General features: G+C 39.2%; 2 long non-coding RNA genes across 2 annotated transcripts; both read right to left on the bottom strand.

The window, feature by feature from the left end:
* Positions 1-4,079: 4,079 nt before the first annotated feature.
* LOC119262842 lies at positions 4,080-5,868 on the bottom strand. The gene is made up of 3 exons (XR_005129960.1): positions 5,832-5,868; positions 5,200-5,230; positions 4,080-4,364 (listed from the first exon to the last, which is right to left on the bottom strand). It is a non-coding gene; the product is annotated as an uncharacterized LOC119262842 (long non-coding RNA).
* Positions 5,869-8,805: 2,937 nt separating this feature from the next.
* On the bottom strand, positions 8,806-12,644 carry LOC119262825. Its single transcript, XR_005129939.1, has 3 exons — positions 11,963-12,644; positions 10,656-10,757; positions 8,806-9,484 (listed from the first exon to the last, which is right to left on the bottom strand). It is a non-coding gene; the product is annotated as an uncharacterized LOC119262825 (long non-coding RNA).
* Positions 12,645-64,734: the final 52,090 nt, after the last annotated feature.

The following is a 64,734-nucleotide window of genomic DNA, read 5'->3' as shown; positions in this document are numbered from 1 at the left end:
TATCCTTCTGAGTCATGGGGGAGCTGGAGCCAGTCACAACAGTCACTGGGTGGAAGGCAGGATACACCCTGGACAGCTCGCTAGTCCATCGCAGGGCAGACAGACAGAGATATGTCCACAAACACAATCACACCTGGAGGCAATTTAGCAAGTCCTCCTGGCCAGACTGCCTGTCTTTGGACTGTGGGAGGTACCTGGAGCACCCAGAGGAAGCCCATGCAGACACGGGGAGAACATGCAAACTCCACACAGAAAGGACTCTGGTCGCCCAGCCTTCTTGCTCTTCTTGCTGTCTACTATAGAGCATGCTGGGGGTCCTGGAAGACCAGATTCCTGCACAGTTGGATGATTTTCCTGCTCAAACACACCTCATTCAACTAATTAGTCAGTCACCAGTTTATCTGGAGCAGAAAACACCAAACTGTGCTGGACCCTCAGCTCAGCTCCACTGCTTTAGACCAACTGAAGGTTTTATTAAACATGACCCTAAAAAACAGCAGGGATAGTTTCAGTTGCTCATTCGCTGATGATGTCACTGCCACTAGAACAGAAGTCAGACCACAAACACATCTCACTCCTCTCTGCTCTCAGTGCTCAGATGTATTCTGGGTGTGAGTTTGGTTGATGGCGTGCACAGCAGTTCTACTAACAGATTATAGATGTGTGAGCAGCGAGACGCTCCCATAGTTTTCTGTGTCTGTGGTTGTGAGTGAGATATTATAATAGAGTCTTCACTTCTAAACGCCGGGAGCTGCTGCATGAAACATTTTGTTACAAGATAAAAGTTTAGAAACACCTCATTGCTGTTCAATTCTGTTTAACTGATTAATGTCTGTTCACTGGATGATCTACTTTATAGGTGACTGTAGGCTGGTGCCAGTTCACTGCTGGCCAAAGTATGAGTGGGGTTCTTTCTCCGGTCACTGTAAAGGCCTTTACTCACAAACACATCAACACAGTCAGGTGATTTTTGTGGAACTGAATAAATTAATTAGACCAGATGATGAAGTGATAATTTCTTGCATGTCTTTTTTTTTTATAATTATATCAAATTAAGAATAATGTGCCTTGGCTGGCGTTTACAAGTTAAAAGCACAAAACTGCAACAACAATTGCTTTTGTGTTATTATGGTCATAAAATACGAGTTTAAAGTGTTTAGTCAATCACAACAGTCACATTTAGCTAAAATGTTCTTTTTTTAAAGAAATGTGGGGGGAGGAGTTCTGGTATAGCAGGTATACCTTTTGCTGTTTCTATATGTGAAGGAAAACTGTCTTTTCATAAGGTGATAAAAACATACATACCAATATGCAGCATACATAGAAAAATATTAAAAATCAGACTAAAATCAAGTTATAGCTCTTTTTGGGTAGAAGATTTAAGAGCTGAGAAGCTAATTTACCGTCTTCAGCTGAATTTCCTTAATGACTTGAGTGACGTTGTAGGATCATATCTAAGGGTTGTTTTGTTGCAGTGGTCCAGTCCAGAGGAGACAGAGGCATGTTTGAGTAGTGCACTGTCAGCCTCAGAGACACTGCAGAGGTGATAATATACTGTTTTACAGTCAGTGATGTTTTACTTTATCATCAAGTTTTTCTGTTTGTAGCTATACGCTCACTCTGAAATTGATGCCTATTGATTCCAATACATTTGTGATAGGAGCAATTTAAGACTGGGAACATTGTGAAATGTTCAAAAAACATCTTAAAGAGGCGATTCAATCATGCAGAGATATAAAAGGAAGGCGCCCAATAAAGGCTGAACACCACAATGGAATTCTAATGACTTTCAACCCCTCAGACAGAACTGTATTAAAGGCCTGCCTGCTTCTGTGATGGAGATCAGCTCATGGTCCAATATTTTGACAAACACCGTCTGTCGCTGTATTCACAAATGCAAGTTAAGACTTTTCTATGAGGGCGGCACGGTGGCGTGGTGGGTAGCGCTGTCGCCTCACAGCGAGTAGGGCCTGGGTTCGATTCCCCGGCCGGGCGGCCAAGGTCCTCTCTGTGTGGAGTTTGCATGTTCTCCCCGTGTCTGCGTGGTTTTCCTCTGGGTTCTCCGGTTTCCTCCCACAGTCCAAAGACATGCAGTCAGGCCAATTGGATTTGCTAAATTGCCCCTAGGTGTGAATGTGTGAGTGACTGTCTGTGCCTGTCTGCCCTGCGATGGACTGGCGACCTGTCCAGGGTGTATCCTGCCTTCCGCAGGTGTTCAGTTCAAAACTGAGGGTCTGTCATGGTTGGGGGGTGGGGGGGGGGTATTAGTGGGTAACTGGCACATCTGAGAATACATAAAGTGTGAAGGAGAGCAGAAAGATGTGAACCTAGATAAAACCTGAAGACACGAGTCTTCAGACCACAGAGGAAAGATCTGAGCGTGAGATCTGACTGCAGTGCAGCGTCCAGAGGAAGGTTAGTTTACCACACAGGAGCAAAGACACCAAAAGGAACAGACTCAGCGTTACGGCTGTGCTTAGATTTAAACAAAGGATATGAGCTTGGAAACTGTGTAACAGTATTGTTATAAATATTTGAAGAAAAGTCTGTCATGTAATAAACGGGACTTTATAGCTTTGCATAAATGATGTAATAATTGTGAGTTTAAAAAAAAAACATCATTAGGTTTCAGGTCCTCATCTGGTTGATGTCACTACTGCAGCTTTATTAGAATAGAAATCAGACCACAGACACGTCTCTAGCTGCTCTCTGTTCTCAGGCCTCTGAGACTAAATGTGGCTGATAAAGTGCACAAACATTTTACTCACAGTCTACAGAAACAGGATCAGTGAGATGTTCCCACAGTTTAGTATCTGTGCGTGTGAGGTTTCAGGGTGAGAGGAGGAATTTACATTGGGAGATAAAATACTGCACATGATGAGCTGCAAATTACTCACCAAGCGCCAAGAGCCCTTTGAGGTCACACAAGGAGTAAGGTCAAATATGAGGTCAAATGGTCCAACGGAGGAGGTTCACTCCAGGCATACCGCCTCAATCGCCTTAAACCTTGGAGAAAGGTGTTCCTCGTTGCTCTGGTGACGGCCGTCTCAGAGAAAGCTGAGTCGGGGCTGGAGGTTCACAGCCACCCCTACAGATTAACTGAACACGAGAAAAAAGAAATGCTGCTTTGCTCCATCCACACTGTCACAATGATGCTAATCCAAGTCCCCATCTGAAGGAGAGACAACGGTCAGTGTAAGATCATATCAACTCTGGAGACACACACAGACAGCAGCACTCAGCCAGTCACACTACGCTTTAAATAGTACATATTGTCCACCTGTCTTGTGCTGAAGTGCTACAAAGGCCAGAAACCACAACTGCACACCTGTGATCTGCGATCCCCCAGACGGTGCTGCATTAAAACAACCACGTCTCTGTCATGGAAATCAGAACATGAAGTGGAGAACACTTTGACTAAACATCGCCAATAAGCACTTTTAGTCACTGCATCTGTGAACGCACGGTAAGACAGAACATTGCAGAGATGAAGCCATAGTATGTTATATACTGCATTATGTCCACACTGTCCAGAAATGCTGCCGACATCTCTGGGCTCAAGATCGTCTTAAATGGACTGATACACAATGGAAACATGTACTGTAATCTGCAACATTTGCAATAAAATATGAATAATGTCGCCATTAATGTTTATGAATGCATGCATTTGATGAATTACATTGTCCAAAGACATTACATATATACATGTCAAGAGGATATACGCACTGAAAATTTAACACATACTATAATGCCAAAAGTATTGACTCACCCATCAACATCACTGAATTCAGGTGTTCCAATCAGACTGCAGACTGCTTCTACAAACATCAGTGAAAGAATGGGTCGCTCTCAGGAGCTGAGAGAATTCCAGCGTGGTACCGTGATCGGACACCACCTGTGCCACAAGTCCAGTCGTGAAATTTCCTGACTACTAAATATTCCACAGTCAGCTGTCAGTGGGATTATAACAAAGTGGAAGCGATTGGGAACGACAGCAACTCAGTCATGAAGTGGTAGAGTGGGGTCAGCAGATTCTGTGGTGCATAGTGTGCAGAGGTCACCAACTTTCTGCAGAGTCAATCACTACAGACCTCCAAACACCATGTGGCCTTCAGATCAGCTCAAGAGCAGCGGAGAGAGCTTCAGGGAATGGGTTTCCATGGTCGAGCAGCTGCATCCAAGCTCATTGCAAAGCGTCAAATGCAGTGGTGTAAAGCGCCGCCCCGGGACTCTAGAGCAGTGGAGTCGTGTTCTCTGGAGTGACCAATCACATGTCACCATCTGGGAATCCGAGGATGAGTCTGGGGGGACGAGGTGAGGGGGTTATGGTGTGGGGTTGTTTTTCCTGATTTCGTGATTTCCTCCTGAAAAAGGAACATTTTATTCACTCTCTGTTCAGTTTTTGCTAAATTTAACACAAATAAACTCAATAACCAATCAATGTCTCTGTGGTTGGCATAGCAACAACCAGCATGACCTACTGTTTGTGTCCACCTTTGTCACTGTGACACAAATAAAGTAGCAGAAGCTGTAGTAAAGCAGATGAGCTGTCAAAAGAGTTTCAACATGTGCCTTTAACAGTCTTAAATCAGTCTTTATCAGGTGATTATTCAGGCAAAGCCTGTTCTTTAGGAGGTTTTAGTATAAAGCACTGTTTTCCTAAAACTACTTCAATTTTATCTTTTTATTTTCCCCATCAAGTGAAGAATAATGTTACAGGTGTTTACAAGTGTTGTTATCAAATGTGTAAGTATGTGAGTATATAAACTCTCTCATGTCTTAATTTTTAATGTAAAAATACAGTTTATAACTGTGTAAAACATTAGCATCAAAACTATGGAGGCATCTCTGGTTACAAAGATCAGTATATAAATCCATAAGCTATGAATAGACCTGCTCTGAACTTTATCACTCAATCTCACGTCCAGATACTCAGTTCTGCCTGTGAACCGAAAGATGTTAGATATGTGTTTGTGGACTCACTTCTATTCTAGTATAACAGCAGCATGTCATCATCTAATGAAACCTGAAACCAAATATTTATAGCAGACTGTTTTGATGAGAGGCCGCTGTTCAGTTTGGCTATAATCATACAGGCTATCTACTGTGCAGGTATAGAGCGGTGCTCCAATATCCTGGACAATTTTATTTTAAACTTCATTTTAATAGAAATAGAGAAATAGTGAAAGGAAATCAAACCTTAAATGGCCCCAGCAATCCAAGTCCCCACCTGAGAGAGAGAGAGACAACGGTCAGTGTAAGATCATATCAACTCTGGAGACACACACAGACAGCAGCACTCAGCCAGTCACACTACGCTTTAAATAGTACATATTGTCCACCCGTCTTGTGCTGAAGTGCTACAAAGGCCAGAAACCACAACTGCACCCCTGTGATCTGCGATCCCCCAGACGGTGCTGCATTAAAACAACCACGTCTCTGTCATGGAAATCAGAACATGAAGTGGAGAACACTTTGACTAAACATCGCCAATAAGCACTTTTAGTCACTGCATCTGCGAACGCACGGTAAGAAAGAACATTGCAGAGATGAAGCCATAGTATGTTATATACTGCATTATGTCAACACTGTCCAGAAATGCTGCCGACATCTCTGGGCTCAAGATCATCTTAAATGGACTGATACACAATGGAAACATGTACTGTAATCTGCAACATTTGCAATAAAATATGAATAATGTCGCCATTAATGTTTATGAATGCATGCATTTGATGAATTACATTGTCCAAAGACATTACATATATACATGTCAAGAGGAAATATGCACTGAAAATTTAACATATACTATAATGCCAAAAGTACTGACTCACCCATCGACATCACTGAATTCAGGTGTTCCAATCAGACTGCAGACTGCTTCTACAAACATCAGTGAAAGAATGGGTCGCTCTCAGGAGCTGAGAGAATTCCAGCGTGGTACCGTGATCGGACGCCACCTGTGCCACAAGTCCAGTCGTGAAATTTCCTGACTACTAAATATTCCACAGTCAGCTGTCAGTGGTATTATAACAAAGTGGAAGTGATTGGGAATGACAGCAACTCAGCCATGAAGTGACAGAGTGGGGTCAGCAGATTCTGTGGTGCATAGTGTGCAGAGGTCATCAACTTTCTGCAGAGTGAATCGCTACAGACCTCCAAACTTCATGTGGCCTTCAGATCAGCTCAAGAGCAGCGGAGAGAGCTTCAGGGAATGGGTTTCCATGGTCGAGCAGCTGCATCCAAGCTCATTGCAAAGCGTCGAATGCAGTGGTGTAAAGCGCCGCCCCGAGACTCTAGAGCAGTGGAGTCGTGTTCTCTGGAGTGACCAATCACATGTCACCATCTGGGAATCCGAGGATGAGTCTGGGGGGACGAGGTGAGGGGGGTTATGGTGTGGGGTTGTTTTTCCTGATTTCGTGATTTCCTCCTGAAAAAGGAACATTTTATTCGCTCTCTGTTCAGTTTTTGCTAAATTTAACACACATGAACTCAATAACCAATCAATGTCTCTGTGGTTGGCATAGCAAAAACCAGCATGACCTACTGTTTGTGTCCACCTTTGTCACTGTGACACAAATAAAGTAGCAGAAGCTGTAGTAAAGCAGATGAGCTGTCAAAAGAGTTTCAACATGTGCCTTTAACAGTCTTAAATCAGTCTTTATCAGGTGATTATTCAGGCAAAGCCTGTTCTTTAGGAGGTTTTAGTATAAAGCACTGTTTTCCTAAAACTACTTCAATTTTATCTTTTTATTTTCCCCATCAAGTGAAGAATAATGTTATAGGTGTTTACAAGTGTTGTTATCAAATGTGTAAGTATGTGTGTATATAAACTCTCTCATGTCTTAATTTTTAATGTAAAAATACAGTTTATAACTGTGTAAAACATTAGCATCAAAACTATGGAGGCATCTCTGGTTACAAAGATCAGTATATAAATCATAAGCTATGAATAGACCTGCTCTGATCTTTATCAGTCAATCTCACGTCCAGAACACTCAGTTCTGCCTGTGAACCGAAAGATGTTAGATATGTGTTTGTGGACTCACTTCTATTCTAGTATAACAGCAGCATGTCATCATCTAATGAAACCTGAAACCAAATATTTATAGCAGACTGTTTTGATGAGAGGCCGCTGTTCAGTTTGGCTATAATCATACAGGGAATCTACTGTGCAGGTATAGAGCGGTGCTCCAATATCCTGGACAATTTATTTAAAACTTCATTTTAATAGAAATAGAGAAATAATGAAAGGAAATCAAACCTTAAATGGCCCCAGCAATCCAAGTCCCCACCTGAGAGAGAGACAACGGTCAGTGTAAGATCATATCAACTCTGGAGACACACACAGACAGCAGCACTCAGCCAGTCACACTATGCTTTAAATAGTACATACTGTCCACCCGTCTTGTGCTGAAGTGCTACAAAGGCCTGAAAACACAACTGCACACCTGTGATCTGCGATCCCCCAGACGGTGCTGCATTAAAACAACCACGTCTCTGTCATGGAAATCAGAACATGAAGTGGAGAACAATTTGACTAAACATCACCAATAAGCACTTTTAGTCACTGCATCTGCGAACGCACGGTAAGACAGAACATTGCAGAGATGAAGCCATAGTATGTTATATACTGCATTATGTCAACACTGTCCAGAAATGCTGCCGACATCTCTGGGCTCAAGACCATCTTAAATGGACTGATACACAATGGAAACATGTATTGTAATCTGCAAAATTTGCAATAAAATATTAATAATGTCGCCATTAATGTTTATGAATGCATGCATTTGATGAATTACATTGTCCAAAGACATTACATATATACATGTCAAGAGGATATATGCACTGAAAATGAGCTCAAGAACAGTGTAGAGAGCTTCAGGGAATGGGTTTCCATGGCTGAGCAGCTGCATCCAAGCTCATTGCAAAGCGTTGAATGCAGTGGTGTAAAGCGCCGCCCCTGGACTCTAGAGCAGTGGAGACGTGTTCTCTGGAGTGACCAATCACGCTTCTCCATCTTGGAATCCGAGGATGAGTCTGGGGGGACGAGGTGGGGGGGTTATGGTGTGGGGTTGTTTTTCAGGAGTTGGGCTCGTCCCCTTAGTCCCAGTGAAAGGAGCTCTTAATGCTTCAGCACCAAGAGATTTTGGACAATTTCATGCTCCCAACTTTGTGGGAACAGTTTGGGGACGGCCCCTTCCTGTTCCAACATGACTGCGCACCAGTGCACAAAGCAGGTCCATAAAGACGTGGATGAGGGAGTTTGTTGTAGAAGAACTTGACTGGCCTGTCCCAGTGGTGGACAGTAACTAAGTAAATTAGTTTCTGTACTTGAGTAGTTCTTTCTTGAATCTGTATTTTACTGAAGTTTTTGCATTTTGTGCAACTTTTTACTTTCACTCCACTACATTTCAAAGTGAAGTATCTGACTTTTTACTCCACCACATCAGGAGAAGTCTGTCATTGCTTTTGGTTTATGTGTGCATTAAAATGCAACATGTCAAAACGAGAGAAACTTGAAGCAATAATAGCTTAATAAATGTAATTTTTCAGTGAAGGCAGAAAACTACTACTGTTTATTGCTGATCTTTCAAATACTGGATGTTACAGAACAGGGATGTCAGTTCTGTGACAGTTCTGTGAAAACTGAACCAATAAAGTGAAAATAGAACAAAAAAAGGATGAATGTAGAACAAAAATCCTCTTAAACCCATGTGAACAGATGGTGCTGTGATGCCCATAGAAGCTCTGAAGTGCAGTTACCCGACTCTGGACCCTCAATCAAGATATTTAACACAACACAACTTATTATTCAAATTATTCATTCTGTCTTTATTGAAACATTGACCAATCAGGACATACATTTCTTAGAAAGTTTACAAAGAACAAATCACACTTCAGGTATCTTTATCATATTTCTGAGGATAAAGATAAAGACAATGAAGTAAGATAAAAATATATAAAAAGAATAAAAAGTGAAAAATAAGTAAAAATAAATATTGAAAACAAATATTTCTATAGTACAAACAGCTTAACCAAGATAAATATCAAGGACAGGAAGATCAAAGAGGAAACGCACTTAATTAACAACTTAAAACTAACAAAGAAATGTAGGTATAAAGAGTATAAGATAAATATTTATCATAGTTCTGGCCTGAATAATTAGAATGAATTTGGTTTTTCTGACTCTTCATTTTTGTTCAGGAGCTTCATCTTTTCAGGCCAAAGAGATTGTAGCTTAATAAACAATAGAACACGAGAGTCAGTGCGCTGTTGCAAAAGAACAGCACGGCCGTGATTTGGTCGTAGATCATCACAGCCGTGATGTTATAAGGCCTCTTTTCTGACCTGTCAGACTGAGTAATCTCTGATTGGCTGTTAAAGCACATTAAAATATATAGAATGTAAAATCCTGGTATTCACTCAGGAAGACGCTCCAGCTTCCCTCACTGTTCTTATGTTCTGTTCTCCTCATCAGGTCCAGCTGTGAAAACACAATGATCAACACTTCACATCAGTCTTCAGTAAGAGTCTATTCAGCCACTGATTCAGAGCATTTAAGAATAAATGAAGAACTTATTCATAATGTTTATGTATTCCACTCTCTGACTGCTTACAAACCACTCTGTAGCGTCATTTAGCTCACTGAGGCTAGCCTAGTTGGGGCAAAGTGCCTTCCTACTGACTTAGTGCCTTCCTACAGCCTTAGCCTTGACCTTTCTGTGGCCACGACATGAACAAAGTCACAAGTAGCTTTAGTAATGCACTGATAGCAGAAATAAAAAAGGTTCACAATAGCTTGAGAAAGAAAATCACTATTTAGACCAAATGTGCGCTTTAGGCTCTTCAGTGATTATAAAATGTCTGAAATTTATCCACAGAATCAGGAAATACTGTTTTAAAGTTCACTAAAACTAAATGTTCGAGTTTTTTGCATCAAATTAAGAATAATTTGACACAGAGCATTCTGAATGATTCTCTTCATCAAAGATGAAAATAAAGGTGTTGGTTAAACTCTCTTTTCTCTCTCAGCATCAACACTCATTAAATAACCACATTAAAGGCAGTAATATGACCAGCTTCTCACAGGCATTAAAGAATGCAGTCATTTTTTACAGTCAGCCTTAATTAACCAGAAGATGTGCTTCATTGTAATAATATCATCCCAGTCTTTTGTGCTTTGAGAGGGAAACTCCTATTAATGTTCATGCAGAGAGGCAATAAAGAGTCATTAACCCTCTTCTGGCTACTTTTTAACACTGTAATAGTGTTGGTGAGGCTTCAAGTCACACAAAAGCGTTTGAATCAGCTGCTGGTTTGCAGTAAAATGTCTCTCCAGCTCTCCTTGTGGAATAGAAGGACATTTGCTTTTCTCGAGCTCATACAGCTCCAGTCCAGTTTAGCTTTGTTGGTTCCAAATGATAATGGTGGAGGTTTGAGGTTTGCAGTGTGTTTTGGTGGCCCTGTTTTTGTGTTTTCATCTAGTGCGCACAGCATCACAGCAAAAACACAGGAAATTGTGTGAAAGACTGATGTTCAGTGAGTGATCTACATTTCTGAAATCTTGGTAAAAGCCTAGTTGTGTAGTTTACACCCAGCTTAAGTGACCCACTACTGGCACTTTGAAGAAGCACACAGGGAGACTGAGTTTTTACCTCGAGCTCTGTAGCATTTGACCCCCAGCACGATGGACACCAGCAAATATGGAGACACTGCCATTAAACGGCTGAGGAGACTGAGCGCTGAGACTGGAGCTCCTGAATGGGACAAACATGATACACAAACAATAAAATCACTGTAATGTAGAACAAAAAATACTGCTGAACGCATTTTAATGAAAATCTAAATGATAATGATTAGAGGTTTTCTGTTAAAGCAGCAGACCTCTGACTGAGAACACACTCTTTGGTGACTCTCCTCTCTCTGGGTGTTTCCTCCTAACAGGCTTACAGGATTGTTTGAATGAATCTCCTGAGCTCCTACAGTATTCAGACTTTATTTGTTTGATACTCCTTAAAAAAATAAAAAGGTGCCAAGGAGCTGTTTGAGTGATGCCATAGTAGAACCACTACAGTCTTAAAGAACCATGTTTGGAGAAGAGATTTGTGAGCATTAAGAGCCTTTTAAAGTTTTAATGAACCTTTAAACATTGTAAATTGAAGGATTCTCCCTGGATAAAATAACGGTTCCTGAATGGTTCAAGGTTTGGATGTAGTGCTAGAAAATACATTTAAATGGTGCATAGAACCTTTATATGTTACACAGGGGTTCTTTAAACTTACATTCCATATCCCATATACCCCGTTCTCCATAGAACCACTGAAAGAAAGATTTTTTAAATAAGTGTTTCATCTTTGGCATCACACTAAGAAACCTTTGCTTCATTAAGTTAAGTGATACTTTTTTCATCCCACAAACGAGGAAATTCCACCTCCGCATTTAACCCATCCGTGAAGTGAAACACCACACACACACACACACACACACACACGCGCCTGGGGAGCAGTTGGGAGTTAGGTGTCTTGCTCAAGGACACCTCAGTCATGGACTGTCAGTGCTGGGGATCGAACTGGCAACCTTCCGGTCACAAGGCCAGTTCCCTAACCTCCAGTCCACAATCCCTTAAAGTTTCCCTTGCCCTTTTGTGTTAATCTCGTTTGCATTTCGTGTGGGGGCTGCGGAGAGTCGGTCCTTCTGTCATGTAACGATCCCCAATGGTTAGTCTATTTCACCCCAATCTAGTCATCTAGTCACAGCTCCCCAATGATTAGTGTTAAGAGTGGGTCAGTAACCTGTTATTCATCCTTTATTTATTCTACTTCATGTTGAACTTTTTAAGTAGGAAAATTAGCCACTTTAAAATATTCCAAAATGTAGTTCTATAAATACAAATTGTTACATGTATAACATTTTATAACATTATAATACAATTATACAATTAATACTGTATAACATTACTCACCAGTAACGTTTACCCAGAGTGCATCACTGTAGTGCGTGTAGTAGACTGGGTTTCCTCTGCCAGCTCTGCACTGGTACTGACCTCCATCAGAGAGTCTAACTGAGCTGATGGTGTGGACGTTGGTGATGGTCTCCTTCTCAGAGCTCTGTGTGTGTTTGGACCAGTAAAATGTCCATCCAGCAGACTGATGGAGTTTACAGTACAGAGTCACTGTGTTTCCTGTCAGTGCAGCTCCTTCAGGGTTTGAGGTGATTGTAGGTTTGACTTTTACTGCTGATGAAGAACAAAGTTCAGCTGATAGAATTTAGACTTTCAGCTTCATGTTATTTAGAGATGTAGCAGTGTTGGTTTAATGTAACACAGACAGCTTATGTTCAGTGTAACACAGGTCATGGTCAGTTGTTGAAGACTGAGACCAACTGATTGAACAAGTGGACTCAGGTGAGCTTCTGTTTAGTCAGAATGAAAATCTACAGACACGTCAACCTTTTGCAGATCAGACTGGACACCCTGGACTAAACAAATCTGCTGGTGTGACTAATGTAAACACGGTTTCCTCAACCCATTTTTTGTTCACTTTAAATTGGCCAGCATTCATATTTTGTCCGTTTTAAACATGTAAGTCTTCACTGTGTTTTACAGTCAGTTTCTATGTTACATGTTACCAGACTTACTGCTCTGTGAGCTTCTGAATTCTTCTTTATATCTCAGTGTTTTAGTCTGTTAGTGTTACAGATGCTACCAGGTTACCAGAACTAAAAGGATGATGGACGTAGCAACAGTAACTAAGGAAGGCAGGACTTTCTTTGGATTTTGTAGTTGGTTAATTATTGCTGACCATAAGAACTTCTCTAATGCATGATTTCTCAAGATGATCGATCATCAGATATGGTGACCCAAATAAAATGCTTGTACAGTGCACTTCTGAGGTTCTCTTGTAGGACTGGAAGTGTCCAGTTTTAGACTAGACTCTATTTACACCAACAAACAAACGTTTTATTTCTATTGTCTGTGGTTAAACTTGTACTAAAGTTGTAGGTCAATGTAGAGAAAAACTTTATTTAATTCCAATGAACACAGCCTATAAGTTATTGATTGTTCAGGAGAAACTTCTAGGAGATTAGTTAATCCACTTAGTCAAAAGGAAGAGGAAATGCCAAGTAAGGGAAAAACCAGAAGATTCCTAAACTGGAGCTGAAAACTTATTATAAGATAAAAAGAAAACAACCGAGTTAAACATCAGATCTCAACATGATTGAATGTGTGACTTTCTGGAGGTTGAGAGAGAAAAATAAATACATTCAACTAAACTGGAGAAACTCAAAAAGGGGGAAAGCAGAACATTTTTCACTGCACTTCCAGAAAACCCTAAAACCAGCCCCACTGATATGTGTGGTTCATTATTTTTACATTTATTTTATTACAGTAATATATTTTTGACTGTTAATCACAGAAATACAGTGAGAAAGACGCCACACTCACCTGATACAGTCAGTGTAACAGCTGCACTGGTGTGTGTGTAGATCCGGCCTGTTGACTGTGTTCCCTTACAGGTATAATCACCTGCATGAGTCTGATCAACATTAGAGATTTCATATTTCTTCCTTTGAGCATCTCTGAGAAGATTATTATTCTTATACCATTCATAATTCCAGTCATCTCCACTTTCTATTCCACATGTCAGAGTGACTCTCTCTCTGATGAACACATGACCAGCTGGCTGGACGTTCACTGTAGCTTTTGGTCTCTCTGTTCAAAGATGACAATATGATGAAAATCTGAAGAGCATCTTTAAAATCTGTATATTTGTATAATTTTCAAAAAGATTAACAGCTGATTTTAGTGGAATCTTCTGGTCTCTCTGCTCAAAGATGAGTTTTAATGTAAATGGATTATTTTAACTGATGTGGAATTTAGACTGAAATCATTTAGTCTTGAATGACTCTATAGCTTAATTACTTTATAGTTTATTTTATTTAAACAAATCATTAATAATTCAAATTTTTCACTAGAAAAACATCCATAACACTTCCAGAACTTTACCAACTGTTTTCATAGTGAGTGTTTCAGTAGGGATTTTACTCAATAATGCTTTCTTATATGATTAGCAAGCTCAGCTCTGAACAGCTGGAAACACATACAACCATAATATTTTTCATTTAAGCACAAAAATCAACTTCATTCTAGAAAATGTGTTTCAGTGCTGACGATTCCTAATGTTCCACTAGGATTTTCAGATTTGGGGCAAATTTACCTCAAAACAGTGAAAACTGCTCACCATGAGGGGCAGAGATGCAGCCTCACTGCCTGCTCTAAAATGCAGGGGCGTGGCTAAAATAAGGACCCCCTGTTACAGTAAGGACATGAAAATGAGGGACAACATTTCTGATTATTTTTATAATTGATCAAATGAATGTTTTATTAAAACGGGACCAAAGAGAAAATATTATGTAGACAAGTGTAAATGTAGAGGTGAGGGTTCAGGACAGACGCCTCTCAATAGAAAATCCCTATAAATGTTGATTTATAACTATTTATCTTATTACTAGCCTGGATTTATTACTTTACACTGGACTTAAATACATCAAAACACTCACTTATTAATATTTAATAATAATAATAATAATAATAATAATAATAATAATAATAATAATAATAATATATTAAATTAATATAATGAGTTATTTATTTATTTTAAATGGACCTTCAGTTTTATAGGATTTAGTGTAATGGGCCATTAATTCTCTGAAAACTCATCACATTATTTTATAACTTCATAGAAAACTGTGAAATAATTTTATAACAATTAAAATGAAAATTTGAAAATGTAATATTAAAATAACAGTCTTTCTAAAATCAAGACATTGGTAAAAAAAAAAAAAGTAAACAGAAAACAGAAAACATGTCATACCTCTCACTGTAATCCTGACGGGATCACTGTCCTCTGACTGATAGTCTAGCCTCCGTGCTATACAACTAAACTCTGTTTCTCCTGGATGAGACTCTGTTATACTGAATGTGCTCTGATGATGATGATCTATATACTGAGAGTCTTTCTTCCAGTAAAAGCTCCAGTCAGTAGACGGATACGGCGTCTCACAGGTCAGAGTAACTGTGTCTCCAGTATAGACTGAGCTCTGAGGATCCACTCTCAGTCTGGGTTTACCTGCTGATATAAAATGATGACGTCAGCAGAGCCGCTTTACTCTTTATAATATAAGAGGTAGTTTATCATCCTAATCTCGTGATCTGAGACTAACGAGTTTAATGTTCCTCTGTTCTATGAATGAGTTTGTTCGGGCTGCACTGTAACTCCTGACTTTGTCTCTTTAAGACCCTTTTATCATCTTTGATCTATGGTGCATTGATAACTTCAGCTGCAGGGCTGTTTGTTCAGTGTGCTGCTGCTCTGATTTCTCTCAGAGGGAACGCTCATCTACAGGACTGTAATGGGGATTAAGAGCTCAGAGAGGTTCGTTTAGCAGGAATGTGACAGAGTGAGGAACCCACACTGCTGAATATGTGCAGAACTCCAGGTGCTGATTTCTCCTTTTCTCCTTTTTCAGCTCTTCTTTACTGCTGTGCTGCTCTTCACTGCCTGTGTCCGGATGGATAAGTGGTCAGTTCGGTCACTGATGAACAGAACTCCCATCTCTAAATGTACAGGGTGAGTCTGTTGATCATGGACAGCGTTCAGACTTCGGATTAGAGAGCAGTTTCAGGCCTGGTAGAACATCCGGGAGATCTGTCTGCAGCACAGCCTGGTTTTAATGATCTTCTGTTTATTATCATTTATTTTTATGGCTGATTTCAGGTTTTCTCTCTCAACACCGCGGCGCTTCACTGCGGCGTCTGGGACTCCGCCGCTCCGCACGCGCAGCCTGCGTGAAAGCGCCGGTCACTGAACAGCGGACTTTCCGCGCCGCTCGCGCCACACAGCCGCAGTATATGTAAATGAGGCCTGTGAGAATCTGCGCGTTGATCACGTGATATCGAGAAAGACTTTATTCATTTGACCTGTTTCACTGTTTTCATTTTATACGGGTTACACGCGGCTTAGTGAATGTTCTACGTCATCAAGGCGTCATTAGTTTCATTAGTGGACAGCAGCAGCTCCTAAGGTTGATAAACTGGTAGCCTGATTACATTTACATCATTTACAGGAAAAGCCCAATCAACTCTTTTGGAGTTGCTACCAGGGACACCTGAACACCCCCTAGAGCCCCTCTAGCACCAACCAACCCAGAAGCAGCGGCTCCACCAACACAGCTGTGTAGTGAATGAGTCCTGAGTGGAGCTGAACTTTATGGAAATGAATCTCCCCAAATCTTACTAGGACAAATTTAGGGGCTATAACCTCATATAACCTCATATAAACATATATAACCTCATATAACCTCATATAATCTTATATAACCATGAATGAAAATTACTAGTACAAATCATCTGCACTTTTTTCTCATTCACAGTATCCTGTTATAGCAGGGCACAACCTGGGGGAGGCGCTGCTGCTCTAATGCAGCACTGCCTCTTCTGTACTACCAAAGATTGGCTAATGTAGTGTTTATGTATTTAGAATCAGCCATGTCACTGCTGGTTGGATCATCTTGTGTAACAAGGTTTTCCACAAAGCAGACTAGACTACATCGACTGCATGACACAGACTGCACTACACAGACTGCACTACACAGACTGCACCACACAGACTACAGTACCATGTCCTCCTCGCTGGTTGTGATAATGTTTGTGTATTAAATGTGGGGAATAAGATGAAAGTGTGTGTTAAAGTGAATGAAATACTGCAGTAGAATCAGGTAATGATTCACCTTGAGTTTGTCCACAGTGGATGAGCACAATCAGCACTAAAGCAGGAGAGGAACAGAGAACATGGTGCATTAGTGTGAAGTATTAGCTGGCATCACAGGTAGAATGAAGAAGTCTGAAAAAGGCCGTGCACAGCTGGACAATCAGCTCAAATCACACAGTGTGAGTAAGAATCAGAATCAACATCATGAACAAAGCGCTCGCTCTTCACCATCACCATGACCGCTGCACCATCACAGATTAGAATGAAGAAAAAAACAATGTACATTTCAAAAGACATGCAATAAATAAATCAGTGAAAATCTACAGTTAAAACACAGGCCTGCTTTTAGCTCAAGAACAAATCCAACAGGTTTAAAGTGAAGACGGTTTTGGTCACTTTCTCTTGGTCCCACAGTCACATCATCTGCTGCGTTTGACAGCAATCTGACAGACATCTCAAGATTCCTAAAGATTCACACTAAACAAACAGTAAAGCTTGTTTTATATGATATTAATGACCTTTTTATTGTAAAAAGTCTGTTACTGAGTGTAGGTGACAGAAGTCTCACCTCGGGTGGTGCAGCTAAATAAAATGTGACATCAAGCAAAATGGAGCTGCTAAACATCGCTAAGTGTAAAATAAATGAACATCCTCTACAGAGAAGACGCTTAAATATGACATGTAACATAATCTTCTGCACATTTTAACACGTTTTTATTTATTTGTAGAGTTTAACAAATTGGAAAAGATAAACATGAAATATAAAATGTCGTAATTTCTGTTTTCTTTATTTCCAGCGTGTTAAAATCAGCAAATAAACAGCCGCTGTGCATTAAACTGTGCAGAAGTGTGTTCTGTGTAAAGGATGTGATCACTTTATGTTCTTTCACATGAAAAATCAAATGAACATCATTTTACTATTGAGCTAATCAGGCTAAAGTTCAGCCTCAGCACAGCTGATATTATATTAATAAAAGATTGGAGTTTTATAGAGTTTGTGTTTGCTGTGTTTGTTAAAAATCAATTTGCTAGACTTTTCAAGCTCTTACAGCCGGACCCTCAGCCTGATATAACTAAACCCACCTATCAGAGAAGTACAGACATCAAATAAAAGCAGCTGAATTACAGACAATCACTTTATCAATAACTTCATACAGCAGCACTGAATCTAATGAAGATATAAAGAGAAGCTTTACTCACAGAGCGGCACAGAGAGAGAACTGAGCTCCATACTGTCCCAGTAATGACTGACTGACTGTTCTGTGTTCAACACTCAGCATTTCCTGTGTTCTTACACACACAGTACGTCAGAGAGAGAGAGAGAGAGAGAGAGAGAGAGAGAGACAGAGAGAGAGAGACAGAGAGAGAGAGAGGGAGAGAGAGAGAGAGAGAGAGAGAGAGAGAGAGAGAGAGAGAGAGAGAGAGAGAGAGACAGAGAGAGAGAGAGAAAGAGAGAGCAAGAGAGAGAGAGAGAGACAGAGAGAGAGAGAGAGAGAGATAGAGAAAGCGAGAGAGAGAGAAAGAGAGAGAGAGAGAGAAAGAGAGACAGAGAGAGACAGAGAGAGAGATAGAGAAAGAGAGAGAGAGAGAAAGAGAAAGAGAGAGAGAGAGAAAGAGAGAGAGAGAGAGAGAGACAGTCGGTCCTCAGCTGCAGCAGGCTCTGCTCAGACTCTTCCACATTGTCCTCCAATCCGGCTGCTTCCCTGAGATCTGGTGCAGGGGGCTTATTTCCCCAATCTACAAGAGTGGAGACAAATTCAACCCCAACAACCCGAGGCATCTGTGTGAGCAGTAACCTGGGGAAGGTGTTCTGCTGTATCATTAACGCCCGGATACAGGCCTTCCTTACAGAACACAGTGTCTTGAGTAAAGGACAGATTGGCTTTTTACCAAACCATCGCACTACTGACCACATTTACACCCTACACACCCTGATCCACCAACATCTACACCAACAACATAACACTAAAGTCTTCACCTGCTTCATAGATTTTAAAAAAGCATTTGATTCAATTTGGCAAGAAGGATTATATTATAAAGTTCTCCAGAATGGTGTAGGGGGTAAAGTCTACGACATCATTAAATCTATGTATGTCAGTAATAAATGTGGAGTAAAAATGGGCAATAAAACGACGGAGGTCTTCCCTCAGGGGCGTGGTGTCTGGCAGGTCTGCAGCTTGTCTCCTACTCTCTTTAATATCTATATCAATGATCTAGCGGTGTTACTGGAGCATTCTGCAAATCCTGGGCCCTGATAGTAAACCCTGATAAATCTAAGATCATGATCTTCCAAAAGAAAGCCAGATCTCAGGAAAGCAGACATGTTTTCTATCTAGGAGACACCGCCCTAGACCACACCCTCTCCTATAACATGGGGCTCAGAATCAGCGCCTCAGGAGGCTTCGGTCTGGCAGTGGATGCACTGAAAGAGAAGGCCTGCAGAGCCCTCTACTCAATTAAACTCAAATTCAACAAGATTGACATCCCAATTCCAATCTGGCTGAAAATCTTCGACAGTATAATCCTGCCCATTGCGCTGTACGGTAGTGAAGTATGGGGTCCACTCAGTCGTCATGACTACACTAGATGGGACAAGCATCCCATTGAAGCCCTGCATGCAGAATTCTGCAGATTAATTTTACGTGTCCAGAGAAATACCCCAACTAATGCATGCAGAGATGAATTAGGCCGATTCCCATTAATCATTAATATCAAAAAAAGAGCTCTCAAATTCTGGATGCACCTAAAATCAAGTCCCACAACAAGCCTACAGTTTCAGGCCCTCCAATCCCAAGAGCTGAACCCTGAAAAGAGTCCCCTGTGTCAGCTGGTCCAGAGACTGACCAACACACTGACCCCTAATAACCCCAACTCTCTGACCAGCCCTGCTTCCCAAACACCAATCAGAGTGTTTCACAGAGTCCAGGGAAAAGTTCAGTCCAGACACCAAAGCAGAGAGACCCAGCATTACAAGACTACTTAGATTGTAAGGACGGACATGTCGAGAGCCTGAAAGATGAAGATCAGTATGATTGTAAATACGTGAATAAAAGATTATCTTGTAATAAATAGGAATTTATAGCTTGTAAAAGATGCAGTGAGTGTGACCTAAAAACATCATTAGGCTTCAGTTCTTATTTGGTTGATGTTGTCATCACTGCAGTTTTACCAGAATAAAAGTCACAAGACACACACACACACACACACACGCGCCCATTTTCTAAGCCGCTTATCCTTCTGAGTCATGGGGGAGCTGGAGCCAGTCACAACAGTCACTGGGTGGAAGGCAGGATACACCCTGGACAGCTCGCTAGTCCATCGCCGGGCAGACAGACAGAGATATGTCCACAAACACAATCACACCTGGAGGCAATTTAGCAAGTCCTCCTGGCCAGACTGCCTGTCTTTGGACTGTGGGAGGTAACTGGAGCACCCAGAGGAAGCCCATGCAGACACGGGGAGAACATGCAATCTCCACACAGAAAGGACTCTGGTCGCCCAGCCTTCTTGCTCTTCTTGCTGTGAGGCGGCAGTGCTACCCACTTCTGACTTTAGAGCATGCTGGGGGTCCTGGAAGACCAGATTCCTGCACAGTTGGATGATTTTCCTGCTCAAACACACCTCATTCAACTAATTAGTCAGTCACCAGTTTATCTGAAGCAGAAAACATCAAACTGTGCTGGACCTTCAGCTCAGCTCTACTGCTTTAGACCAACTGAAGGTTTTATTAAACATGACCCTAAAAAAGAGCAGGGATAGTTTCAGTTGCTCATTCGCTGATGATGTCACTGCCACTAGAACAGACGTCAGACCACAAACACATCTCACTCCTCTCTGCTCTCAGTGCTCAGATGGATTCTGGGTGTGAGTTTGGTTGATGGCGTGCACAGCAGTTCTACTAACAGGTTATAGATGTGTGAGCAGCGAGACGCTCCCATAGTTTTCTGTGTCTGTGGTTGTGAGTGAGATATTATAATAGAGTCTTCACTTCTAAACGCCGGGAGCTGCTGCATGAAACATTTTGTTACAAGATAAAAGTTTAGAAACACCTCATTGCTGTTCAATTCTGTTTAACTGATTAATGTCTGTTCACTGGATGATCTACTTTATAGGTGACTGTAGGCTGGTGCCAGTTCACTGCTGGCCAAAGTATGAGTGGGGTTCTTTCTCCGGTCACTGTAAAAGCCTTTACTCACAAACACATCAACACAGTCAGGTGATTTTTGTGGAACTGAATAAATTAATTAGACCAGATGATGAAGTGATAATTTCTTGCATGGTTGCTTTTTAATAATTATATCAAATTAAGAATAATGTGCCTTGGCTGGCGTTTACAAGTTAAAAGCACAAAACTGCAACAACAATTGTTTTTGTGTTATTGTGGTCATAAAATACGAGTTAAAGTGTTTAGTCATCACAACAGTCACATTTAGCTAAAATGTTCTTTTTTTAAAGAAATGTGGGGGGAGGAGTTCTGGTATAGCAGGTATACCTTTTGCTGTTTCTATATGTGAAGGAAAACTGTCTTTTCATAAGGTGATAAAAACATACATACCAATATGCAGCATACATAGAAAAATATTAAAAATCTGACTAAAATCAAGTTATAGCTCTTTTTGGGTAGAAGATTTAAGAGCTGAGAAGCTAATTTACCGTCTTCAGCTGAATTTCCTTAATGACTTGAGTGACGTTGTAGGATCATATCTAAGGGTTGTTTTGTTGCAGTGGTCCAGTCCAGAGGAGACAGAGGCATGTTTGAGTAGTGCGCTGTCAACCTCAGAGACACTGCAGAGGTGATAATATACTGTTTTACAGTCAGTGATGTTTTACTTTATCATCAAGTTTTTCTGTTTGTAGCTATACGCTCACTCTGAAATTGATGCCTATTGATTCCAATACATTTGTGATAGGAGCAATTTAAGACTGGGAACATTGTGAAATGTTCAAAAAACATCTTAAAGAGGCGATTCAATCATGCATAGATATAAAAGGAAGGCGCCCAATAAAGGCTGAACACCACAATGGAATTCTAATGACTTTCAACCCCTCAGACAGAACTGTATTAAAGGCCTGCCTGCTTCTGTGATGGAGATCAGCTCATGGTCCAATATCTTGACAAACACCGTCTGTCGCTGTATTCACAAATGCAAGTTAAGACTTTTCTATGTGCAGCAGAAATGACTACGTCCAGAAACATTGCTGACCTCTCTGGACTCAAGTTCTACTGAAATGAACTCATGCACAGTGGAAACATGAGCTGTGGTCTGACCAGTCAAACTGTCACATTGTTTATGGAAATAATGAACGTTGTGTTCTCTGAGTGAAAGAAGATTGTTATCAGTGTGATGTTCAAAACAGAGGGTCTGTCATGGCTGGTGTGGGGGTGGGGGTGGTGGGGGGGTATTAGTGGGTAGTAGTGCCGCTGCTCTGACTAGATGCCTCAGTTGATGAACATTCCATTAGGTTATGATACAAAGTACAAATGTATAACTGATGAAATCTTGCGTAACAAACGTGATTTCCTGCTGAAAAAGGAACATTTTATTCGCTCTCTGTTCAGTTTTTGCTAAATTTAACACACATGAACTCAATAACCAATCAATGTCTCTGTGGTTGGCATAGCAACAACCAGCATGACCTACTGTTTGTGTCCACCTTTGTCAATGTGACACAAATAAAGTAACAGAAGCTGTAGTAAAGCAGATGAGCTGTCAAAAGAGTTTCAACATGTGCCTTTAACAGTCTTAAATCAGTCTTTATCAGGTGATTATTCAGGCAAAGCCTGTTGTTTAGGAGGTTTTAGTATAAAGCACTGTTTTCCTAAAACTACTTCAGTTTTATCTTTTTATTTTCCCCATCAAGTGAAGAATAATGTTACAGGTGTTTCCAAGTGTTGTTATCAAATGTGTAAGTATGTGTGTATATAAACTCTCTCATGTCTTAATTTTTAATGTAAAAATACAGTTTATAACTGTGTAAAACATTAGCATCAAAACTATGGAGGCATCTCTGGTTACAAAGATCAGTATATAAATCCATAAGCTATGAATAGACCTGCTCTGAACTTTATCACTCAATCTCACGTCCAGATACTCAGTTCTGCCTGTGAACCGAAAGATGTTAGATACGTGTTTGTGGACTCACTTCTATTCTAGTATAACAGCAGCATGTCATCATCTAATGAAACCTGAAACCAAATATTTATAGCAGACTGTTTTGATGAGAGGCCGCTGTTCAGTTTGGCTATAATCATACAGGGTATCTACTGTGCAGGTATAGAGCGGTGCTCCAATATCCTGGACAATTTTATTTTAAACTTCATTTTAATAGAAATAGAGAAATAGTGAAAGGAAATCAACCCTTAAATGGCCCCAGCAATCCAAGTCCCCACCTGAGAGAGAGAGAGACAACGGTCAGTGTAAGATCATATCAACTCTGGAGACACACACAGACAGCAGCACTCAGCCAGTCACACTATGCTTTAAATAGTACATACTGTCCACCCGTCTTGTGCTGAAGTGCTACAAAGGCCAGAAACCACAACTGCACACCTGTGATCTGCGATCCCCCAGACGGTGCTGCATTAAAACAACCACGTCTCTGTCATGGAAATCAGAACATGAAGTGGAGAACACTTTGACTAAATATCGCCAATAAGCACTTTTAGTCACTGCATCTGCGAACGCACGGTAAGACAGAACATTGCAGAGATGAAGCCATAGTATGTTATATACTGCATTATGTCAACACTGTCCAGAAATGCTGCCGACATCTCTGGGCTCAAGACCATCTTAAATGGACTGATGCTGCAGCAACGTTTAGGTTGGCATGTGTCAAACTTACACCCACATGAAGATCCGGTCCCAGAGTTTCCCAGCAGAACATTGCCTAGAATATCCCAAAAACAAATATGTCATTTACCTAAATGTAATAATTCAGTGAAAACAGAAAACTATTTCAAGAATCTGGACGCCGTTTTTGACAGTGACCTCAGTTTGTATACATGCTCCTCCTGCAGTCTGCAGTTTTTTTACCATAGGCCTCATTCTTTAGAGTAGATCATAGTTCTCGCTTATTGTGGATCTTTGGAAAATGGGGATGTTGCTGAACAGAGATGTCAGTTATGAACTGTCCAATAAAGTGAAAGTAGAACAAAAATCATATATATGTGTATATACACAACTACTTATAGTCGTCTCTTCCCTCAGTAGATGGCAGAGCCCAGAGAGAAGACCTGTGAAGGTGTGAGAGCAGAGCTGAGGAGAGCTGACTGAACTAAAGAGAGGAAAGAAAGAAAGGACTGAACAGTCCCAGCGAGCGTCTTGTCTTAATTTGTCTGTGGGCTGAAAAGCCGAGTGTTTTTGGTGTTGTGTATAAATAAACCAACTCTCCATCTCCACAACTGCCCCCGGCGTCCTCCCTCCACCCAACCTTAAAGTTCTTACAATATATTAATGTGTGAAGTGTTCAACAGCTTTTAAAAGCAGTAAGACGCTTGTCAGCGTATGTTATACTGACGTTACTCTGCTTTGCATATTGGGAAAACTTTGCCACTTCTTTAGAACATCAGAAAACATTCATAAAAGCCACAACATGGTTAAGAAGGTTTGTTGGACCTCATTACAGCTTTAAAACAATCATATATCATTAAATCTTCTTTTAATGACATTTTATGGGTTGAAATTAAATACGTCAGTGTAAACAGTGGGAATCAGAGCTAGAACTGAACAGTGCATCATCTCGTGATTTGGACCAAACTACTATATAATCTGACCCTCAGATTTATGATGCTTTAAGTAGATGTTTCTGTAATATTAATCATTTACTCCTATCTGTGCTGTAAACCTTCAGCACTATAAAGTATCACTGAGTGAAAATCTCTTACTCACCAGTAACGTTTACCCAGAGTGCATCACTGTAGTGTGTGTAGTAGACTGGGTTTCCTCTGCCAGCTCTGCACCAGTACTGACCTCCATCAGAGAGACTAACTGAGCTGATGGTGTAGACGTTGGTGATGGTCTCCTTCTCAGAGCTCTGTGTGTGTTTGGACCAGTAAAATGTCCATCCAGCAGACTGATGGAGTTTACAGTACAGAGTCACTGTGTTTCCTGTCAGTGCAGCTCCTTCAGGGTTTGAGGTGATTGTAGGTTTGACTTTTACTGCAGATGAAGAACAAAGTTCAGCTGATAGAATTTAGACTTTCAGCTTCATGTTATTTAGAGATGGAACTTTCACGTTGGTTTAATGTTTAACGTAAAACAGATAGTTGAGTTACTCATGATGAGACACACGAGAATAAACGTCTCCATCAAGACTGAAATGTTTCTAATGTAACAAATTTATCATCATAATTCTGAGAAAATTCATTAAACAGGTTTGAGATAAAAAGAAAAGTTAGCAGTAAATGAATCAGAATTATTAGGCCTAGAAATGGTAGAAAAGTGTAACTGAGGAAGAGATAATGCCCGACAAACACAAATGTGTCCTAATGATCTGGATGTTGGTGTCGTTTTTATATCATTCATGAAGCTGGAAAGGTTTTGGCTTAAACACTGTGGGAGATTCACTCACAGCTCAGTGTTAAAACCATTAACAGACAGAATTATGCTGAACCTGATCTACATTACTGTATTTGCAAAAAATCACTTTAATATGACGTTTGAGGAGAAAGACGGTTATAAAGCAATATGAAGGTCAGTTAACTAACTGGACAGATTGATAACTCGGCTGCTGACAGTTATTAATTAAACAGGACTGTTCAGTGCTCACATTCATCATTAAAATATTGTGTGTAAAGATAAATATTAAAGCACACTAACAGGCCATTCTTTGTACTGCTTCTTTAAAGACCCCTGAAAGACCTCCTGTAAAAATACCTGCTGAACTACTTGTAACGCCCCAGTAGGGGCGCTTACTTTAACAACTACTCTCTAAATACAAGGGAAATCTGGACCAGACAGGCTCACTCTGGGAGCAGTGGAAATAAGAGACACAAGACCGGGTGAATGAAAACTGGAGTGTATTAACACGTTTAAAGCAGGTTCCACAAAATAAAGTTAAATAAAATTAAAAATGGTAAACAAAGATAAACAATGGGTGAGATATTTCCCAAAGAAAACAAACAAGACCACTAAATCAGTTCAGTACAACAAAAACATCAGAAAACAGGTTTGTATTCTTTGGTTTGCTTCTATTCAGTATCTTATTAAAGTGATCCTTATTATACTAAATAAATTTATTAATCTGATGCTGGTAATTGTTATTTTAGGCTTGGCTTCCTATATTTATTACTCGGTCCTCAGGTAGGTGTTTATAATTAGTGTATAAATTATTGTGATAACTTGTCTTTTTATTTTCAGGTTCTTTAGGATTCTGGACTGGCCTTTAGGGTAAGTATGGTTACTGAGGGTCCAGGTGAGTATTAGGGTAAGTATCCTAACAAGGGAAAAAATGTTGAAGTCTAGGGAATTGAAGTGAGTATTGTAATAAAAGTAAAATATTGAGGTAGTGTTAAATAATTACTTACTATTCCTCTTTCAAAGTATTCAATAATTATCAGCAACAATCCGAATAACACAAATGAGCCGTTTCACAACAAATGTTTCAAAACAAACAAATATATAAATAGACTGATATTAAACCCACTAATAATAATCAGTTATACAAACCAATTAATCAAAATCCAATTAACTGTAATTAACACTTGGGAATGGGAATCAAGTCTCCCTGAATTCAAATAGCTGTTACTCCATCAACGATCAACAGTTCCTGTGAGTCTGTGAGCTCCTGTCCGTTAAGTGAGAGTCCTCATGGGTGAAAAATAGGGATACTCAAGGTTTGAAGCTCAGAAAGAAGTCCTTTGGGCCGGGGCTCGCCATCCTGTCTCCTGCACGACTGGGTATCTTGTAACCAGGCCGCAGGTCTCGATTCCCACAAAACTGGCCAAATCCAATCAAGGTGTTTGATTCTCGCCAATCTGGCAACCCATGACGATAATTCGGCTCCCGTGTGCGATAATCACGAAAGTCACCAGCGGTCCTCCTCAGGGCCAGTTTAGCGGCTAAATTAGCGAAGTTAAGCTCTCTAGCTTTAGTAAAGCTGCAGACGGCGCTTAGCCTGCAGTTTAACTCACAAACTTATTAAAACCCAAAGTGTTTAGCGCGGAGCAGCAGAGACGTCCCGTCCGCTCAGCCACCGACTGGAGAATGAGACCCTCTCGCGTAGCGAAGCTTATGGCCACACCCACTTGATTGCTAATTGGTTAATATTTTGCGCAGTGGGCGGTCCCAGGGGGTCTACAAGCTAGTCTGCTCGCAGTTCAAATACTGTTACCGATCAATAAAATGGACTTTCATTTTATAATGATTCTCTATTATTAAGTTCCCTTATAGAGAAAAGTGATTATTTCTTACTAATCTAATGTTACCTATTTATTTATTATTATTTTAATAAATTATTTATATGTATTATGTAATAATACATTATAATGAATGAACTTCTTTGAAACCTGGGTTACATACTGAAATTTCTAGTCTGTTACAAAGCAGCCTGAGCTGAAAGTTTGATGGAAGTAGTTGGTTAATTAGTGCAGACCATGAAAAGTTCTCTCATAATTCAGAATTTCTAAATGATCTGCAATCGAGGAGTGAAAAACTAGAAAACCCAGGAATGTGTGGACGTTTCTGTTTTTTCCAGTGCAGAAAAATGACCAACTTGTAGAACTGCTTTATTTCTGTTATTTGGTTTTGACTGGAAACTAAATAATGAAGGGTGGTCTCTGACTTTGGCCCAGCACTGTACATGAACTCATTAAGGCTTCTGAGAAACTTTATATAATAAAGAGAAAATTGCTGACATGTTTAGTTCAGGATGATGTTTTTATAGTTGCAAAGGACGTCTACACTTTAAACTCTTAATGATAGAAATACAGTGAGAAAGACGCCAAACTCACCTGATACAGTCAGTGTAACAGCTGCACTGGTGTGTGTGTAGATTCAGCCTGTTGACTGTGTTCCCTTACAGGTATAATCACCTGCATGAGTCTGATCAACATTAGAGATTTCATATTTCTTCCTTTGAGCATCTCTGAGAAGATTATTATTCCTATACCATTCATAATTCCAGTCATCTCCACTTTCTATTTCACATGTCAGAGTGACTCTCTCTCTAATGAACACATGACCAGCTGGCTGGACGTTCACTGTAGCTTTTGGTCTCTCTGTTCAAAGATGATAAATCCTTTTAAAATATCTACTTACTGAACATTCATTAAATTCTAAATCTTCATGGATGTAGTGGAATGAGTGATTTATTCTTCCACTTATTCTAAATTGAAGTAATTTGTAGAAGAAAACAGAAAGCATGACATACCTCTCACTGTAATCTTGACTTTATCACTGTAAAATACAGTCTGTAAATCTTTAATCACTACACAGTCGTACTCTGCTTCTCCTGGATCAGACTCAGTAACACTGATTGTTTTCAGACGTTCTAAATGTTTTAAATACTGACTGTTTTTCCTCCAGTAAATCTCCCATCCATCACCCTGTGGCGGCTCACAGCTCAGAGTAACTGCGTCTTCAGTGCAGACTGAGCTCTGAGGATCCACTGTCAGTTTAAGTTGTTCTGTTGGTGTGAAATGATGAGCAGAGCTGCTTTTCTCAGTATAAGAAGTAGTTTAATCATCTTAAACACAATGAGCCTAATGAGTTTAATGTGTCTGTGTTCTATGAATGTTTCAGTGCAGCCAGATTGGACTTTAATCTACAATAATAAGTCATTATTTAAAAGTCTAAATTAATTAATGAATGTGCTGATCTCTCATTTACAGTGAATGTGTTATCATGTATGATTTTACTGAATTGGGCTGTCTGTCATAGTCATTTATTAAAGGAATGAAATTATATGCAAATTTACATGAACACAAATAAAACACTGCAGTAGATTTTCATGTAATGGTTCACCTTGAGTTTGTCCACAGTGGATCAGCACTAAAGTAGGAGAGACACAGAGAACATGATGCATTAGTGTGAAATATTCACTACACTGTAAAACTGATGAGTGAAGTGAAAGAGTTTGATGATTCGATCTGTCTCTGTTCAACCCAGCTTGTGTTCTGCCTTAATGTTTTTTGTGCTCAGCCTGAATCTTACAAACCCAAGTCCTTCTGTAAAATACTAAGGAGCAGACCTTTAAATCTGCTTTGACCTGTATTTTATTGAAATGAAACAGTTCAAAGAAAAGATATAATGTTCTACTTCATCAGCTTCATTGTTTTTAACTTATGAAATTGATTCCTGCAATAAAATACAACAGAAAAACATGGACAGACTGATTTTTAATGAGCACCGTCTATCGCTGCATCCACAAATGCAAGTTTAGACTGTACTGTGCACCGTGGAAGTCATTTCTCAGCAACATCTGAAAGGCTGCTGAATTCTCTGGGCTCAAACTCATCTGAAATGAACTAGTGCACAGTGGAAATGTGTTTTGTGGTCTGACAAGTCAAACTTCTAGATTATTTATAGAAATAATGAGCGTTGTTTTCTCTGGGTCAAAGAAAAAAAGGACTATTGTTACCAGCGTAAAGTTCAAACATCAGCGTCTGTTGTGGTGGGTGTGGGGGAGGTGGTATTAGTGGGTAACTGGCACATCTGTGAATAAATGAAGTATGAATGAGAGCAGAAAGGTGTGAAGTAAATAACACCTGAAGCTACGAGTCTTCAGACCACAGGGGAAAGAACTGAGCGTGAGAACTGACTGCAGTGCAGAGTCCAGGGAAAAGTTCAGTCCAGACACCAAAGCAGAGAGACCCAGCATTACAAGACTACTTAGATTGTAAGGACGGACATGTCGAGAGCCTGAAAGATGAAGATCAGTATGATTGTAAATACGTGAATAAAAGATTATCTTGTAATAAATAGGAATTTATAGCTTGTAAAAGATGCAGTGAGTGCAACCTAAAAACATCATTAGGCTTCAGTTCTTATGTGGTTGATGTTGTCATTACTGCAGTTTTACCAGAATAAAAGTCACAAGACCACAAACACGTCTCTAACTCCTCTCTGTTCTCAGGCCTCTGAGACTGAGTTTGGTGGATAAAGTGAACAAACATTCTACTCATATACTATAAATATATATGATCAGTGAGATGTTCCCACAGTTTTGTATATGTGTGAGTGAGGTTTTCTGTCTGCTGCTAAATAATAACTGTTTAAAACAGCATTTTGACAAGACTACAACTCACCCTTTCACAGTCTAATGAGTTTTTTCACATTTTTAGAAATATCAAGCCTCATATAATCAATTATGGCTTTTAGTGATGTGGTCAGTGGTTTGTGTTAATGCAGTAATAGTGAGGTGATGAATAGCTGAGAATTCTCATGGTGGTGTGACCACCTTCATTAAAAACAAAGGTCTCGAGTTTGTGATGCTGCATTTTGTTTGGTGTTTGATACTAAATCTGGTGTAATTTGTCCACATCAGTTAAGAGGGAACTCAGCTGTGATTCTGATTTCATGGAATTTTAACCGGCTTATAGGGTCCATGACTACCAGTAGCCCTAGGGTCCACGAGCAGGTTCCTCTGTGTACATGTCAAGCTGTGAGTGATCTATTATGGGTTTTGTGGTCTGGTTCTGGGTTTAGTTTAATGCAGTGATGGTAAAATGCTGTGTGATGAGCTGGGCTTAGACAGAACTTTCATAATAGAGAACAAAATGTAATTTTCTGTTTTAAGATTTTAATCCTTTGTTTCTGAGCAAACCTCAACATTAAAATAAGAGAATTACTATCATACTTAGTGTTTAAACACAACAACTGTAACACTTTTCAGTTCCCAGAAATCATTAGGCCTTTTCTGAGGGCCTAGAAGGCTTGAAGTTTCCCCTGGGAGAATTAATGCTTGATCAAAGCTAATATCTGTCTCTAAATAAAGAACAGAACATAAGGGGTGCTGTGCTTAGGAAATGTTTATTTGTGTTAATTCCAGACATTAGCAAAATGAATAAAAATATAGCTTTTATTACACTGATTGATTTCTTAAGCTAATTAAAGAAAACTAAATAATGTTTAATTTCATAAAACATAACATGAATATAAATGAAACTTTAACTGCTTTATAAAAGATCAACAGGTTAGAAAACACTAAGAATGAGAAGATCAGAACAAATGACCACACTGTATTTCATCATTATATATATGAATATGATTTAGTTTGGTTAGACATAAGGACAAAATAAAATATCTAAAATGAAAAAAATTCAAGTACATTAAGCATCAAAACTCTTTGTGTGACTGTCTTACATTATTATGTCTGACATTGTGCTAGCATGTCTTAATATTACGTTTAATATTGCTATGATAAATACTGTCTGTAGGTGTACAGTGTATTATTACTCATAACAGAGAGTATTAAACTCCATTTAAGAAGACTGCAGTGTAGCACGTCCTGCAAAATAACAATCTAATAAAATAAAATAACTGAGCTATAAGCAGTGCAAAAACAGATGAGAGGAAACTGTACAGCAAATAAAAGTTCCTCAGCAGAGACAGATGGTATATTGATAGATATATATGGTACAGATATTGAGGGTACAGTTTCAGATTACACTCTACTAGCTAACTAACTCATTTTACTAGCTAATACACCCAGATATTATCATCAAAGCCGAGTTCAGAATATCTGATTATTCCTCAACTCAGAGTCAGAGTTAGAAAAGTACATTAATACACCAACGAGAAAAAGTGACTCTTCTCACTTCATCAGTATAAAACACTAACAGAGCGTTTGTTACTGAAAGATATACAGATATTAAAGATGATTCTGACAGTCTAAATGTGTTCAGATCCTCGTCTGTCTGCACTCCTTAAAACCCAACCAGGAGTTTCTGGAAATGCTTACTTTCTGTCCTGCGACAGCAGCAGCAGCAGTTTTCTTCACAGACCTACAAGAGAAAAGCACATAATGACTTTTATATTTTAGTGTGTTTGACAGGTGGTAGGTGATAATTTATTAATTAAAGTAATTTTGTATTAAACAGTAACATAAACTAATGAAACTAATCATGACTGTTGTCTAAACAGGCTGATGAAGGAAACATGGTCTGATAGTGTTCCTGGTTTTAATCAGAGACTTTAAAAAAGTGCGTATCTCCTGAGACACGTCGCCAGATTAGAGGTAGAAAGTCGGTCAAGTGTCGTGTTCACAATGTAGTTTCAAACAGGAGGACATGATATTAAAACACAAAGAGGAACCAGAGAGAGCTCAGACCCTCTGAAATAGACTTACACTCACAGTAACTACACTGTTAGAAATAAAGGTTCTGTGCAGGAACATTTTCATTAATCAAGGTACGAACAAGGTAAACGTTCCCTTAAAGGTACAGCAGTGGTTTTAAGGTCCAGCTGTGAACCTTAAATTAGTTTCTCTCAGTGGAAAAGTTTGATGTACAATGAGATGTACTAGGTGCTGAGATGTTTTGAAGAACATTAAAGTACATGAGATCATTCATACCTTCACTGTGGTAGTTGAAATGTTTCATCTCAATTTGGGAATAAGCCACATCATTTGGTCTCCTCACTGCTTCATCTGATACAGAAATAATTTAGATTATATCAAAGACAGTTAAAGAGAAAATATATCTGTTACTGTAGAGATGCAGTTCTTACCGTTTCCTCTGTAGCTGTTTGTAGTCATAATCTCAGCGTAAGTGTCATCACTGGGCTGAGCTGCAGAATCACCTGGAACAGAAGAAGCTACTCATCAGAGACGCCACTGTGTTCTCACATCATCACAGACACCTCACTTATAAACAAGTATTAATGAACAAGAGGAAATTTAGTCGCATTCCTGTTAAATATGAAATCAGTAATCCATAAATGTGATCACTGCTTATTACAGAGTGAATGAGATCTTTTACTGAAACAGTGTAACTGCTATAAAAACTAAATGCTAGTGATTATGTTAGTCATGCAAACTGAGAAGCCTGCAGTGGTGGGTTTCCTGAGAGAGACCCCCCAGACCCTGACAGACTCTGGCTTTGATTGGTGTTCTGCTGATTTCCAGTAGAGGGAGACAGAGATACATCTTTGAATAAGAGATTCAAACTATACTTCTATATCAGCGCCAGTACAAACAGCACAGCTCACAGAAATCTGTCTTTACTCAGCTGCATAAACTCATACAGGACAGAGGAAGTGTGTCTTCAAACCTTTGCTCTTCTTGTAGCAGCAAATCAGGCCCAGTATGATGATGAGGAGCAAGATTAGACTCAGTCCCACTGACACTCCGACTATTACTACTACTGTTACACCAGAACCTGAAGCTGCAGAAGAAACAATGAATTATTACAGTTTGTGATCTATAGAGTTAAAGAATGAATCAGATAACACGAAACTGTTCTCACCTCTGACTGAGAGCCAGCTCTGTGGTGACTCTCCTCTCTCTGGGTGTTTACAGTGGTAGAGACCTTCATCTGACTTTGAGACAGTACGGATGATCATCTCTCCTGTCGTCTGGGTCTGGAGCAGTGATCCATCTTTATAGAAATCAGCTGTGAGGTTTGAGGGCTTTGTGGAGCGAAATAAACAGCGGAGAGTCAGAGAATCTCCCTCAGACACAGGATGGACAGGAATGTCCAGAATCACATCACCATCTGTAGGAGAGAGAAAGTGATACAGAGTGAAGTCACAACTTCTTAGATTTACATTTGAACTAGAAACTGCACTTTAGAGTTCGAGATCAGGTTGGTAATTCACCAAGAATCAAAAGGAAACACTAAAGTCCTGTTTTGATAAGAAACAATAAAAATAATCAACTCTGATGGGACACAATGTAACTACTTAGGTATTTAATCAAAGATTAATTAAAGAGTTCATTAATAAGTACATTCATATAGACCCATCACTCACTCACTGACTATACACAAGATTATTTATAGAAGTTTTTAATATTTAATACTTTTCTTGGGCTGACAGTTGCTTTAAAATATAAACATTAAAGCAGCTAACAGGTAAAATATAATACAGACACACAAAAGTGAAACATTTAAAACATGTTAAGGTTATCCAGGATAAAGGATATCCAGGATAAAGGATGTTTAGGATAATGGATGTTTAGGATAAAGGATATCCAGGATAAAGGATGTTCAGGATAAAGGATATCCAGGATAAAGTGTGTTTAGGATAAAGGATATCCAGGATAAAGGATGTTTAGGATAAAGGATATCCAGGATAAAGGATGTTCAGGATAAAGGATATCCAGGATAAAGGATGTTCAGGATAAAGGATATCCAGGATAAAGGATGTCCAGAAACAGATTTTTTCATATCTGAAGCAAACCTAGGGCTTGATTTTCTTTGATCTCTCCCAGGTGGAGGCTCTAAGTGATTATCTGATGGAGACAGTTTGGGTGGTCTGTTAGATGATGCACGGTTGCCCCATTTTCTCTTGATCTTTAAGAATTTTTTAACCTCCAGTTCTGGAAACTCTTGTTTTTTGTTTCTCTTCTTTGACGGTCTCTTTTGAAAGTCTATGATCTTATATCTAAACTTCATGGCCTCATGAGAAAGTTTGTCATCATGAAAGGAATGAACCCTTCCATCTTTTCATCTGTTGGGATTTGTGCAGCTGAAACTTGGACAGGAAGCCTGTCTCTGTTGAACTTGCTGAGACCAAACACCAAATGAAGCATTTCTTCTCTGCAGACCTTTGGTGCACACGGCAGATGACGTTCTGATGCTATTTTGATACTTGTAACGTGTTTTTTCATCTTTACACAAGCGGTTACATCAGAAATTCTACAACAGATTTTTTAACTGCAGCAAAGCAAAAAAAATATATAGTAGTTTAAACTTTGTGGACACCCTACTAGAAAAATGAGCATAGACCAGTAAATCAAGCTTACATTGTTTTTAATGTTGGTGTCAGGATTAGCAGCAATGCTTTCAGATATGCTGATCACCACCAGAACAGTTGTGTTCTGCTGATATCGAGCACCAGACCAGCATGAACCAGCTTAGACCAGTGTGGGAGTCATGCTGCTCTTATTTATTTATCTTTTTAGTTTGTTTGTTTGTATTTTTGGGGGTTTTATCCCCCAGCATGGAGGCCCCACTGAGAGCTCAGTGTTAATTAACCATTAACAGACAGACATATGCTGGCTCTTGGTTAAGCTAAACCTTATAGCTTACTGTATTTACTAAACATCATTTTAATATGAGAAAAAAAGTTATAAAGCAATATTAAAGTTAATTAGCTGCTGATAGTAAGCTTGATAAATCAGTCAGAACTGTATGATGAACTGTATGGTGCACACATTTGTGATTAAAACGTGTAAAAACAAATATTAAGCCACTCGTACATTTGCCACCCTGTGTATTGTTTCTTTAATGTGTACAAGTTCTCTTTAACACTTAACATCACTATGATTAGCTTTAGTGTTAGCTTCAACATTCATTTGAAGAGGCATCTTTTTAATAATAAATGTTTTCAAAGCTTTTCTTCTGTGCTTCTAATTTTCCTTCATACTATTGAACTGTTTAGTCTTTTCCCAGATAGCTTTGTGCTCAGAGTTTGTTAAACGTAGTAACAAGTAAAATTAGAGGTGGGACTCAGAATTTTGCTCTCTGTCAATTAGTGCAGCTGTAGAGAAAGAAATCGCCTCTATCGAAAGTTCATGTAAAAGAAACGCCCCCCCCCCCCCCCCCTTTTTTTTTTTTTTATTTGTCCTATAAGGTGTTCTGCCATCTAACCAGGAGTTGGCGGTCTACTCCCTTGTGCATTACCTGGAGAAACACTAGTTTCAAGCTCACTGAACTCACTAAGTCATCAGTAAGTTTTTAAAGAGAAACTGGCTGATACGTAGTAGATGATGTGTTTGTAGTTGTAATGCACTTTAAATTCTTATAGACAGAAATACAGTGAGAAAGTCGCCACACTCACCTGATACAGTCAGTGTAACAGCTGCACTGGTGTGTGTGTAGATTCGGCCTGTTGACTGTGTTCCCTTACAGGTATAATCACCTGCATGAGTCTGATCAACATTAGAGATTTCATATTTCTTCCTTTGAGCATCTCTGAGAAGATTATTATTCTTATACCATTCATAATTCCAGTCATCTCCACTTTCTATTTCACATGTCAGAGTGACTCTCTCTCTGATGAACACATGACCAGCTGGCTGGACGTTCACTGTAGCTTTTGGTCTCTCTGTTCAATGATGATAAATCCTTTTAGAGCTTATTCACTCTCTCTGAACATGCATGACAGTATTCAACAACATTTGTTTAATTCCAGATGTGTTTTAGAACGATCACTACTGCTCTTCTTCATCCTCGATTTTCTGGCTATGGACAAACTTAACACTTAACACTTCACACAAAAGTGAACTACTGCCATCAGCTGATTTTTCCAGTGTTGCCAGTGTAAAGAGAATTTAACTGATCATCATCTGTCACGTCTTAGGTTAATACAGTTGGATGATATTCTTATAGCAGTAATGCACGTCTCCACGTTTAACTGTTAAAGATACACTATGTAAGTTTTGGGGATTTGGAGACCTCTTTGGTGAAAATGTGTAATTACACCCAACATGAGGAACAGTAGTTTGTAACATTAGTTGTGCTATGAACCCCCTGAGGGAATGAATCTCAAGACTCTGCTCATTGAAAGAGCATTTAAGGAGAACTCAGTCAGAACTTGGTGAAGGACGTGTCTTACGGGGACGTAAGTGATCGATCTACTACTGTTGTAATATCTTCATCAGTATAATGTTGTTTTGTATTTGAGACCTAAACATCTATTCAGACCTTCTTTGAGAGACTATTTATGTGACATTAATAAACATGAAAAACCCATGAAAAGTTTCCAACCCCTCCAAACTTTTAGGCGTTACTGGGTGACCTACAGCAGAACATGAACACTGTATTTTAGTATGTTTTTTTTCCCATTACTTCTTTCTGTTGTAATACAAAAACTTACACAGAGCAGCTTTAAGGAAGGAAAATATGTGAGAAAGTCGCCACACTCACCTGATACAGTCAGTGTAACAGCTGCACTGGTGTGTGTGTAGATCCGGCCTGTTGACTGTGTTCCCTTACAGGTATAATCACCTGCATGAGTCTGATCAACATTAGAGATTTCATATTTCTTCCTTTGAGCATCTCTGAGAAGATTATTATTCTTATACCATTCATAATTCCAGTCATCTCCACTTTCTATTCCACATGTCAGAGTGACTCTCTCTCTGATGAACACATGACCAGCTGGCTGGACTTTCACTGTAGTCTTCGGTGTTGCTGCAGGAGGAAGTTAAATTGTTTTTGAGACATTTGTACTCAGGGACACGGAATGTGGTGCTAAGAGCCAATAATCTGATTGGTCACTGCTCAGTTGATTAGCATAAAATTCATCCAGAAGGACAGAGCAGAGAGTGCAGGGAGCAGATTAGTGGTTTGTTGTGTAAATTAAATGTGTATGTTGTCATCTTTTACCTCGTTACAGCGTATGCTGACACATTCTGTTTGATGTAAATTATCAAATGAATTCAAATGGGAAAAAACAGATCACTTTACATGATGTCATTGTTAACGTCACATATATGCTGCTTTAAATTCCAGCACCTAAACTTAAAACACCTTCCCTGTGTTTCTGTATGTACTCTCTCTAAAACTGCACCTCAACAGTTTAAACTCTTAATGACAGAAATACAGTGAGAAAGACGCCACACTCACCTGATACAGTCAGTGTAACAGCTGCACTGGTGTGTGTGTAGATCCGGCCTGTTGACTGTGTTCCCTTACAGGTATAATCACCTGCATGAGTCTGATCAACATTAGAGATTTCATATTTCTTCCTTTGAGCATCTCTGAGAAGATTATTATTCTTATACCATTCATAATTCCAGTCATCTCCACTTTCTATTTCACATGTTAGAGTGACTCTCTCTCTGATGAACACATGACCAGCTGGCTGGACGTTCACTGTAGCTTTTGGTCTCTCTGTTCAAAGATGACAAACACTTTTAAAACGTATACAGTCTCTCTGACCGTCATTCAAAAACATTTACTGTCTGTTATTCAGGTTCGTCATTTCTACTCTTCAGCATCTTCCACTTTCTGGCTGTGGACAAACATGTTGAACTATTACCATCAGCTGATGTTGCCAGTGTTTCAGATGAGCTGCATGCTCTCATTGAGACTAAGGGTAATTTGTGGTCTCTGCTTCTTCTTAAGTATACATAGTAAAATGATATTAGTTACGCATCTCTACATTTAAACTGTTAAAGCTACACTGTGTAATTTGGGGGGATTTGGAGACCTCTCTGGTGGAAACCTGTAATTGCTTGTGGAAGAATACTTTACAACTGTTGTGCTCTGTGTGAAAGACGTGTCGTCTGAGAATGGAAGTGAATGATCTACTATTGTGAACATATCTTTATCAGTATAATGTTACTTTTGCTTTTGAAACCTAAACATAAAGCCAGATCTTCTTTTGAGCCTGTGCATGTGACATTAAGGTGTAAAGACATTTGAAATGGACTGAAAATCTACTGCAAACTTTGAGATTATTTCAGGCTTTACAGTGTGACCTGTGCACACACATCACATGTTATAGTGTTTTAAATAGTATTTTATAGTGTTTCTTCAGCTACTACTTTCAAAATCTTACATAGTGCAGCTTAGGGCCTGACTGATTTAGCATTTTTGAGACCGGTACCCATTTCTGTATTTGAGGATTTAAATGATGCATCTGATCAGCTGATATTTTTTCCAGAAATACATAACAAATAAAGACTTTCTCTGACATTTATGTGTAGTTATTTAAGACTCCTCACAAAGAAAACACAATGCAGTTTAAAAATAAACTTACGACTTCCGGGTGATGGCGGTGCTAGAGTAGACGTGTGTAAACACTGCTCCCGCGGGTTGTGTTCAGTTTTACTAGAATTAAGCATCCTTTCTTTTTTTATTCGACACCGTACAGAAGTTTAGTTACGGCAGTGTATCAGACTACACAATGTCACGTAATCTCAGGGAGAAAACAACTTCGAAGACTACTTCGGCAACCCGACCCCCCGCCATTGAACGCATGTTCTCGGCTAAAGCTGCTACACCGGAGGAGGCTAACGCTAAGTTGGCTATGGAGAAACGTCTATCACCTGTGGAGAGTCCGGAGAGTTCCCGGTTGGCCACAGCTTCAGAGGTAGAACGATCTGCTGACACTGACACTTCGCCTCCAACGTGGTTTTTGCCAGCGTTAAAAAAGTTGGAACAATCGCTTATGTCTGACCACGCAAACACACTGAGCAAGGCCCTACAACCTATTCAGGAATCACTGGAGTCCATTAAACAGACTCTGGTCTCGCACACAGGTAGCATTAAAGCCTTAGAGGACGCCGCATCTGACCACAGTGATAGAATTGTCACACTGTAAAACAAATGCTAATCTCTTCGAGCCCGCAATGCTGAACTCCTGGACAAGCTGGACGATCTGGAAAATCGCTCGAGGAGAGCTAATCTTCACGTGATAGGGATTCCTGAAAAACTAGAGGGGGACAATGCCGTGAATTTCATGACTGATATCCTCTTTGAGGTGTTCGGAGCAGAGAAATTCCAGTATCGACCCGTTCTGGACAGAGCTCACAGGCTAGGTCGCCCAACAGCTAACGGAGGTACGCATAACAAGCCCAGAGCGTTCATCGTTCTGTTTCACAACTTCCAAGATAAGGAATTCGTTCTCAGAAATGGTCGGGGTGAGCTGTCTTTTCATGGTCACAAAATCAGGATCTTTCCAGACTGTAGTGCTGATCTCTCCCGCAGACGCGCCGCATTTCGCGACATAAAAGCGGCGTTGTACAGCAAGGGAATCCGCTTCAGGCTGGTTTTCCCAGCACGTTTGCACGTTGACTTTGAAGGGCGGACAGTAACCTTTGATGCTCCAGAAGCGGCTCAGGCTTTCTTTAACAAACTTTGATGAGGACTACCTTTGGGTTTGCTGAGTGCTGAGGTATGGTAAGAATACCTGTTGATCTACCTGGTTCAAGGTCTTGTATATGATTACAATACAAATACTCATATGCAGCAATGTTTGTAATTTTATCTCCTTGTTGTGGAGGGCTTGTTGGATGTTAGTGTACACACTGTCAATGGCTCATTTTTGCTCATCCTGTGTAACAAAATTTGATTATAAATGTGTGCACTCTGCACTGTTTACAAATATAAGATCACCTTATTATGGAGGGCCAGCTAGGTGTAGAGTGGCAGTAAAGATACCAGGTGTCTGCAGTATTTGAATTGTTTAGGTGTATATAAACGTGACTTTCTGTTTATCATAAAGGTTTGCTTAAAGGTTTTGGAATGTTTACACAGGTTTGTGCACAGCGCTGTGGGGAGCAGTGCGTGCAAGTTAGGGGTATAGATAGAGGGATTTGGCCCGTACCGGAAAGTCGTTCAGGATGGTTGTTTGGGAAGTGGGTGGTGCGTGGGTGTTTGGGATTTGGTTTCTTTGTTGTGGGGTTTCTCATGTGTGGGATGTTTTTTTTTTTTTCTCTTTTTCTTTTTCTCTTTCTTTTCCCTCTCTTCCCTCTCTGCCGAAATAATACTATCTTCTGATGAACCAGAATCTAGGACAAGGGGTTAGGTTTCTTTCATGGAATGTAAAGGGACTGCAGTCCCCTCTTAAAAATGTAAAGGTTTTCTCTCACCTTAAGCAATTAAATGCAGACATTATCTATCTACAAGAAACTCATCTGTCCAAAGCAGAACACACCAAGTTACGTAAGGGGTGGATCAGCCATTTCACTTTTGTTAAAAAAGGATAAGGACCGTAGTCTTTGTAGCTCATATAGGCCAATAAGCCTTCTGTGTTGTGAGCATAAAATTTTAGCTAAAATCTTGGCCAAACGTATGGAAAACACCTTACCCTTGATTATTTCGGAGGAACAAACAGGTTTTATTAAGGGACGACACCTGTTTTTTAACATCCGAAAGTTATTAAATATAATTTTTACTCCAAGTACACCCCTCGTCTCGGAAGTTATCATTTCCTTAGATGCGGAAAAAGCCTTTGATCGCATTGAGTGGGATTACATGTTTTTTGTTCTAAGTAAATTTGGGTTTGGTGACAAACTGATCTCTTGGATCAAATTGCTTTATACCTCCCCTCAGGCAAGCGTGAGCACTAACTCTGTTAGCTCTCCGTATTTTCCTTTATTTCGTGGGACTCGTCAAGGTTGCCCCTTGTCCCCGTTGTTATTCTCCTTAGCTTTGGAGCCCTTGTCCATTACTCTTCGGTCATCTTTGCGTATCAAAGGTATTCTGCGACATGGTATAGAGAGCAAAGTTTCCCTATATGCAGATGACTTACTTTTATATCTTCGAGACCCTCTGGAAACGATCCCAGTAGCAGAATCGACATTAAAAGAATTTGGTTCTTTTTCAGGTTATAAATTAAATTTCCAGAAGAGCGAGTGCTTCCCTGTGAGTCGGGATGCTCATAATTTAACTCAGGCCGCTATCCCGTTCCGCCTTTCACCAGCGGGCTTTAGATACTTGGGTGTTAATATTACGCACAATATATCATCTATTGTACGTGCTAATTTTCCCCCTTTGATTGCAGAGATGAATGCTGATTTTCAGAGATGGAATAGTCTCCCTCTCTCCTTGGCCGGTAGAGTCCAATGTGTGAAGATGAGCATTTTACCTATCTTTTTATACTTATTCCAATGCCTCCCTGTATTCCTACCCAAATCCTTTTTCAAAGACATTGATAAGGCTGTTACTAATTTCATTTGGTCTGGGAAGGTCCCTCGGATTAGGAAACCTATTTTGCAGAAATCTAAAATTGACGGTGGATTAGCACTCCCCAATTTCTTTTATTACTATTTGGCCGCCAATGTGCAAAAGATCTGCTTTTGGCTACATTCACCGGAGATAGACAGGTGTAGACTGGAATCCTTGTCATGTAGTTCTACCTCCCTGCTTGCTATGATCTTTTCTACTCTTCCACTGTCCCAGGAACAATACTCAGTTAATCCTGTGGTTTTGTCGACTTTGAAAATTTGGTCACAGCTTAGAGGGTTGGCTAAATCTCAGAATGCATCGTCATTGATTCCTATTTGTTCTAATCATTTGTTCCCCCCCTCCTTGACTGATTCCACCTTTTTACAATGGGCGAATCTAGGGATTAATAACTTCCGTGATTTATATGAGAATAAAATCTTTTCTAGTTTTGAAAAACTGAGTGATAAATTTAAACTTCCCCCAACAAATTTCTTTCGCTACTTACAAGTCCGTCATTGTGCCCAAACACTTTTCACTTCTTTTCCTCATGAACCGATGAACGAACCCTGGGAGGAGATATGCAGTTTGAAACCTGACACAAAAGGTTTTATATCACAAGTTTATAATTGCATTATGACTCTCCAACCGGAGGTGAGTCTTACATTCAGGGACAAGTGGGAGACAGAGTTTGGCAGGGAGTTGGGCGATGAATGGTGGGCAAAGGCCCTGTCCAAGATCAGCTCCTCTTCGTCATGTGCCAGACTGGGCTTGATGCAGTTAAAGCTGGTTCACAGGGCTTACTATACTAAGGCCAGACTAGCTAAAATCTTCGCGAACACTGATGCTGCTTGCCCGAGGTGTGGTTCTGATCCAGCTGACCTATTGCACATGCTTTGGTCATGCATAAAACTTGATAAATTCTGGTCAAATATTTTTTGCACTCTTTCTAGAGTGTTTAAGTGCAAGTTGGATCCAGGCAATTTTCAGTGAGCCCGAGGTCATCCCTGTATATGCGGTTGAGGTTTGTAAGGCTATAGCCTTTGCATTATTATTAGCTAGACGTAGAATTCTTTTGAGCTGGAAGTCAGTTTCCCCGCCTTCATTCTCCTTGTGGTTAAAAGACGTTTCCTTTTTCCTCTGTATGGAAAAGATTAAGTTTAGCTTGAGGGGATCTACTAATAAATTTTTTGAGAGTTGGCAACCTTTCATTACCTTTTTTAATGCTCTTACTGAGTTAACAATTGAGGGGGTTGAAGGGGTTGAGAGTTAATATATATATATATATATATTTTTTTTTTTTCATTTATTTAATTTTTATTTATTTTTTTAAATTAATTTTAATATTTATTTTTTTACTATTATTATTCTGTTTATTCTGATTTGTGTAGTTATTTATTTTTGTATGGTAAGTGTATATTTCTTCTTAAGTGTGAAAATGGATGACTTATGTACAAGTATTTTGATTGTATGCTGGTTTGCTTTTCCCTCAAAGTCATCAATAAAAAATCATTTGGGAAAAAAAAAATAAATAAAAAAAATAAACTTACAACTTTGGGATTTCACCCCTTCATAGACTGTTATGAAACACCAGCAAGACATCATTTCTTGACACTTCCTTCGTTTAGGCATGAGGCTAAAGTTGGCCTACTTCTAGTTCTAATTCTCCAGGTGGCTTAAATGCTGCAGCAGGTTCATTCTGGCGCCTGAGGTAAACAGTAGCCAGAATTCTCACTGCTGCACCGTTTAAGGTGAAATGTGAAAATTCCAATAAGAAACTGCCGTCAGCTTCATCATTTAAGTAGAATAAGTTAAATGCTGTAGTTTAGCCCGTCGTTAATGTTAGTTGTTTTCCAGAGATAAACAGCGTTATAAGCTGCTGTAAGTGATGCTGCCAGAGAGTTTTTAGAAGTGAAGAGCCAGGGAGAAAAGAAGCACCTGTTTGTTTATGAACGCTGCCAGGCTTATTTAGGCTAAGAGGAGAAGTCATGGGGATATTTTATGATTATTTAAGTATTTCATGTGACTAATATCAACTTGAACCATGAATGCTGATAAAATCCTTCAGGATAAAGTTAATCAGCTCGACTCGGGGCAGCTAATTATTGGGACTTGTCATTTGCCAATTACAAACGTGTGTGTTTCCAACAGGGAAGTTGCAGATGAACAAACTACTCAACAACCTTCATAACATGGCTGAAGGATCTGTTTTCCGCCTCTCCGTTTCTTTTTTAATTGCCATTTGCTGACTGTTATAAATGCCAGTACCAATTTATCTGCAGCTCATATCAGCTGATAATATTGCCAAATTATCAGTCGGGCTCTAGTGCAGCTTTAATGGTGGAAATACAGTGAGAAAGACGCCACACTCACCTGATACAGTCAGTGTAACAGCTGCACTGGTGTGTGTGTAGATTCGGCCTGTTGACTGTGTTCCCTTACAGGTATAATCACCTGCATGAGTCTGATCAACATTAGAGATTTCATATTTCTTCCTTTGAGCATCTCTGAGAAGATTATTATTCTTATACCATTCATAATTCCAGTCATCTCCACTTTCTATTCCACATGTCAGAGTGACTCTCTCTCTGATGAACACATGACCAGCTGGCTGGACGTTCACTGTAGCTTTTGGTCTCTCTGTTCAAAGATGATAAATCCTTTTAAAATATCTACTTACTGAACATTCATTAAATTCAAAATCTTCATGGATGTAGTGGAATGAGTGATTTGTTCTTCCACTTATTCTAAATTGAAGTAATTTGTAAAAGTAAACAGAAAGCATGACATACCTCTCACTGTAATCTTGACTTTATCACTGTAAAATATAGTCTGTAAATCTTTAATCACTACACAGTCGTACTCTGCTTCTCCTGGATCAGACTTAGTAACACTGATTGTTTTCAGACGATCTAAATGTTTTAAATACTGACTGTTTTTCCTCCAGTAAATCTCCCATCCATCACCCTGCGGCGGCTCACAGCTCAGAGTAACTGCGTCTCCAGTGTAGACTGAGCTCTGAGGATCCACTGTCAGTTTAAGTTGGTCTGTTGGTGTGAAATGATGAGCAGAGCTGCTTTTCTCAGTATAAGAAGTAGTTTAATCATCTTAAACACAATGAGCCTAATGAGTTTAATGTGTCTGTGTTCTATGAATGTTTCAGTGCAGTCAGATTGGACTTTAATCTACAATAATAAGTCATTATTTAAAAGTCTAAATTAATTAATGAATGTGCTGATCTCTCATTTACAGTGAATGTGTTATCATGTATGATTTTACTGAATTGGGCTGTCTGTCAAAGTCATTTATTAAAGGAATGGAATTATATGCAAATTTACATGAACACAAATAAAACACTGCAGTAGATTTTCATGTAATGGTTCACCTTGAGTTTGTCCACAGTGGATCAGCACTAAAGTAGGAGAGACACAGAGAACATGATGCATTAGTGTGAAATATTCACTACACTGTAAAACTGATGAGTGAAGTGAAAGAGTTTGATAAACCGACTGCCGTGAACCAAGTGACTCAAATCATTTGACCATAAATCATTTTCTGAACTGTCCTTCACACTTTAGAAAACCGAGTAAATTTGTCTGATTCTATTCATGTTGTTGACTCTAAAATGATTCAGTATTTTAGGCTTATAATGCAATTAAGTCAGTTGGGTCAGAATCAGGACCTTTTGTGCATTTAATGGGCAGTGGAACTCATTCAGGTCATTGGTAAGTAGGCAGTCATTCATACATGTGTGTGGCTCCTACCATGGCAGCAAATGAGTATTTTACCAATACACACTGAATCCTTTACACACCAACACATTAACAGCTCCATTCTGTATCACAGCCATATAATGTACTTAAAGAAAACAGCATCTGAAACAATTTAACTTCATTTTGCTCTGAACCAAATTCCAAAATGCTGATGATTTAGCTGAGTGTGTAAAAGCAGTCAGTGCAGATTTCAGCCACAGATCTACATTCAGCAGGTGAGAACATGATAACTCAGAGCTGAGGAGACCAGCTACTCCTGACAAACATCACAACTATTTCATGAACATGGCAATTAAAATATTTAACAATCCTTGTTAAAGGAATTGTATACCATTTGTTTACCACATCAACACCACTAGAGATGAAAAGTCAAAACTTTTTTCAAAACTTTTTTCAGAATATAAAAATAAAAAAGTCAAAATTGTCTATTTTATATATATATAATTCCAATAAAATTGGGAAGTTGTGTAAAACATAAATACGATGATTTCCAAATCTTTTTCATCTCATATTCACTTGAATACACTACAAAGACAAGATATTTAATGTTCAAATGGATAAACTTCATTGTTTTTCTTGCAAATATTCACTCATTTTGAATTTGATGCCTGCAACACGTTCCAAAGATGTTGGGACAGGGCAACAAAAGAGTGGGAAAGTTGAGGAACTTTCCACAGGTGAACAGGTTAATTGGAAACAGGTGAGTGTCATGATTGGGTATAAAGGGAGCGTCCCTGAAAGGCTCAGTCGTTCACAAGCAGGGACGGGCGAGGTTCACCACTTTGTGAACAACTGCATGAGCAAATAGTCCAACAGATTAAAAACAATGTTTCTCTTCTAACAAACATTCCAACTTCATTGGAATTGGGGTTGTATTATTATTATTATTATTATTATAATTATTATTATAGTGGAATTAATCATTGAGTTTCTGATAACTACTTTATCATTCACTTGGTTTAAATTAACTTACAATAAACAGTAGAATTGCATGGGACTCCTATTTTGACAAAATTGGTGTTTCTACTGAACACATTGAACCAATTGTGAGTTAATTCTGAGTTCTCAGTGGATTTGTTTGATAATTCTGTGCATTTCTTAAATCTAACACACTGTATCTATCGCTGTGAGGTGAATGAATCAGACTCATTTCAGGCTCAGGCTATTCTTTAAAAAAATCCTCATTTGTACCTCAAAAAAACCTGGTTTACAGCTAGAAAACTAGAAAGCAATGCCAATATACAAAACAAACGTTTTTAAAGCTCAGGATTTTTCAATGTTTTGGGACAATCCTCGATTTTACCTTCAACAAGAAACTATAACACAGTGAAGAATGGAGCTTCAGGAGCGTAACCATGATAAAAGACCTCTTTGAAGATGGTAACCTGCCAGCTTACACACTTTAAATGACAGAATCCACTGATTCTAACTTATATTTTCATCCTGGAATCTAATATGGAACAGCATAAAATCTCATACTCCCACTATGCTCTACACTAAGATCTACTCAAATGAAAATATTACACACAAAACACTAAACTCCACAAACATGCTGTGCTTATGGGTTTACTGTTTCACATCTACGTTGGAAAGAAGAAGGGTCACTTCTTCATGTGTTATGGCACGTCTTGGACTCGAATCTGACTCGAGTAACAAATCTGATGACTTGAAACGAGACTTCACAACATCGAGAAAGACTTGCAACTTGAGTTTGACTTGAACACTGATGCCTCAGACTTTGACTCAGACTTGAGCCTCATGACTCAGAAAGACTGGAGAGTGGAAGAAACATGAAGAGTCTAACTGCAGACGAGACTCTACACAGTCGATTATATTTGATCTAAATGGATTTGTTTCCCACTGTAAGTTTCAGAAGACAAGCGAAGTGTTAAGAGTTCAAGTTCACCTGCATGAGCTAAAGCACTAAAACTCTTACTGGAGAAACTCACCAGGAGAACTGACTATTTTTCTCAAGCTAGCAAAATAATAGAAGCACAGCTCTCTCTATTTGACTAATTTTAACAGCCTGCTCAGTTAGAACAAGCACAGCATTCACCACTAGGCTGAAGTTGACTTTTTATTCTCCAGCTTTGTGTCGAATTCACCGTTCCACCTTATACGGTGCAGCAGTTAGATGCTGAAATGTAAGTGCTGCACTTTTTAAGGTGGAATCCAAAATTCAAATATGAAGCTGGCAAAAAAGCCAACTTCTGCTTCATGCTGAGCTACTTTTAGTGCTGAGATTGCTTTCACTTTAATTCTCTGCACCCAATGTTCCCAAAAATGATTAAAAATGAATGCATTCAAATCTGACTTCTTATTTAGTTGAGTAGTACATTGAAAATCTTTTCCCAGTAATTGCACTTATATGCACTGCTAGGTCAATTTTACTCCCCAACCAAAGATATTTACTCCCCCACCACCACCACCTCCCCCTCTTAATATCAAATGAACTGTCTTACTGTCTAAATTGCCTAGTTTATTCTCATTCACAATATTCTGTAAAAGCAGGGCACGACCTGGGGACCTGTTGTACTACCAGTGATTGACTAATGTAACATTCAGCCAATCACATCAAACCTCATACATTATAAGCCAAAATCAAACCTGGGGGGCAGGTCTCTGTTCACGCACTGCGATATCTATAAAATACAGAGTGAAACGGCCTAAAACAGTGAATTCATCCACCAACAGTGTGGATTTGCATTATGCCTGTCACGATTCTCAGAGTACCATGGATTTTGAAATTTATTTGGAAAGTTGAAAAAAGTTAATAAAAAAGAAAAACATGCTACATTACTGCTACCATTATTCTGGTGTTTAGTGTTGAAAAGGCCTTAAATTTGCTGAAGAATATAAACTTGTTTAGGACTTGAACATTATTATTGACCTGGAACTTGACTTGAAACATTCCTGTATTGACTTGGCACTTGATTAGAGACTTTCCTGTATTGCCTTAGGACTTGACTTGAGACTCAACTGTCTTGATTTGGGACTTGACTCGGAACTTGAGTGTCAAGACTTGAGATTTTCTTGTTACTTGTAACTTGGTATCTTGTTCCCGTGGTCTGATATGTAAAACCTTACTGGAGGAGTATTAATAATGTTGATATATAATAATTGCTAATGTTAATAATAATTATTAATGTTAAAACTACCACTATCTTCAAGATGAGTGGGTTACAGTGACACGCTTGTATGTAAAGTCTGAGCTACAGTGATTTTCTGTCCTGCACTATTAGCTCAGAAAACAACTTTACTTGTGTGGAAAGAGCCACGGCCACCTTGTTTAATGCATGGACTGTTTTTTAACTGGAATGAGTGTCTTATTCTTTTTACCCAGAATGTAAATTACACTGTGAAAAACAGAAGACAGCTGTAGACGTTTTAAATTCAGTGAACTTGTAGCTTTTGTTATAATAGTTTTTTATGAATTAAAACTAAATTATGTCTGTTCTCCTAGATGTGGTCTTACTAAATCTTTCCGTTTGTTTGTTCAGATTAATGTGCTGTTGTCCTGTACATAAGAATTACAGTGCAAACACAGCACAACAACAATACAAACTTAAATACAAAAAGCAACAGGAATATAAAGAGAATCTACTCACAGAGCATCAGAGAGAGCAGACTGAGCTCCATACTGCCCCAGTAATGACTGAACAATGACCTCAACACTTCCTCTTTACTCACAGACAAAACACGAGAGAGAGAAAGAGAGCGAGTGAGAGAGCGAGTGAGAGAGCGAGTGAGAGAGCGAGTGACAGACTGCGCATGTGTGAACGAGAGCACGAGAGAGAGTGAGCTGTAAATTCACCCCTCAGGCCAGTTGTTTCCGGCCCTGCTCCCTGAGCTGTTAAGCAGCCAACTGGGTCTTCCCTGTGAGGATGGCGGAGTAATCAGACTGCCCAATCCTCCTTATCCTACTGATGGTCCTCGGCCACTCACTCGAACAGCTGCACAAAGGCTGGCGATGGTGGCCACAACTGGAGTTTGGGTGGAGTGCAACAGTCTCCATACCACTTTCCAGTCCTCTTCCTTCTTCCTGCTCCTTTACCAGGGCCTCGTAACGGGCCTTCTTGGAGGGTCTGATATCGACTCTGCTGGATTTGGGCCATAAAATATAAAAATATGAATAAAAACAGAAGGCGGTGATTTTTAAATCTACTTTGAAATGTATTTGAATGAAAACAGTTCAACTTAAGACTAGGAATGCTGAGAAAGATAAGTACCATCTGTCGCTGCATCCAGAAATGCTAGTTTAGACTGTACTATGCACAGTGGAAGTCATTTCTCAACAAAAGTCTCAAGCTCATCTTAAATGGACTGATGCTCAGTGGAAACGTGTTTTGTGGTCTGACAAGTCAGACCTCTAGATTATTCATGGAAATAATGAACGCTGTGTTCTCTGGGTCAAAGAAGAAAAAGACTATTGTTACCAGAGTAAAGTTCAAACCAACGTCTGTCATTTTATGGGGGGGTGGGGGGGTGGGAGGGTATTAGTGGGTAACTGGCACATCTATGAAAAAAGAGTCAATGAGATCAGAAAGGTGTTAAAATAGGTAGCACCTGAAGATACGAGTCCTCAGACCACAGAGGAAAGAACTGAGCGTGAGAACTGACTGCAATGCAGAGTCCAGGGGAAAGTTCAGTCCGCTTCTCTGGGGCAAAGACACCAAAACAGTGAGGTCCTGCTTTATGGCTGTGCTTAGATTTTAAGGAAAGACATGACAAGAGCCAGGAAGTCAGTATGGAATATCAGTATGGTTATAAATATATATTTAAAAAATGATTATCTAGTAAGAGATATGACTTTGTAGCTTTACATAAAAGATGCAATGAGTGTAATATAAAAACATCATCAGGTTTCAGTTCTTATTTGGTTGATGTTGTCATTATTGCTGTTTTATTAGAATAGAAATCAGACCACAGACGCGTCTCTAACTCCTCTCTGTTCTCAGGCCTCTGACACTAAATGTGGCTGGGAAAGTGCACAAACATGTTACTCACAGTCTCCAGATTTATGATCTGTGAGATGTTCCCACACTTTTGTACCTTTGTGTGTGAGATTTTCTGTCCTCTGCAAAATAATGAAATAATTAAATGATTCCATAAAATTATCAACGAGAAATGCAGCAAATGTGGAGAGCTGAGTTCCTGACTTTGAGTTCTTCATTTTGCTGTTTTAGAGGTCATTTTAAATTAGCCTACATTTAGAATGAAACAGTATTTTGATGAGATAATAGTTTACTGTCACAATTGGCCCCTGCCAGCCTTGTCCATGTGTTCTGTTGTGTTTTGGTTTAGCCCATGTGTTCTTTGTTTTGTTTTTTTAGTCCAGCCCCCTTGTTTCGTGAATCCACCACTGATTGTATCCACCTGTGTTCCCGCCTGTTCCTCGTTTACCCTGTGTTGGCCGTCGTCTGTGTTGGTCTTTGTTGTGTACAGTTTGTATGTTTGATCCTGTTTTCATTTGGTCATGTCTGTCCCTCCTTCTCTCCGTGTTGGCTGTTTGACCCTGGACCGTTGTGACTTTGACCCTGGATTTGCCCCTAATAAAAGTCGCTTATCTCAGCGTATGCGTCCGCCTCCTCGCTCCACACCACATTTACAAACGCGACACACCCTTTCACAGTATAATTTCAGTCTAATTAGTTTTTAATTTGATTAATATCTATTCATTTGATTTTCTAATTACTCATGGATGTCTGATGACTCGAGTCTGTTCACTGATGGCCAAAGTAATGCGTTGACCATGAGAGACTGTTTGATAACCGTCTAATTTATCCAAGGCCTTGAGGTGACGTTGTTAAAAGATAATCATTTGCCTCTCAGGTTTTAAGATTGTTGTTTTGGTGATTATAAAGATTTTACTGAGACTCTTTTGCACATTAGTGGAGAAGCAGGTTAACATAGATTCACACTTTAGATGAACTGCCTTCTTGGTGTCAATTTCAGATCTCCTGTAATTTGTTATGGTATTTAGTGATCTGGTTGGATGTTTATATTAATGCAGTTATAGAGAGGAGATGAACAGCTGAGTCTCATGGTGGTGTGACCACATGGTGGTTTCATCACAAACAAAAGCTTTAAGTCTGTGTTGTCTGGTGTTTGATATTAAATCTGGTGTAATTTGTCCACATCAGTTAAGAGGAGACTCAGTTGTGATTCTGATTTCGTGGAATTTAAACAGACTCATATGGCTCAGGACCATCTGTAGCCCCAGGGTCCACAAGCAGGTTCCTCTGTGTACATGTACTTTGTGTGAGCTATTATGGGTTTTGTGGTCTGGTTCTGGGTTTAGTTTAATGCAGTGATGGTAAAATGCTGTGTGATGAGCTGGGCTTAGACAGAACTTTCATAATGGAGAACAAAATGTAATTTTCTGTTTAAAGATTTTAATTAAAGATTTTAATAAACCTCAACTTTAAAATAAGAGAATTACTATCATACTTACAGAGTTTAAACACAACAATGTTAACATTTGTTCAGTTCCCGGGAATCATTAGGCCTCCACTGAAGGCCTAGAAGGCCTGAAGTTTCCCAGAATTACATTATCACTATAAAAGCTAATATCTGTCTCTAAATAAAGAACAGAACATAAGGGGTGCTGTGCTTAGAAAATATAATTTAATTGTCTTAATTCCAGACATCTGCAAAATGAATAAAAAATATAGCTTTTATTACACTGATTGATTTCTTAAGATAATTAAAGAATATAAAGTAATGTTTAATTTCATAAAACATCATGATTATAAATGTAACTAACTGCCTTATAAAAGATCAAAAGGTTAGAAAACACTAAGAATGAGAATATCAGAACATATGGCTACACTGCATTTTATCTGTTTATGAATATATTCTATTTTCGTTAGACATAAAAATAAGAACAAATAAATAAAATGAAAAATTGTACAATACATTAAGTGTAACTATTTGTCAGAAACCAGATGCTCACAAATTAAAAGGTCAAAAGGTGTTTTAATAAGGCTAGACAGATGTGTGGTCAAAAGGCAGGTGTGGGTCAAATCCAAACACAAGCCAAAAACAAAGCGGTGATCATATCACTGAGCAGACAAAGCCAAAAAACCAACAAAGGTCCAAAAACACTGATCAGTAAACATAGGCAACAGTACAAAAAGGCAAAGGCAAAAGGCAAAGTCAAAATGGAATATACTCAGGTGATGACTATGCACAGAAAGTAATAATCATAATAATAATAATAATAATAAATCATTTATATAGTGAATTTTAAGAGCCTCTACCACTTTACAAATTAAAAACTCATATTATACACATTGAAGTGCTCTTAATTCACTTAATTTATTGTTTAATAAAGTTGAAGCAGCAGCCAGCAGGTACTGCTTTCATGAAACTACCTTTGCAAAGCTTTTAAAATTTCCAGTAAAATATTAGGATGTAAAACTTATTTGTCTTCTTCTTCTTCTTTCGGCTGCTCCCTTTAGGGGTCTCCACAGCAGATCATCTGCCTCCATCTTGCCCTATCCACTGCCTCCTCTACTTTCACACCAACCATCTCCATGTCCACCTTCACTACATCCATAAACCTTCTCTGAGGTCTACCTCTTCTCCTTCTGCCCGGCAGCTCCATCTCCAACATTCTTTGCCCAATAAATCCACTATTCCTCCTCAACACATGTCCAAACCATCTCAACCTGGCCTCTCTGGCTTTATCTCCAAACTGCTCCACCTTCACTGTCCCTCTGATCTGCTCATATCTAATCTTGTCCATCCTTGTCACTCCCAACGAAAATCTCAGCATCTTCATCTCTGCCACCTCCAGCTCAGCCTCCTGTCTTTTAGACAGAGCCACATTCTCCAAACCAAACATCATAGCAGGACGCACTGCTGTCTTGTAAACCTTCCCTTTCACTCTTGCTGCTATCCTTCTATCACATATCAGCCCTGACACCCGTCTCCACCCACTCCATCCTGCCTGCACCGTCTTCTTCACCTATTTTTTTGCACTGTCCATTGCTCTGGATGGTGGACCCAAGATATTTGAAGTCATCCACCTTTACGACCTCTACTCCTTGCATCTTCACAATTCTGAGAAAATCCATTAAAGAAGAAAACAGAGTGGAGATAAAAAGAAAAGTGTTAGCAGTAAATTAAACAGAATTATTGAATCAAGAAATGATGGAAGGTGTAACCGAGGAGCAGACAATGCCTGACAGACACTTATGTATCTTAATCATCTGGATGTTGGTGTCATTTTTGTATCATTCCTGAATCTGAAAAGGCTTTGGTATAAATTCTGAGGGAGACGCACTCACAGCTCAGTATGAAACCATTAACAGACGGAATTATTCTGGCTCTAAGTTCAGCTAAACCTTGTTTAGACTTTATTTGCATTTTAATATGATGTCTGAGGACAAAGAACTTTATAAAGCAATAGTAAGTTCAGTTTAGTTAACTGGACAGATTTTGATAACTCGGCTGCTGACAGTTATTAATTAAACAGGACTGTTCAGTGCTCACATTCATCATTAAAATATTGTGTGTAAAGATAAATATTAAAGCACACTAACAGGCCATTCTTTGTACTGCTTCTTTAAAGACCCCTGAAAGACCTCCTGTAAAAATAACTGCTGAACTGCTGAAATTTCTAGTCTGTTACAAAGCAGCCTGAGCTGAAAGTTTGATGGACATAGAAACAATAATAAAGGGAGATGAGACTTTTGCAGTTGGTTAATTAGTGCAGACCATGAGAAGATCTTTTATCATGATTTTCTAAATGATCTGTAACTGTCAAGTGAAAAGCTAGAAAACTCAGGAATGTGTGGACGTTTCTGTTTTTTCCAGTGCAGAAAAATGACCAACTTGTAGAACTGCTTTATTTCTGTTTTATGGTTTTGACTGGAAACTAAATAATGAAGGGTGGTCTCTGACTTTGGCTCAGCACTGTACATGAACTCATTAAGGCTTCTGAGAAACTTTATATAATAAAGAGAAAATTGCTGACATGTTTAGTTCAGGATGATGTTTTTATAGTTGCAAAGGACGTCTACACTTTAAACTCTTAATGATAGAAATACAGTGAGAAAGACGCCACACTCACCTGATACAGTCAGTGTAACAGCTGCACTGGTGTGTGTGTAGATTCGGCCTGTTGACTGTGTTCCCTTACAGGTATAATCACCTGCATGAGTCTGATCAACATTAGAGATTTCATATTTCTTCCTTTGAGCATCTCTGAGAAGATTATTATTCTTATACCATTCATAATTCCAGTCATCTCCACTTTCTATTCCACATGTCAGAGTGACTCTCTCTCTGATGAACACATGACCAGCTGGCTGGACGTTCACTGTAGCTTTTGGTCTCTCTGTTCAAAGATGATAAATCCTTTTAAAATAAATATGCATCATTCTACTGAACTGACTCAGTGCTGAAACCTCATGTTGAACCTGGGCTTTAGACTAAAATTTACACAACTTAAAAGTGCTAGTCAGTATGTGACTATCCCACATAGTTTTGAGTAGCTGTTCATGCATTAAATCATATTCTTCATTAAAATTTTTAAAAGTTTACTTAATTACAGAAAATTTGTGTTTTGCAACTGACAATTCTCAATGTTACACACTGACTTTCAGACTATGGAACACCTCTGCTGCCTCACTTCGTAAAGCTCTAAGTGTGGCTAAAATAAAGCTCCGCCTATGGACTAAAACTCTGTTTTTCTGTAGCAACCTGAAAACTTGCGACTTGATTTTTTATGTATTTAGATTATTACTATATGATTTGATGATTTGAGTTTAAATAGATCATAACATAATCATTGTAAATACCTACGGTTGAAATACAGAATTGTTTTGTTTTGTCTGCAGTTTGAACTAATTTGGTCGAACAGTCTATTAATCATTGAATATTATGTGTAAGCAATCTCCCTTCTGGCCACCAGAGGGCTGTCTCTCCTATTACTAACTCTGCCTGCAATCTCCCTTCTGGCCACCAGAGGGCTACCTCTCCTATTACTAACTCTGCCTGCAATCTCCCTTCTGGCCACCAGAGGGCTGTCTCTCCTATTACTAACTCTGCCTGCAATCTCCCTTCTGGCCACCAGAGGGCTACCTCTCCTATTACTAACTCTGCCTGCAATCTCCCTTCTGGCCACCAGAGGGCTACCTCTCCTATTACTAACTCTGCCTGCAATCTCCCTTCTGGCCACCAGAGGGCTACCTGAGTTTCAACAATGTCACCATGGCAGCCCTAATGACTGCTACCTGATCCTCCTCATCTGCTCTGATATATTAAACCTCTCAGTTTCGCTCACACTTTGCGAAGGATTGCCAGTTCCTCTGTCTCTGCCTTACCAAGCCTTGTTTATTCACCTGTCTTAGTTGGTATTTTGGACATTTGCCTGCTCTTTTGTTTTTTGCTCTTGCCCTTTTGGATAATTTGTCCTGGTTTATCTGACTGCCTTTTGGCCTTTGACCTCTTTTTCTGTCCTCAGCTTTGCCCCTTGGATTTCCCTGTTTTAATAAACCACTCATAACTTGCACATGGATCCTCCTCAAGTTCCTGAGAATCTAATGTTACATTATGGAACGATTTTATACGTATTTTTTCATCATCATTCTAACATCACGTCATTTGTCTGAAACGAAACCGAAAAATGTGACATACCTTCTACTGTAATCCTGACCGGGTCACTGTATGGTGTAGAATAGCCTTACCTGGGCGCTGAACACCTGCACTCTCCTCCTCCAGCGTTACAGGGTTTTCAGCTCATGTTGTAAATGCTGAGAGTTTTTCATCCATGAAAACTTCCCTGCTGTAAACTGCGGCATCTCACAGCTCAGAGTAACTGTGTCTGGGCTACGAGGCTCCACCTTCACAGCTGGTTTGAGTTGTGCTGTTGATATAAAATGAAGTCAGCAGAGCCGTTTTACTCTGTATAATATAAGAAGCAGATTATCATCCTAATCTCATGATTTGAGACTAATAGGTTTAATGTTTCTATGTTCTATGTTTCATTTAGTCAGACTGAACTTCTGACTTTGTCTCTTCTTTATCATCTATGTGTTGCAATGTTTTTGGAAATGGGATTGTATACATGTTTGGCAACCACTGTAGAAGGAATACACAGTGAATCCTTTACGTCCAACATGACAATAACAACTCAATATTGTATTACTTTATTTAAAGAAAACAACATCAAACGATTGAAATAAATTATACTCTAAACCAACTTGTAAATTGAAAATGAAACTTTATACTCAAGATTTAACTCAAAAAACACAGAATCACACACCCCACAGGAGGAAGAAAAATGTGTATTAAAGAGAAAAGTCTTTAAGTCAGATTTAAAAGAGGAAAGAGAAGAGCCTCCTTGAGGGATGGAGGAAGAGAATTCCAGAGTTTGGGGGCCACGGCACTGAAGGACCTCCCTCCCAAAGCGGAAAGTCTGGTGTGTGGAACAGCAAGTACGTTATTGCAAGAAGACCTGAGAGAGTGAGAGGGAGTGTAAGAGGTCAGCAGCTCTCTGATGTAGGGGGAGCAAGGCTATGCAAAGCTTTGAAAGTCCATCCATCCATCCATCCATCCATCCATTTTCTAAGCTGCTTCTCCCTCATGATCGCGGGGGTGCTGGAGCCTATCCCAGCAGTCATCAGGCAGAAGGCAGGATACACCCTGGACAGGTCGCCAGTCCATCACAGGGCTTTGAAAGTGAGTAGTAAAATTTTTAACTTTATACAGGACGGGACCAGTAGCCAGTCTAGCTGAGAGAGAATGGGGGTGATATGAACATGAAGAACAGGAGTCTGAAATTTAACTTATTACAACCACTAATAATACTGCTGCTGATTATTATTATTAATATTATTATTATTGTAGTATAATAAATACATGGAGAATTTAATAATCGTTTTAGATTTCATTTAAATGAACTTTAATAGCAGAATTGCATGGGAGTGAAATGCTGGGAATGTAGAGCAAGTTAAGTTCTCAGTGAAGTGAATTCTGTTGATTTCTATATTCTGACAATCTGTATGTTTGTGTCTGTGTGATGAGTGAATCAGGTTCATGGCAGACCCACTACTGTGAGATCACTGATGCAGATAAAGGTCTGTTTTCTTCTCTTTGAAGGATTTGTTGATATTCAGCAATAATAAATAAAATGTTTAGTTTCTATTCACCTCAGATGGAGGAATCACACTCGACCAGCCCAGTCCACCTTAACCCAAGATTGATCCACGATGATGTCTAGACTAAGAAAAGGCAGAGACTATTCATTTATACTTGGAGGTCACACTTGAGTCTTACAAAGGTAGTTAATATATATATATATATAAACAAGGAGGTGGTCATTATCCATCAGGCATAAAATTATGACCACCTCCTTGTTTCTACCTCCATTACTCACTCTTCCAAAATGCACCACAGAGCGCCACAGGAAGTCATTCTTACCTGTGGCCATCAAACTCTATAACTCCTCCCTCAGTGTGTGATTCACAACTCAATACGAAACTGTTCATATGTGCAATAATAATTGTGTGTGCAATAACTCAGAGGGACACTAACTAATTTAAATAATTTAAATAATTGTAACTGCTTTATACCTGATGTTTCATATTACTATCACAATCACTGCCACCTTACTATATTCTTAAGTACTTAAATCTGGTGTACATACTGTAAATTCTCTATATTGTCTTAAATTATTAGTAAAGTGTTTATTTTTACATAAATGGCTGCAACTGTAACAACTGCAATTTCCCCCTGGGATCAATAAAGGAATCTGAATCTGAATTTATCAGCTCCACTTACTGTTTAGCTGCACTTTGTAGTTCTACAGTTACAGACTGTAGTCCATCTGTTTCTCTGATACTTTGTTGCCCCCTTTTACCCTGTTCTTCAGTGGTCAGGACCTCCATGGACCCTCACAGAGCAGGTACTATTTGGGTGGTGGATCATTCTCAGCACTGCATTTGCACTTGTACTAGTGGATCAGACACAGCAGTGCTGCTGTCCACTCACTGTCCACTCTATGAGACACTGCTACCTTGTCAGTCCACCTTGTAGATGTAAAGTCAGTTGTTTGGTCATCCTCTAGTCCTTCATCAGTGGTCACAGATCGCTGTAGGCTGGATATTTTTGGTGACACTGAAACTTCACTGAATTTTTTTTCATACTTCACACCAAGTTTAGCTCTATATTAAATCTGTATCTACACTATATTGCCAAACATACGTCACTTGCATGGCTACAGGTGTATAAAATCAAGCACACAAACATTAATGAAAGAATGGGTCGCTCTCAGGAGCTCTGCGAATTCCAGCATGGTACCATGGTAGGATGCCACATGTGCAACAAGTCCAGTCGTGAAATTTTCTCACTACTAAATATTCCACAGTCAACTCTTAGTGGTATTTTACCAAAGTGGAAGCGATTGGGAACGACAGCAACTCATCCACGGAGTGGTAGGCCATGTAAAATGACAGGGCGGCAACAGAACACCTTTGGGGTGAATTAGAGTGGAGACTGTGAGCCAGGCCTTCTCGTCCGACATCAGTGTCTGACCTTACAAATGCACTTCTGGAAGAATGGTCAAAAATTCCCATAAATACACCTAAACCTTGTGGAAAGCCTTCCCAGAAGAGTTGAAGCTGCAATGGGTGGACTGACATCATATTAATCTCTATGGATTAAGGATAGGATGTCACTCAAGTTCATATGCGTGTGAAGCCAGACAACCAAAATCTTTTGGCAATATAGTGTATGTTTCCTATAATACCTGTGTTTTGTTGATGGTGACAGTTTTATATCTCTGATTTCCTCAGTCTGTAGATGGTCATTAAGAAGTCACAACTCAGCAGAAGACCAGTCACAAGAGAACATTTTTGCCAGTTCAAACAAGAAAATTAAATCAAACTTATTGAACCTCAAGTTCTTGTAAAGTTAAGTTTAATCATACGATCACATTACTAAACACAGACAGTGAGAGAAGCTGAAGGAGACTGAAAGATCTGAAGAAACAGGTTTGCCAGCTTGACCAAATAGCCTTTTTGATGAGTTTTCTGCTGTTGCTGCTCTAGAAGTTCATGATGAACTGACATTTACAGGTACGCAGCAGAGTAGCATCAGACCAACATGGTACCATGAGGTGCAGTGAATACATACACTACACATTAAAACATCCTCCTGGGGGAGCCCCCAAACATCGTTACTAAAGCCCCCATCCATAAATCTTTAGTGACCCCCTGTATACTGGACAAGACATACAAACTATATGGATTCATGACACACATTCTGAACAAGAATCCTAATGTAGATCCTTGGGCTACTCAAACTCAACAGGGTTTTCATTCTTCACAACTTCCACACTCACACCGCACATTTACCTGGTTAATAGCTAGAACTAACAGGACTGTTGAAGAAAGAGTCACAGAGTGAACTTAGAAATGTGCTGAGCTCTGAAACTAATGCATCATTAGATGAAAAATGCTAGAATGCAATATGGAACAATGTAAATTGTTCTGATGTAAAATCAATTTAAATGAAAATATTACACACAATACAATATACCCCACAAAAATGACTTCAGTGTTATCTGTATAACCCATTATATATAGAATATAATCTATATTATATATATCTAAAAATCAGAAGAGTCACTTATCCTTCTGTTATGGTCTTGTATGAAACACCTTTTGGATGAGTGTTACTGAACCTTCATTTCAGATTATTTATGTTAATATACCACTAGCTTCTAAATGCGCTATTCCTAAATGTGCCTGTTTGTTTGTTCAGATGGATTAAAATACAGTTTTTCTGTACATAATAATTACTGTGAAAATGATACAAATTTAAAGTACAATATAAAGATAATCTTTACTTACAGAGCATCAGGAAGAGTAGACTGAGCTCCATACTGCCCCAGTAATAACTGACTGAACAAGGACCTGAACTCCTCCCCTTTACTCATAGACCATGTACATGTGAGAGAGAGAGAGAGAGAGAGAGAGAGAGAGAGAGAGAGAGAGAGAGAGAGAGAGAGAGAGAGAGAGAGAGAGAGAGAGATCTGACTGTTGGAGCTGATTAGTTGGGTCAGGTATGTTAGAGAAGGTAAAACACTTGTGTGTGGGACAGAGTGAATCTGGGACCATAGTTGAGAACCACTGGCTACAGCTGGTGTGCACAAGAGGTGGGGGTGTTGCCATAGTTAGTCACTTCAAGGTTTGCTTATGGTGGTTGGATGGTGCTCATGACGTTTGCAGCCAAGAAATGGAACCTTTGAAGGTCGTAGCCCTGTAAATAAGACAAAGTGAGCCCTTTTTCCCGGAGCTTTATAGCTTTAATCTCTATTTAAATTGTCCCGCAATCTAATTTTGGTGAATAATCGTCAAGTCACTCGTCTTTAAGATTATTGAGATCCTTTTGACACAAGAAGCCTTTGCTCGTCATAAAGAGGCCTTTAAGGGGCATCTTCATGTTCATGTGTTGTGAAACAGAAACCTGATATAGTTTTTGACTAAAAGAAGTTTTACTATAGCAAGTTTAGCAAGTATAGCAAGTTCTGGAATCTGTAAAATTTCATGGTCAACAGCATAAAAGGAGGCACTGAGATGCAGGAGAGCCATGACAGATGACAGATGAGTCTGAATGTGAAGTTCTGTTTCAGTGCTCTCTCATAATGTTGTTGTGCTCTGCCTTCATGTGTTTTGTCTGAATGCTACAAACAAAAATTCAAAAAGTTGGGATAAAAACAGAAAGCAGTGATTTACAAATCTACTTTCACCTGATTTTAAATGAAGAGTACAAAGAGAAGAGTGGTGTCTTGCACATCTTTGAGGTGTAAATGACAGCAGAAAGGTGTGAACTAGGTAGCACCTGAAGATACAAGTCCTCAGACCACAGGGGAAAGAACTGAGCGTGAGAACTGACAGCAGTACGGCGTTCAGGGGAAAGTTCAGTCCACCTCTCTGGGGCAAAGACACCAAAACGGTGAGGTCTTGCATTATGGCTGAACTTAAATTCAGTATTATTGTAAATATTTGAATAAAAGTCTATCCTGTAATAAATTTGACTTTACAGCTTTACATTAAAGATGCAATGAGTGTAACCGGAAAACACCATCGGGTTTCAGGTCCTCATTTGATTGATGTCACAACTGCAGTTTTACTAGAATAGAAATCAGACCACAGACACACCTGTAACTCCTTGGCGGTCAAAGTGGACAAATTCTTTTCTTTTAATATCTTAAATGTCCAGTGAGTTTTTAAAGAAAATCTCCTTCAATTCTGCAGCTAAGATGGATATTACAGGGCTATCCTTGTCGAATACCCCATTTAAATGGGAGTCTCATAGAAAACCCATGGCTGAGAGACACACAACTGTGAAAACTGATAAACATTACGAATAAAGCAGTTATAAAACACTTGAATAACATTAAAAAACTTGATCTGAAACCAAACATTTTCAACAAAACAGCGTGTTGTGGTGTATCGAATGCTTTGAAGACGTCTAAGAATAAAATGAAGGTATGATGTGGGATCAGTGAATCAGAATCAAGCATATCTTGTACTAATTAAGTATGATTATGAATAAGTTTCCCTTTGATAAAAGTGGACTTTGTTTGAGTCTATTAGCATAAATCTGTGCTAAAGTCTTGTATTTGCTCTGCTGTGGTAAAACGGTCTGGGCCCAGCGACTTTACATTAGGCATCTGTGAAATCGAAGGCACCAGCTCTGCCATAGGATCACTTAGGTTATGGAGTACTTAGACCTATAAAGAGATTTGTAGAACATAAATGTATGATTATCAATCATATCCTGATCTTCCCCCTAACAATTATCATTGAATTATTAGCCTGTTTGTTTTATTCTAGATTAAAAAATAAGATGCATTTTGCTTTTGAGTAGATGAATACAGGTTTTGCCTTTTCTGTATTAAGGACATCTAACTTTGACGGCTACTCTTGGAGCCTAATATTGTTCTCATCTTTCAGATAAATGTAACTATATAGATAATTTATTTTGGACATATTTGATTATTTCCTGTTAAATATTCTCATTTTTTGCCTTCTTGAAAGTCAAATTTTCCTAACATTATATTGGGGCCACTCCCATTTATTCATAGGGAATAAGTGTCCTTGTAGTTTGGCCGTGCTAATCATACAGAAGATTCTGTTACAGAATGAATTACTTTTCAATAAATTCGCTATTGAATTTCCAGCAGAACATCCTAGGTTGTGCTAAACAGTCACTGAATTGGAAAGAAAGTGGGATAGCACAGTGGTCAGTGAGGGGAGAAGAGCAAATATCACAATCAGATGTTAATTCAACTAAATTGTTCGTTATTAACTAAAAATCTAATCTAGAACATTAAGTCCTGTATTATTATACCATGTGTATTGTTTTCCCTGGAATATTTTTATGCCACGTATGTATAAAATAAAGTGATTTGTAAAAATCAGACATCAATGGGTTAAATGAGTGGGTTCTAAACTGGGTAGGAACTCTGTCTCACCACTCGTCTGGAACCATGTTAAAGTCACCAGCTACAATAACTTTATCTGTTGAGTAAACACACACACTAACTGCTCCTTGTTTAACTCTTAACCTCTAACTGCTCCTTGTTTAACTCTTAACCTCTAACTGCTCCTTGTTTAACTCTTAACCTCTAACTGCTCCTTGTTTAACTCTTAACCTCTAATGGCTCCTTGTTTAACTCTTAACCTCTAATGGCTCCTTGTTTAACTCTTAACCTCTAATGGCTCCTTGTTTAACTCTTAACCTCTAACTGCTCCTTGTCTAACTCTTAACCTCTAACTGCTCCTTGTCTAACTCTTAACCTCTAACCGCTCCTTGTCTAACTCTTAACCTCTAACTACTCCTTGTCTAACTCTTAACCTCTAACCGCTCCTTGTCTAACTCTTAACCTCTAACTGCTCCTTGTCTAACTCTTAATCTCTAACTGCTCCTTGTTTAACTCTTAACCTCTAACCGCTCCTTGTCTAACTCTTAACCTCTAACTGCTCCTTGTCTAACTCTTAACCTCTAACCGCTCCTTGTCTAACTCTTAACCTCTAACCGTTCCTTGTCTAACTCTTAACCTCTAACAGCTCCTTGTCTAACTCTTAATCTCTAACTGCTCCTTGTCTAACTCTTAACCTCTAACCGCTCCTTGTCTAACTCTTAATCTCTAACTGCTCCTTGTCTAACTCTTAACCTCTAACCGCTCCTTGTCTAACTCTTAACCTCTAACCGCTCCTTGTCTAACTCTTAACCTCTAACTGCTCCTTGTCTAACTCTTAATCTCTAACTGCTCCTTGTCTAACTCTTAACCTCTAACCGCTCCTTGTCTGACTCTTAACCTCTAACTGCTCCTTGTCTAACTCTTAATCTCTAACTGCTCCTTGTCTAACTCTTAATCTCTAACCGCTCCTTGTCTAACTCTTAACCTCTAACCGCTCCTTGTCTAACTCTTAATCTCTAACTACTCCTTGTCTAACTCTTAACCTCTAACCGCTCCTTGTCTAACTCTTAACCTCTAACCGCTCCTTGTCTAACTCTTAACCTCTAACTGCTCCTTGTCTAACTCTTAATCTCTAACTGCTCCTTGTCTAACTCTTAACCTCTAACCGCTCCTTGTCTAACTCTTAATCTCTAACTGCTCCTTGTCTAACTCTTAACCTCTAACTGCTCCTTGTCTAACTCTTAACCTCTAACTGCTCCTTGTCTAACTCTTAACCTCTAACCGCTCCTTGTCTAACTCTTAACCTCTAACTGCTCCTTGTCTAACTCTTAATCTCTAACTGCTCCTTGTCTAACTCTTAACCTCTAACCGCTCCTTGTCTAACTCTTAATCTCTAACTGCTCCTTGTCTAACTCTTAACCTCTAACCGCTCCTTGTCTAACTCTTAACCTCTAACCGCTCCTTGTCTAACTCTTAACCTCTAACTGCTCCTTGTCTAACTCTTAATCTCTAACTGCTCCTTGTCTAACTCTTAACCTCTAACCGCTCCTTGTCTGACTCTTAACCTCTAACTGCTCCTTGTCTAACTCTTAATCTCTAACTGCTCCTTGTCTAACTCTTAATCTCTAACCGCTCCTTGTCTAACTCTTAACCTCTAACTGCTCCTTGTCTAACTCTTAATCTCTAACTACTCCTTGTCTAACTCTTAACCTCTAACCGCTCCTTGTCTAACTCTTAACCTCTAACCGCTCCTTGTCTAACTCTTAACCTCTAACCGCTCCTTGTCTAACTCTTAACCTCTAACTGCTCCTTGTCTAACTCTTAATCTCTAACTGCTCCTTGTCTAACTCTTAACCTCTAACCGCTCCTTGTCTAACTCTTAATCTCTAACTGCTCCTTGTCTAACTCTTAACCTCTAACTACTCCTTGTCTAACTCTTAATCTCTAACCGCTCCTTGTCTAACTCTTAAT

The sequence above is a fragment of the Pygocentrus nattereri genome, chromosome 29 (genome assembly GCF_015220715.1).
Source record: "Pygocentrus nattereri isolate fPygNat1 chromosome 29, fPygNat1.pri, whole genome shotgun sequence".
Taxonomy (NCBI): Eukaryota; Metazoa; Chordata; class Actinopteri; order Characiformes; family Serrasalmidae; genus Pygocentrus; species Pygocentrus nattereri.
The sequence above is the reverse complement of the archived record's forward strand: the minus strand, read 5'-3'. Positions and strand labels throughout refer to the sequence as shown.